The sequence below is a fragment of the Prunus dulcis genome, chromosome 4 (genome assembly GCF_902201215.1).
Source record: "Prunus dulcis chromosome 4, ALMONDv2, whole genome shotgun sequence".
NCBI classification, from domain to species: domain Eukaryota; kingdom Viridiplantae; phylum Streptophyta; class Magnoliopsida; order Rosales; family Rosaceae; genus Prunus; species Prunus dulcis.
Genome location: NC_047653.1, coordinates 11498041 through 11568282, shown reverse-complemented (window position 1 = coordinate 11568282; position 70242 = coordinate 11498041). Strand labels below are relative to the sequence as shown.

Sequence of the window (70242 nt, the reverse complement as noted above, 5' to 3'; positions counted from 1 at the left end):
TGTCAAATTTCAGATACATTTCGGAATTCAAATTTCAGATAAATTTGAAATTTGAAATTTGAAATTTCATTTGAATTTCAAATTTCAGATAAGATTTTCACCCTCTAAGATTGCGCCACGTGTCATATCTATATGTGTACATTTTTCTATAAAATCAGAGGTTCAGCTCATACCTCCCACACCAATTCTTCTCTACATTTCCATTTCTCAAATTTTAGCTTTCATTCTCCATTCTCAATGGCAAACATGGAAGAGGTTTTGGAGAGGCAAGAGAGAGAAACTAGAGAAAGAATGCGTAGACGAGCTGCAAGCAAAAGGGCGCAGAGAGAACTAGATGAGCAACTTGGCATAGCAGTTGCTTTGCTGGAGGAAGAAAAGCGAACTCGCCGTGGTTCACGAGAAGGCCGTCGCCCAAATGTGGACAGACATAGACATTCCCGGGGTAAGAATCTTATGGAAGATTATTTTATCCCACAATCTCTGTACTCTGATGTTCATTTTCGAGGGAGATATAGAATGCAACCTCATTTGTTCAAAAAAATCATGCATGATATTTGCAATTATGATGAATATTTTGTTCAAAAGAGAAATTGTGTTGGAAATTTGGGACTTCTTCCAGAGCAGAAGTTCACAGCTGTGATACGAATGTTGGCGTATGGGTCATCTGCTGATCAGGTGGATGAGATTGCTCGAATGGGGAAGTCCACTGTTTTGGAGAGCTTGGTGCGATTTTGTGATGCAGTGGAAACTCTGTACACCAAAGACTACCTCCGCAGACCTACGCCCATGGACCTGCAAAGGCTTCTCCAAAAAGCTGAGTCTCGAGGATTCCCTGGCATGATTGGTAGCATTGACTGCATGCACTGGCAGTGGAAAAATTGTCCAACTGCTTGGCAAGGGGACTATGGAAATAGAAAAGGGCAAAAAAGTATCATCCTGGAAGCAGTTGCTGGTTTTGATACATGGGTTTGGCACGCCTTCTTCCGAGTTGCCGGATCTCAAAACGATTTGAATGTCCTAGGTCAATCCCCGGTGTTCAATGATGTTTTGAGAGGTGAAGCCCCAAATATCACATATGAAATTAACAATACCATCTACCAGACCGGGTATTATCTAGCTGATGGCATATACCCGAGGTGGACAACATTTGTGAAAACAATTCCACATCCCCGATCCCATAAGCAAAATTTTTTTGCTCGCTATCAAGAGGGGTACAGAAAAGATGTTGAGAGGTGCTTTGGTATCCTTCAAGCTAGGTGGGCTATTATCAGAGGCGCGGCACGTCTATTTGACGAGGAGGTGCTTAGGAGTATAATGATGACTTGTATCATCCTCCATAACATGATTGTGGAAGATGAATATGATTACGATGCTGATGACGTGTATGAACCAAATCCCATGGACACGGCCCTAACATGAATTTATGAAAAACCAGTGGGGCCAAATGGAGAAGAAGTGCAGCATGAACCGTTGGTTAGAGACGGTAGTTTCATGCCCCGTATGATTGATCGCTACACGGAGATGCAATCGTCCTATATTCATGAACACCGTCAAGTTGACTTGATGGAGCATTTATGGGCGGTGAAAGGTCATGAAGGAAATGAAGGTGAATAAAGTGAAGTGAAGAAGTTGTTTTTATTTTATTATGCTTTGGTTGTGGGTTGTTTTATTGTATTATGCTTTGGTTGTGGTTTGTTTTATTTTTTATGCTTTGGTTGTGGTTTGTTTTATTTTTTATGCTTTGGTTGTGGTTTGTTTAATTTTTTATGCTTTGGTTGTGGTTTGTTTTTTATGTATGGAATGTTTTGAATAAAAAGGAATTTTGTTGAATATTTTCTTTATTGAATAAAAGAAAAGCAATACAACTAATAATAAAATAAAATACATGAATTAAACAAAACAAAAAATACAATGAAATCAAAGGTACATGAATTAAACAAAAAAAAAATACAATGAAATCAAAGGCAAGTAAACTAAGACATTAAAGGCAAACAAACTATTTTAATGGTTTCCATCATTTAACCAATCCGTGTTGCTAGGTCCATCGTCACGAAAAAGTCTTCGTCTCATAACATCCCTTCGTTCTAGCTTCCAAAATTGTTTTGTTTCGGGAGACATATGGCTTGTATCCATGGCCATGGTTTCCCGATCTTTTTTTTCAATGTTTTGTTCGCGTACATACTCCCTTTCTTTGCGTACATACTCCCTTTCTTTTGCATATTCTACTTGAACTGCCATATCGTGCTCTTGTTGTTTCAAGTCCATTTCAATTCTCATGGCTTGGTGCTTTGAAAGTTCCTCCAAAAATTGAGATGCATTCTTGCTAGAATTACTCCCTCTCTTCGCCTTCGCCGCCTTCCTCCCAATAGGCCTTGGAATATTTTCAATGGGTGAGTCGGTACTCATCGGGGAATCCATAGGTGAATCCGATGCCGGCGTCTCATGAAGTGGAGTCTCGTTCAAGACTACCGTCGGACCGGTTGGAATAATTTGGAATCTCTTACAAGTCTTCACCACCTCCCAACAATGGGTATGGTTGAAACTTTTTTTCCCTTGGCCGGTAGCACCAAACCACATTTGTGCTTGTATAATCTATAAAAAAAAAAAAAATGAAATGGAAATGCAAGAGAATTTTTAAAATATTGGCAATGCAACATGTAAAAAAAAAACTAATGGAAATTAAAGAAATAATAAAAAAATGCAACATGTATTAAAAAAAAAATAGAGACATATTAACAAAATATATAAATTGCAAGAAACATTTAAATAAAAATTAATATGACATAGAAATTAATAGAAGAAAAATGACAAATAATTTACCTCATTGCTAAGATTTTCTCCGCTTCGTTGGTTGTCAATCGCTTTTGCTAAAGCATTTCTCCATTTCCCCAACTCTTTATTAAGAACTTTCCACCTACTGGATAATGCCATTTCTGTACGTGTAGAACCAATTGCCCTTTCACAAAATGCTTGATGAATTTTTTTCCACATATGAGAAAATTTAATCTCATTGCCCGTTACTGGACAATGACTAACTTGGACCCAAGCCTCACACAAGCTAACATCTTCCATCATGCTCCATGCCCCTCCATTTTCATTAGAAGAACCCATAATATGCTAGAAAAAAAATTACAACTTCAAAGTGAAAAAATATTGAATAGAAAGTGAATAAATTTTGAGGAGAAAGTGAACAATAGTAGAAGGAGAAGAAAATATATGAGGATTTGGTGTTAAAAGTGAAGAGTATTGGTTGGTATTTATACACAAAAAATTCTGTAATTTTTGTGTATTTTTTAAAAAAAAAATTCGATTTTTTTTCAATTTTTTTGGGCAGAAAATTTCGCTGCCGTTGGATTTCAAAAAAAATTCCAATCGGAGCGACCAGAGGCCGCCACGTGTCAAAGAGCCGTTGGCGGCACTGTAGCGCTGCGTTGAAATTTTTTTTAACGTTGGCGCGTGCAATGCACTCGCCAACGGTAAAAAAAAATTCGAATTTTCAGGGCTGACGCCATGCTGGCGTCAGCTATTTTGTCCTGGACTTCAGGCGCGACCTCGGGCTGAAATCGACTTCGGGCCTGCCCGTTTTGGTGGGCCCCACGCTCGCCCGGGCTGACTCTGGCCTGCTGGACTTGATTTTTTCGCCCAAACCCCCCCAAGCCCGAGTCCACTTCTGCTGCTGGACTTGCTCTTATTGCACACGCAAAAACAGCTTCAAACCCTCTACAACTTTGGTGAACATCCAAACAATGCTAAGCACTTGTCTCATACTAGCCAGGACTAAAATACCTTCTCTCTTTTTTTGGTCATTCACTAGAGAGAGAGAGAGGGGGGAGTATTATATTGGATTGCCTCAAGATTATCTCCTACGAGAATCGAACCTGGGTGCACTAGTGTAACCAAGACTAAAATACCTTAAACTTTTGACCTAGAAAGTAAAAAGAAAAAAAAAAAAAAGTACGTAAAATTATCTGTTGGCTTACCAGATTCAGCTTATGCCCAAATTTGGTCCAAACCCATAAGAAATGTTCATTGAATGAATGCATTTCTTTTGATTGATTTCGTGAACAAATGATATATAGTGTACAATAATAATGGGCCAATTGGGCAAGTTGCAAGAAGGTTGAGAATATATAATTCTAGTTTCTGTTGATACCGTACAACGGAAAGCACAAGCAATTAAGAAAGAAAAAAATAAAGTAACAGCAGACAATGCAGGCATACAGAGCCATTTTATCGGGTGCAAAATATGGCATTGATATTGTCAAATCACCAGCAAACTCATATTCTGAATCAGATCCTAAGCAAAAACAAAAGAGAAAAATATAAATAAATAAAAATCATCAAATTGTCAACAATAGCTATGTCTTCAATCACAATCACCAGCCCCAAAGCATTGACCAAGATTAACCATCCCGCAAAGTATTGAAGGGAACCACGTAGAGCCCATGTTCTTCGTCTTACAGACTTGGAATGTGTACATTCGAAAAAGATAATGCCATAAAACCCACTTGTTAGATTAGTTTAAAGGGGTGTGAGCTATATATATCAGCATTTCATTCCCATTGAAGAGGGAAAAAAGAAGCCATGGATTTCTTAGGCAACAAAAAGACACTGATCATTGTGCTACTCTTTGTATCTGCTGCTGTTCTAGCAGAGAGTAAGGGAACTTCAGATATCAAAGTTTGCTACGGCCGGAAAAGCCGCTGCTTTCTCAAGCAGATACCCTGCCCAAAGGAATGTCCATTGGCTTCACCAACAGACAAGAACGCTAAAATTTGCTACCTCAACTGTGACTCGCCCATATGCAAAGCTGAGTGCAAAAGTAAGTTACTCCTACTGTTATGTCTTTATAATGTAATCTCACTCTTTGTTTTCTTTTTTGGTTTCGGAATGTATTAAAATTCAACAAACCTGGGCTAAAATCATTGCTGACAAGGGTTTTGTTGTTGTTGTTGTTGGTGGTGGTGATAATCATAGAGCGCAAACCTAATTGCGATGGCCCTGGATCAGCATGCATGGACCCTCGCTTCATTGGTGGAGATGGCATTGTCTTTTACTTCCACGGCAAGAAAAATGAGTACTTCAGCTTAGTTTCTGATCCCAACCTCCAAATCAATGCCCGGTTCATTGGTCTCCGCCCTGAAGGACGAACCCGGGACTATACTTGGATTCAGGCCCTCGGACTCCTTTTTGACTCTAACAGCTTCTCCCTTGAGGCCACCAAAGCATCAGCATGGGATGATGAAATTGACCTCTTGACATTCACTTACAATGGAGAGGAGCTAGTCATCCCAGAATCCCATCTCTCTGTGTGGCAATCTCCAGGCAATGTCATTAGAGTGGAGCGAACATCAAGCAAGAACAGTGTCTTAATCACTCTCCCAGAAGTTGCTGAGATTTCAGTAAATGTGGTGCCTGTGACAAAGGAAGATGACAGGATCCACAATTATCAGATACCATCAGATGACTGTTTTGCTCACCTGGAAGTACAGTTCAGATTCTATGGCCTATCCTCAAATGTTGAAGGAGTGCTTGGAAGGACTTACCAGCCAGATTTCAAGAACCCAGCAAAGCCTGGAGTAGCTATGCCAGTGGTTGGAGGTGAACAAAAGTACAGAACAACATCACTTGTCTCTGCAGATTGCATTGCTTGTGTGTTCGCTCAATCTGGGAAGCTGGACCAAACAGATTCAAGGGTGATGGATTACGGAAAGCTCGACTGTACTGGTAATTCCTTCGGCGGAAATGGAATAGTTTGCAGGAAATAACTGCTATTGTCACATTCTCAAGGAATAAGTGAAGGTCTCAACTTCTCAGATGATAATTAAAGTTGTGTGGTCAAGAGGTGCTTATTGATGATTTCATATAATAGTCAAGATTTAATTAAGTATTTCTCTTGTGTGTACTGTTAATTTCTACAATTTGTTTTTTCAGTAAGTTTGGCTGAGCCTTTTATGTTAAATTTTTGCATTCCCCAAATAAATGAAAGTGTGCAGTTGATGAAGAAATTTAAGTTTCATGCTTTCTATCAGCATAGGAAATACCTTTAGAAAGAATGATAACTCACTTGTAAACTCATGTATTATAATTGAGATTCAACAATGGAGATATATGACATGTAAAATTTTAAATGCCGGAGAAGAATACCGTGGTTTTGGGAGATCCGGTCTATAACTTGAGTTTTGGGAAGGGAGAGGAACAATAATAAATAAATAAAAATAAGGGTTAGGAGAAGTATCGGTTCTTAAGATGTTAAGAGAAACCAAAAGCCTACCAAAGTTGGAAACTCCATTTCAAGACAATTCAGAAACCTTTCTTTCAACCACTCATTTGGTTTATGAGAAAACAGAGGAAACAAAGGCAATATAGTATACAGGCCTGGTTAAGCAAGCGAATAGGTTCATAGTTCCTAAAGTAGTACTACCCAAGGCTGCTCTTACAGCACTCTAATTGTCTTTGCCAAGAACTCAAAGTTTATAGAGGAAAAGGTACTTCATGGTTTAGGAGTTATACTGCTCGTGGACCACCGGTGCATCAACTAGCTTGAGGTCTCAGGCAAAGAGGGATTTGATTCTTTAGGAACTCAAGGAGGCTTCAGGGACATTGAATTTTCAAACATGTCAAGGAATGAAGTCCGGCAGGCCTAAATATATGCTGAGAAAGACAGAAGCATTACCTGTGGGTGTGGCAACTTTTCAGCACTTACTCTGACCTATAATTGCATTCTTCAAACCCCTATCTACGAAGTCCTACATACCAAGACCTAAAAACAATTTCAAATTGTTCTCTTCCCATCTTAGATCTGCTCAGCTAGCCGGCAAAGAAATTTTCGTCTATTACATAACTAGAAGAAATTGTTTCCCAGTAGTTATCTGAGAGCATGCCAAATTTGTAGTCATTTCTTAGATAATCCTTCAGGATATTTTTAGTGTTTTCCCCCGGAACAAGATTCTGGTAATAATAATGTGAAAATAATTTAATATAATATCAGAAATTTTGTATGAAGGAAATAATAACGAGTTCTGGAACTTGTAAGTATACAGAGGTCACATACTCTGCTTATTCTCTATATCTTATGAACAATAAAATATGTGAATACAAAGACATCATTTACTTTTGTAAAAACATGGGAAGCTCTGAAACCCAGATGGATTTATATATGAAGACAATAATAAAATCCTTTGGCACCTTACCTGCTGATGGATTAATTGGCACCCACCAAAACTATATTACAAAATAAATCGTAGACAGAAAATTGTGGCAACAACAAGAATAATGAACTAAGAAAGAACCTTGTTCCCTCACTGAGCACTCTCAAGGCCAAGATGACTAGTATCTTTTAATGGGACCAAGACTCAGACAGGCAAATGATCTGTCTTCTCATCTTCCGCGAGGATTAACAAGCTGAGAAAACACAGCACTTGTGGCAGCATCTTCTGCATCTTCATCTGTGCCAGAGTGCCCCCCATCAATCATGCTCACACTGTTATCAAATGGCTCAAGTGGGGTTAATTGGATACCAGGTATGTGGTTTGTGCTGTTATCTTCAGGTTCCATGAGTGCAGATGACGTTTCCTCAAGCTGAAGAGCATATTCAAGATTCCACAAGACATCTCCCATTGATGGCCTGTCAACACCATACTCAGCAAGGCACTTCTCAGCTGTCTCCCCAAACTTCTTAAGAGAAGCTGGATTTACCTTCCCTACCAGATTTGGGTCCATGATTTGGTCTAGCATGCCCTTCTTTTGCCAGGTCATCGCCCATTCTGCTATGTTGACCTGCTCCCTGGGAAGAACAGGATTCAAAGCAGGTCTTGTGCACAGAACTTCCATTAGAACTACCCCAAATGAATACACATCTGATTTTTCCGTGAGCTGTTGCCTTCTAAAGTATTCAGGATCAAGGTAACCAAAACTACCCTTAACAGCTGTACTCACATGGGTCTGATCTAGAGCTGGACCTGTTTTTGAGAGGCCAAAATCAGCAACTTTGGCTACAAAGTTCTCATCCAAGAGAATATTGGTTGTCTTCACATCTCGGTGAATTATGCTTTGAGCTGCACCAGTGTGGAGATAATGGAGACCCTTTGCAGCCCCAATGCAGATTTCGAGCCGTAGCTTCCATGATAGGGTTGGGAGATCTGTTCCATACAAATGGCTCCTGAGGGGTCCATTGGCCATGTACTCATAGACCAGAATCATTTCTGACCTTTCATCACAGTAGCCAATCAGAGACACAAGGTGGCGATGGCGGAGCTTAGATAACATTTCAATTTCAGTTCGGAATTCAGCAAGACCTTGTTCAGATCTTGGGTTTCCTCTTTTAACAGCTACTTTTGTCCCATCTTCAAGTGTTCCCTGGTAAACCCTACCAAAACCACCAACTCCAAGAAGTAGGCTCTCATCAAACTTGTTGGTTGCATCCAGAATTTCCTGGAACATGAAGAAGCGGCCAAGATTGGAGGAAACTAATGAAATGCAGCTTGCTGTGTTACTCTTTTGTGAAGTTGTAGACATTTTTGTCATGGTTTGAGAATTTCCATACAAAGGCAAAGGCAGCCATGTCCCTTGGTTAGTACTCTTTGACTTGCGGAATGCCAAGCAGCAATAAAAGAGACCAATAATTGCCATAACAGATGCAGCTCCTACAGCAGAACCAACTATGATTCCTATATTATTCTTCTTCGAGGGTGAACTAGGAAGGATATTCCCCACTGATAGAGACCCATCCAAGCTCCCCAACTCATTGCTGATCTTCATGACCTCCAACCCATTCAGAATTGCATTAGTGATATCCGCCATTGAATCTGGACCAACACTGACAGTCAAAGTTCCTGCTGAGGAGTTGGACACAAAATCTTTGTAATAAGGCACACCCAAGTCACCAGTAATGGAAGAGAGGTCAAGACTCGAGAGCACATTGTCAGAATTCACGAAAACATTGAAAACAAGACTATTCAGAGCCTTGCTGACAATATCACAGAAATGCACCCGAACAAGATACAAGAAATTTGGATCAACCGTAAGGACCCAAGTTATGTTGAAGTTCACATTGGGCACATTTGCATTTCCCATGGCTTCGGCAGTCGCATAGACCCAATTTGGTGCGATTTCGGCTGTGACAGCCTGTGGATATTTAATGCTCGCAGGGTTGACTGATACATTCACTGCAGAACTGTCCACATGAAGGTATTTCATATCATTCTCCCAAGTTCTTCCAAGGGTATCGTTTTGAGCAGTGATCAAAGGACCCCCCATGTTTAACCGGTAAACTGTTTGAAGGGAAAGGTCAGAAAGGCTACTAAAAGGAGCGGATGGATTCACAGCATATGCCTGGTCAGGGAGCAGTGCATCCGGGATAGATACAACTTCAATTGCATTAACAAAAGCAACTGAATTGTTTGAAGGAATGAGGGTGAGAGTCAAGGTATCTGAAGTTACATTGATTGCATACTCCTTGAACAGATAAGAACCATTATAGTTCTTGAAAGTGAAGTTGGTCAAGAGTACAAAATTATCAGCAACCACAGTTAATTGAGCAGACTCCAAGTTTTGGCCAGGACTTGTAAGAGGGTAAAAATAAAGGCGGACCCAATGCCGGCCTTCTTGCTGGATTTTGAATTTGTAAGAAGCTGCTGCCTCGAAAACTCGAGCAAATTGGTAAATTGGAGAAGGGACAGTAGAATTGGAGCTAGCAACTACAGAATTTGCACTTTTTAGTACAAGGGAAGATTGTTGTGTATCAGGAACAAAGGTTCGACCTTGAAATGTGATACTTTTCGAAGAGCCGCAAGCAATTAAGTAGTTATCGATAGGAGTGAATGAAGCAGATGATCTAAGACTCATAAGCAATACAAGAGCAAGAACCAAAGGTACCAACTTTACTAGTTTCATCTTCACCATGTCAAATAAACCAGATCCTCAATGGCAAATGAAGGAAAAGAATGCCAACTTTCTCAAGCAGCAATTGAAAAGCTGCCACAATCAAACCCAATCAATCAACCAAGATCTAAAAACTCAAATCCTACAATACTCAATTCACCAAAAGCAAGAACTCACAATCCCAAATGCCGAAAACCCAGTTCTCCAATGACTCAAACCCAAAACCCCAAAAACTGAGCTACCCCAGATCTATCCAACTCAATACACAAAAACCCAATTAAAAACCAAGTAGTAAAATCCTAGCATTACCAAAAAAGTCATAAACACCAACATTGCTCAAGTGCAGAGCAAAGTTGAACTCGCCCCTCAAATTCTCCAACATAAACAGACAAAGATTTGAGCTTTCTGAGAGCTCTTACCTCAATGGGAGAGCAAAATGGAAACAATTTGCTGCAGAGTGAATTGGGTCTGTGCCAAAGAGAAACCCAGTTGAGAATACGTGAACCCCACCACAAAAACCCATCAAGCTCGAGCCTTTTAGTGCGGTTATAACCACCCTTTCCAGGCTGTTGATTAGGCTGTCAATTACAGTGCCAAAATATGGAGGAGGACCCCACAAAGAAGAAAAATGGATATGAAACTTCAAAAATTCATATCCCTCCCATGAAACCAGCTGTGTTAATAGATATTGTAGTTTGATTTTGATGCTCAGAATCTTTAGAAAGATTGGAATATAATATAACAGAAAACGCCATGAAAATTCTGTACTGAGCCTTGGCACTGTTAACTTATTTCTCTTTCTTTTTCTTTTTCTATTTTTTGAAGGTTCATAAATATGCAAGAGATTTCTTTTGTCTGATAACCTAATATTTACTTTGAACAGAATGGTTGCTCTGCTGGGACCAAAGAGTCACTGGGACCCGCACTTACGCGGCTTTGAGATGAAGAGGAGGCAGAGTTGATAAAAGTTCACTGGACCGTTTGGTGCGGCTGTGTTCTTCTCTGACGGCTTTTTAACAGCGTGAGATCACTAAAATTGGGTACTTTTTTCAGATCACGAAAATCGGATACTTCTTTAAAAAGAAAATTGTAAGCACTTATATTGAAAAATGTATTGTTTTTGGCTTATATATTTCAAAACTCAAATATATTAATTTACTTCAGAAAAAAGAGTCATTTTCGGTTAGTTTAACACACATTCATCGTTCAATATAAATACTTCAAACTCATATTCGAACTCCTATAACATTATATGTGTGTAAAACTACTCTTTCTTCTAAAAAAGCATACACACACAAATACTTCATACCCAATGGTAACAAAAACTCTTGGCTTTAGCTATTCGACAAGTTCTAGGCTTCACCAAAAAAAAATTATGAACTTTTGGCCAAATTTGTAATAAGTTTTAAAGTTTCTATTGATGAAAAGAGGGTATAAATTATTGACATATCTTACAATTAAATTCATTTTCCATTACCAATCATGTGACACCTTATATGAACACTAATGTCTTATGCAAATTGTCATAGAGAAAATTAATATCCTCTTATGTCAAGCATGAGAGAAAGCCATGTAAGCCTCCAAACAAATTTTTTTCCTTTTTCAAATATGAATACACACTCGAGTGAAAATTCAAATTTTGAGAAAGAACATTTCAGTGGTTGAATTAAATCCAGAGAACCCCAAAATAATTATATTAATTTTTTTGAGAATTTAGAAAACTTGGAGACTTGAAGCTGGGTTTTAAGCAATATTATCTTATACTTAAACTTGAGTTAGAATTTAACGAAATATTAGAGATGCTTTTATATTCTTACATACGGCAAATAGTTGGTGTCTTAATTCTTGGAGAAGATTAGATTAGGCTTAGGATTAAAAAAGAGTTTAGACAACTTGGAGACGTGAAGCTAGGTTTTAAGCGATATTATCTTATAGTCAAACTTGAGTTAGAATTTAACGAAAGATTAGAGATGATTTATTTATAATTTGGTTTTATTCTTCGATAGAACATATAAAAATCGCCAAATGACAAATAAAATAAATGCATGCGGTGTCATTGGCAAACCTATAGAGGATTGTCAATCTTTTATTTGATTACCGTTTGTGTCTTTATACAACTGTATCACATGCATAATGGGCCTCACCATTGAATCATAGTGACAAGTATGAATTGAAATTAATCATAGGAAACTGACTTACCAAATTGTAAGATTCCACCTACTTTTCTATTTATGAAGGATTCCACCTAAAATTTTAATGAAATATGATAAGTCAAGTGAAACTATATTTAGCTACCATACCCTATTTCCTTTAGGTAATGTTTGGTGGGTGAGACTGGACTACCCTATTTCAATTAAAATGGACAAGAGTTTTGGCCGTTGTTTGGTGCGCTCGAACTGGACTTGTTAAAATAGATAATAGTTCAACATATTGTATCTTACAAATTCCGCACCTAGAAGAATATGATTCATAAAGATTGATTTAGACTCGACTCCAATAAAATCCAAATAGGCCATCAAATGAGACCTTAGTTGTTTTAGCTAGTTGTTATTCACTATCCTAATTATTCATCATATTGTAGTTCAAGTTCAACATTTGTTTTCAACACTCTAAAGAAAATAAGTCTAAGAAGACTAACTACAAGTGGAAATTTATATGCTCTCTTTTGTTGGTGAAAACTATGTTGTTCCGTTGCTAGCTATGTTTTGCTTTCGGCTGCATCTACATGGTGGAAAAGGCCAAAACTAACTAAGCAACTATCATTTTAGACCGAGACCTTCTAGCCTTATCGATCATCTTGCAAAACTAATTTAAGAGAACAGTAGTAGGAGTAGCGGTGGAGACCAAAATATGAAATACAAAGTTTAATTATATAATCATTTTCACTTACTGAGTAACCATTACCTACACGAGGAGAAAAACTTAATTAAAATGGGATAACGGAATGTTATATTAGTAATCAATATTATAATTCTCAAATTATTGTAATTTTTTTTTTCATATGGGTACTCTCTCACTATGCGAGGAGAGACGTTCATCAAATATTAAGGTTTAGGTTTTTCACGTTTGGCCGGCATCCCCTCCTCAGCCTAAGAATGCTCATTTTCATCCATGTTCAGCCGTTGTCAACCTCTTTGATTTGACAACGTCGAGTCACTTTTCTTCTACAACGAGCTGCTACCGTCACTCCTCTCTTCGACTCTGGGGTGCTAACCTCGTTGTTGTCTCTCTCAGATCATGGATGTTGGTTTGGCCATTCACTTTCTCCTCGGTGCGTCGACATTTCTGATGGTTGCCTTAGTGTGATGGTTTCAACGGGTCTGCTACTGCTATTGTGCCGATAGTCTCCAAGTCAACAACGACTAGGGTTGTTGGGTACCCTCCTTTTACCCATCTTTACGGGTTTGGTTGGTTACTCTGTGATGGGGACTGCGAATCCGAGTGATGTTGGTGTCCCTCCTAAAAAACCTACGAAGACTGGGCCAATGGCTGAGGTGCCTTCCTTAATGTGTTCTTGGAGCATTCGTGTGCTTGGTATCAGACAAATGCTCTTGCTCCTGATCCCCGTGTTCAAGTTAAGTGGCTAGGCCAGTTTTGTTATTGTTGTGTAGTGTTTTCTTCGTTTTTCCCATTGCTGATCTTTGATTCTCCGCATGTCTCAAGGACTATGTTTTCATAGGAGGTTTCTTTGTCAGTGTGGAGATGATATGGCGTGCTTGGGGGATTTTTTATTTTATTTTCTTTCTTAGCCTGTCTGCGGGGTTAGTTTCTTCTTTGCGTTGTTCCTTGCAGATTTCTCTTCTTTCATCGCCAATTGCTATTGGAGGTGGCTGGAGATGGTGTGCTTAGTGGATGTTTTCTTTCTTCTTGACGTATTGTGTTTTCTGTCAGATGCTCTCAATGTCTTGTGGCTATGCAAAAGACTATGATTTCATAGCAGGACTCTTTTGACAGTTGGATTGTGTTGTAGTGTTCTTGTTGGAGGTCCATGCATCGGAGGTCTATGTGTCAATTTGCAGTTTTATTTTATCTTGCTCTAGCATTGGTCTTGTGTGACTCTTTCATATTCTCCTGTTAGTCAATGACATGTGTGGTACTCCTTCCTACCCTAGGGTTTGTCCCTCAAGAAGGTTTTAACGAGGCTACTGTTTCATATCATTCTATGTACGCTGCTTTGATTCTATAAATGAATTCCATTTCTCAAAAATAAATAAATAAATACGGGAATAATATTATTTTGCTATCTTCCGACCAATAATACTATGACATGTAGAAGTGTTATCACGCGATATGCAAAAAAAAAAAAAAAAATCTGATAAAGTAATATATATATATATATATATAGTACAAATTTACTGTTATATATTCATGTTGTTACGGAAATTTGGCAGCCATTTATATTAAAACCAGGATTACATCAATTTCCTTCCACAAAGAGAGCTATAAAATATATCAGTTTTCCTTCCATCTCTCGCCTAAATCTGGCTCCGCACTTACGTTGAAAGCTTAACATACTTTTCAAAGTTGAAGAACAAAATTGAAATTAACATATCAAAGTTCATCAACAAAATTTGTCTCTCTCCAACTACACAGAATTTAATTAGAATTTTTAAGTGTGTGCGTGCGCAAGTGTTCACGTGTGAGGGATAAATCATGACTAAGATTTAATCCAGTTTTAAAATGTGGACGACATTAATATGTGCGCGTTTTACGTGGGTAATAGTCATATAGTTCATACAGCAGCGCTGGTAAACGACATGTATAATAGAGTAGAAGTGCAGAATCCAGAGTTGACGTGAACAAGAGCAAGCCAGCCCTCCATTAAAAAATTCAAAGGCTGAGCTTTTCTGCTATAAAATTATATTGCGCCGCTTTCAAGCACATGGCCAATGGCCATCATCACCAACGTCCCTATCTCCTTTATTCTTTAACATAGCAACTTTAAACTTAAATTTCACAAATATTAATTTTTTTTATTTAGTTGGTAATTGGATAAATTGTTATTTAATTTGTTTCAGAAATATATATATACACAGAGAGTTTTCATTGAGGGACATTCTTGTATGGCCCACTTTGTAATGTATTTTACTAATCCAAATTGTGTATTTTGTAGATACTCATTCAAAGATCGTCTCTACAAAAAATCACTTGAATCCAATATCATTTGCCACTCAATTGAATTATTGAAATTTTATAATTTCTTAAAGCATCGTATTTATTGATTTTGTAGGATACAATTGGATATCGAAACGGTTTCCGATTTGTCTAATTTTTTGCAAAGATAATCCATGAATATATACTTAAAAAATAGATTGTTTGAATCGTTGAAAAAAAAATTCGTAGAGAACCTAAAATAAAATTATTTGAAGAATCCCTCAATAAAAAAGGATTATATATATATAATATAGTTTGTTTGTCACTCAAGAAAAGGACATATGCCAAAGACAAGATAGTCATGCTAATAATATCTTATCGACTTTTTTTTTCTAATCTCAAAAGTTTTCCCGGCTTTGTTTGTATAAGTTAAAATTGCAAAAATATCTATACTGCAATTCTTTAAAAATTGGATTTTTTTGGCACTGAAATGTTAACAGCGGATGACGTATAAATATAGATATTTATGTTAACGATGTTGAAAAACTCACAAACTCTAAACGACTAATGAAAGGAACTATAGCTCTCAGTACAATATTATATTTCTCTTCTCAATACTCAATGTTAAAATGTGTCTCATCTTCAAATCTTTATGCATATATATATGCGTCCGCATAGGGTGTCATTGTAAAAAGGAAGGAAAAAAAGGACGAGTAGTAGAAAATACATAATGTATGTATAGGAGAAAATTTGTATATAAGTTTGTGGGATATATTAATTTGAGTGATATTATTGAATAAGAGTAATATTCATATTCAATCTTTGTTTCTTTTTTTTGGTTTAGGGCAAAAGAAATGTTAGTTCACCCCACATATACACTCAGAATAAAGAAAAAAAAAAAAGAAAAAAAAAACTCATCGACCCCACACTTTGTTATCTTGCCTCTCATCACTCTAAGTTCACCTCAATCTCACATTACTTAAAGAGATAAAAACACTGTTGTCAAATGTGTAGCAACATTGAGAATGAACTAAGAGGTTTTGTGAAGAGAATATGAGAGTGTAGTAGGTTTAATGAATTAAAAGAGGAGTAATATAGAAATAAGGTGTAGAGGAGTTTGTGTTTTCCTAAAATTTAAAGTGAAAAGTGGTGGGGTATGTGTATAGATGTACTAGGATGAAGTATTAAGTTGGATGACTTTTTTGGTCTTTTTACACAATAATAAAACTTGAGATCTTAATGATTTAAGTGTTGGGGTGAACAAAAAAAAGTGCAGAGTTTAAATGTAGGGGATAAAGTTTTCTAAGAGAACCTAAAAGTTCTCAAATATATTGTTGAAGCAGAGAAACTTAAAAGAACAATATTACCTAGAAACTTTTGATGTAAAGCTATGAACGATTCTTGGGATGAGTCGCGTACTAAGTCGCTCTCTTTAAGACGTTTCGCGGCTCTGCCAAATTTGTGCTAGCAGTTCAGAGAATGCCACTACATCTCTTGGATAAAACAACCACATAATCTCATCTGTCTTGGTTCTTCCTTGAATTGAGGAAGGACCTGAATACAAACACATTTCCATGTTGCTCAGCAAACTTAGTTTAGGAAATAGGAGAAAGATAGAATTTCATCAGATAAAGAAGAAGAAGGCAACAACTGTCGTATGTATATCCTTTCTCTCCTAGCTATATCATATATACCACAAAGAGACGTTGGTGGACTTTAAAGATAGTGTGTTCGTCTCCAATCAAGGCACGCCACGTGGAAAAGAAGATTATCTCTTAAATTAATTAATTAAACTAGTTTATCTGGCTAATTAATTAATTTGGATAAATATCTTAATTAATGTGATATTATCTTTATTTAAAGAGATAATATCATTAATTCAGATATTATCCTAATAAAGAGAAGATAATATCATTTAATTTAGATATTATCTTCTTGAGAGATAATATCATTAATTCGGATATTATCAAGTTCGACTCGATCCCTACGAAACCCTAGCCCCGAGGCTCCTATAAATAAACGACCTCATTCATCATTCAAGGTACTTCAGAAAACCTACTCCTTATACCCGAGAAAAATACCGAAGCTCTCTCTCCCTCTCCACTCTCCATATTTTCTCCACACGGCTCCGGCCACCACACACGGCTCGGGCCACCCGGTTTACACCCTACATACAACTGTGTACCCTTTGATTAGCTATTGTTTTCCTACAAACATTCGAACTAACTTAAGCATCAGAGGGTCTTTGGCCAACACCCCCCGGGTGTGGTCTATTTACTCCAGTCTTTTTTTACAGGAATCGAGGAAGAGAGAAAAGAAAGATCAAAGGTTGAAGGATCCAAAAGCGAATATTCTTCCGTAAGATTATTTGCACAAACAGATAGCATATTCATCAGTTGAGAAAATCAGCCCATATTAATAGAAAATAACTCCTATTAATAACGATAATTTAAGGCAATTATTGAATTATTGAATTATAGATATATATTTAAAATAAACATGCCAATTTCAACATATATTTTCTTGTATTGTATGGATTAGTGTTTTGACTAATTGTAAATTAACAGAAGAGTTCCTGCAAAGTGGTAACTAAACATCATTTTTCAAGTACAAGTTACTTTGGTGCATGTTGTTTAAGTCAAAATTTGGTTGGGGGAAGCTTAAAGCGACTAATGATTAATAAACAGGCTTAAACGTTGTTAATTAAAAGGTTGAAAAGACACCAGCACAGCGTGACACCGGCATTCACGTTAAGGGGTCCCCGTGAATAGAAGCGAGAGGAGCGTCCTGTCCTGTCCCTTACCGGTTACCACTTCCCTTCCTTTGAAATACATTGAAAAGACAAAATCAAAGTCAATCCAACAACATCCTTCGATACCTTAGTGTACGCGGAAAGAAAATGACACACACGACCCACATGACTCACCAGTCAAGACTCTTCTGGCAATGCCATTGCCATTGCCATTGCCATGCAAGTTACAGCTTACAAGTTGCGACGACTGATTTTTCTTGGTCTTCGCAAGGGCAGTTTCGTCAATTTAATTTTGAGAGAATTTTGTGCGGTGGGGGGTGTGCATTATGCAATGCAAGAGGGGCAGCGCAGAGAGTAAGAAAGCGAAAGCAACGTGTGTGTGTGGGCTGCATGACTCTTTCCAGTCTCCTCCACACTGTCATGCAAAGCCACATGGTTGACGTCAACTCTCATGTTTTCTAATTCAAATATCAGAGACACGTTGCTGCTTCCTGTCAAATTCCCAATTTAGGTTTCTGTGGGCCCAATTTCATCTCTACCGCAGACGTGACGTCACGCACCTATCACTGCCATGGCTAGTGGTAGGCTCGTCGACAAGGCTTTTTCTATTTGAATTAGGGTTTGGGCTGGCTTTAATTATATATCTCCAGCCCAAAATTTAATTTATTATCGCTGGCCTATGTTGAAGGCCCATCCAAAATTCCCAAAATTCCCATTCTTTTTCGTTTTCATGTGGTAAATTCGGTGGTAGAATCAGTTAAAGCATAACATGGGTATAAATTTTAAATTTTAAATAAAAATTTGTAACATATTATGTGTTTAAATTAGAAAATGACGTGCATGAAAGTTCTTATGTCAAAACTTTGATGAGATTTTAGGGAAGGGTTAAGCCCAGTGCAAACATGCCGAAGGTAGCAAAAGGGAAGACAAAACCAGAAACAAAGACGCCAGTGAATGCGATGAGAGAGATAGAAAGAAAGCGTATACTCCCATTGCCGGTAGGTTATTCTCTCTAACAAAAAGGATGGCCTTTAATATAAATGCACTTTTAAGAATGAAAAAAAAGAAACACATATATGAGTTTGTGGTTGAGCCACATTACTCTGTAAGGAGGAAGCATTATCCCCAAAAACAAAAACAAAAAACATCCAAACCTAATCCACCAATAAAAAAACAAGCCATATATAGTAGGAACCAGACAAGTAGGGTTTTTTTTTCATGAATATGTGGGCGACAACATCATATGCTCGCAAACCTTAATAATTAGGTGGCTAATGCTATATATCAACTTGTTTTGTCAATTGACAACAGTACGTACAGTTGTCATGTTGAGTTGTTGTACATACCCCTCAGTTGGGTTAGCTCTCAAAGATATATACAGCTTGGTAATAATAATTAAGTTCCTCGACCAAGGGGGAATCAGAAATTTTTTAATAGATGGATTAGCTAAAGTTATCAGCTTAAAATCTAAGGACCAAGTTTTGTTTGGGTACTTACTGTTTCTATAGTTCTTCTAGAAATAAAAGTATACATTTGGATAAAATTACAACTAGCTAACGGATTTCGGGTCGTGTTCGTGTCAACCTGTTAACTTAACGAGTTAACAAGACTCGACATGTTAAGTTAACAGGTGACAAATACTAGACCCAAACACAACCCGTTACAATTCGAGAATATCCAACACGACCCATTAAGAATAAACCAGAAAAAAAGAAGAAAAAAAACCAACAACTATCACCGAGCTTAGCCATCAACCCCTTATCTATGTCATCTCCCCCAAATATCCATCTCATAAACACCATAACCACCACTCAAAATCCCATTGGAAAATTCCTTGGAGTCGGAGGCGCAAAAAAAGCACAGCCAACCAGTGGCTATGGAGTCTAAGGCGCAAGGTTCTGCGAAGAAGAAGACTATACCTAATTTCTTTTGCTAGAACGACACCGTTCTCTTTCTTTGATATCTTTTAATGAAACACATCGTTTCATTTGAGTTCTCCAAGAGGTGGGTTTTGGTGCTGGCAAAGCTCAAAAAGATAGGCCTGCAATTAAATTATAAATATCCGTAAGTTTTGGTTTGGTCTAGGGCAAAAGACTCTGGAATTCACTATTTAATTGAATAGGTATAGTTTCTCATGCCCACTTCATAACATATCTAATACTTATTAATGGGCCATCTCTTTTCTAATTTTTGTTATAAAAAATGTAATCTCTATTTTTTCTTTTGAATATTCATGTCGTCTTCATGTTGTAGTGTTAAATAGATGAGTAATATATCTTTTTATATATTCCTTTTTAAAAGCTTATGCCTCATTTTAAGGGACCAAAAACGTCTACCCTCCATACCTCGTTTTTTAAAATATTGTCACTTTAGACGGAAGAAACTCCAAACATAGCAAAACAAATTAAAAGTAAGTTGATGAGATCTCTTTAGATATTTGAGAATATGAGATATTCTCTCCCACTTTATATATTAAAAGCGAGTTCATCGAAGATTTGTTTGTAATTTTTTTCTTTCTATAAATTATGAATGATATTAGTATTGTTTAAATTCAAGGGTATTTGATATTGTCTAAATAATTTTATGGAGCTTTTAGCCTTTTAAATTTGCCCCTTCCATAAAAAATTCCTAGATCCGCCACTGTCCACATGGACGGATAGTAAAGACTTCTTCATTGGTTCTCTCAACTTTTACATCTAAAGAAAAGAAATTTGGATTCTAAAAAGAGAGAGAAGAAAATGTACTCATGAGAAGGAAACATAGATAGAAGAGAGAAGGAAATAAATATAAATAAAGAAGACGAAAACTTGGGAAATAGCAAGAAGAAGGGAAAAAAAAATAGAAAGGAAGAAGAAAACAAGAAGAGGAATTAAAAAAAAACAAAGTGAAGACAGAGAGATTCGGTGAGAGAGAAGAAGAATAATAAAAAAAACAAAGTGAAGTTAGGTGGGTGTTTTGTTTTTTTAATATGAATTGTGATACAAAATTACAAAATTACCCTTCTTAACAAGTGGATAGCGAATATTTGCGAATGGACCAGACACGACCCGTTAACTTAACTGGTTCATCCATTTTTAACCCGACCCATTAAGCTAATTAATAACCCAAATACTGATAATTTTGTGCGAATTCATGTGGTGTTAATGGGTCGTGTGCAACATTGCCAGATCCAAATAAAATAGTAAAAGGTTGAGAGTTAAAATCATGAGTGTTTATTAAGAGATTATGTTTCTTAATTGAGCAAACAAATTAAATATAAGATGATTATAGGCCTACAAAATTGAGTGGACAATGGGTTACAAGACTACATTTGAGTGGGCTACTAAGTTTTTATGAGATGAATAACATTAAAATACATGTAATATATTTTAATTTTATAAAAGGGCTACCTAGGCTAGAGCCCGTGGTAGCCCTCTACCTAGTTCCTCCAGTGTCCTCGACATATAATTATCAACGCCCGTTTATGTGGAAAATATGTTACTCGTGTTGGGAGAGAAAAATGTTGCCGGTGTGAAAAGGAAAATGCTTGGCTCCTTAAAACTGAGGAGGAGTTCGTCCTTATAACAAATGGAGTTTTAACACTTGCCAATTTCCTTTGATTTTTTTCTTTTTCTAAAATTCTTTTAACTTTCTTTGTTTTGGAATTTAACGCGCGAGGGTCAAAATCTCATTTGTTTTGAGGAGAAACTCCTCCTTGATTTTAAGGAGCCAAGCTTGTGTGAAAGGGAGTCTAGGTTTAGAAAATTGAAAATACTAAGTAGACCAATTCATTGCAGAATTCCCTTGCATGAATTATTAGGTGTTATAGCGACACCAAGTTAACCCTAATAAGAGCTATAAATTAGGAGATGGGTTAGCTATAAAGTAGACAGTCTTTGTCTATCATTAATATCTAGGACAGAATAGAACTAGTACCTTAGGAAATGCTTAAGGAGTAGCATAGCAAAGAATCAGAGAAGAGAAAGAGAAAAAAACTATTACATGGTTTTGGTTATGGATACGATAATATATATATATATATATATATAAAGAGAAATTTACGATAAAACCCATTTCTTGCTTTGATTTTATAACAAAACCAAAAAAATAAACCCGAAAAACAGCGCATCCCGGAGCTGTGGATATGATTGAACAACTTGATATTTGTTCGAACATTAAACAGATAGAAAATTTCCCTTCATTATCATCTCCTCCATGATTAACAATCAGCAGCCTATATTTACAGTTCTATGCAGTCCCGAACAAACAAACGTGAAGTATAGTACTGAGCCTAACTTTCAGTTGTTCATCAAAACAGTCCCGAACTCAAACCTAACATACAGAAAAGTTAGAGAGAGAGAGAGAGAGAGAGAGAGAACCAAAACTATAATATTAATATATGTCAGCAAAATTCATCTATAAGATTTGAGAATGGCTCCACAAAAAGTACACATGATTGCCTTCCAAGATTTCCAATAAAATGGAACATAACAAAACCTGGTCGAAGTCCTTAGGTCAGCCACGCTTGCTCCACTCCCACATCGCGAACATGTCCCAGCCACCGGCTTGCTCCGCCGCACCTTCCTCCTCTGGTCTACCAGAAAACAAAAGCAAACCATTTCAAGTATATAAACACCTCTTTTCAAAAATTTCAGAGACGTCTTTGCCTTGGAGAATATTTAATTCCTGGTTGGCATGGTATTTATACTAGTGAAATTTTAAGGTAAAAGGTCAAGAGGGTGGAGAATTGAGATGAGCTAGCTGTACATGTATATCCATTGTTTTCTAGCTAGCAAATCATGTATATACATGTATATGCATACACACAGGAATAAAATTGGTCATGTAATTGTAGTTGAAAACCTGCTTGTTTTCTAGCTAGCAAATCATGTAATGATCGTGTGGGTTTCTGCCACGTGGAGGGGGCAGTTGGGGTGTGTAATTGTGATAGTTATGGTGGTGGAGTGAAAAAATAGGGTTTCAGCTGTGATACTGTACTTTTTGTTTGTCCATCTGGTTGCAAAATTAATGATCATATATTGATGGCGGCCCACACTTGAGAGCGTTTATCAAAGGGAAAAGTACAGTTTAACTCATTTCTTCGCAACCAAGGTCTTTACTATTGAAGGTTTTGGAAATATTGGTGATTCAAAAACACGGAAATAATATCAATGGAAATATCGAAAAAATATCGATATCAATAAAAATTGGATAAAAATCACGAAAATTGTGATAAATACATGAACATTTTTAATGAAATTTTATAAAAAGTTTATTTAGTCAATCATCTATTATTTTGACACAAAAGATTGGAAGGAAATGCATTGCATAGTGGGTTTGAGTTATTTAAGTTGATTATATTGCAAGCTGACAAACTCTGTGACTTAGAAAATCTAGAGTAATTAATAATAAAAAATTAAACACCCTCTAGTAATTTATTTATCATTTTTACTACAATATTTTACACTTTATAAATTACATGGTAAGATATATGAGTAACCTTATTTCACGTTATTCATTGGACATAGTACACGTTCTTATATTTATTATTTATCAAAAATTGAAAAACAAATAAAGATGTAAACCAACTTGATTTGTCATGAAAATTAAGCAATTTACCATGCTTAAAAAATAATAGTGAAGATTGAAAATTAACTAAGAACATAAATAAAGTTATCCCAGGAATAATTAAATAGGAAATAAAGAAAATGATTATAGAAAAAGGACCTACTAGTGTAGTGGTATGGAGTATTTACTCTCTCAGGCAAGGTCCTGAGTTCGAATTCTAGTATTCGTATAGTATGTATGAGTTTAGTATGCTATCGCTCCTCGTAATTCATTGTTAACTAATTTTGAATTGGATCCGCGCCCAACCCTACTGCCCACCCTACTGCCCACATTAAAAAGTCGGTGTTGAGACCGACACACATATACGGCATCGGTACAAGGAAGCTGTCAATGTGCGTAACTACTCTGTGCTGCTAATCCCATCTCATTGTCCTCCAATCGGACGGTGAAATGTGTAAGCTCAATTTATTGTGCCCAACACTACATATGCTTACATTACAAGTTCTACTTGAACACTTCTTCCTCGGATGGAAATTAGTTGATATTTCAATATATATGTATATCTCTCTTGCTAAAGTTTTTTTTTTTTTTTGGTTACAAGTATGGTAACAGTGGAGATTAGAACTCTGACTTTTGGTTTTGATACTTTTTAACGACTAGAGCTATAAATCATTTTTTTTTGTATAAGTTGATATGTTCGACCACTAAAGCTACAAACCTTTAGTTGTATAAGTTTATACATTCAACTACTACAACAACTATAAACTTATTACAAACTCTTAATTAGTATGTGCTTTTATTTTATTATTATTTTTTTTTCAAAAGTACTTTGAATCATATTACTTCATATTGAGTACTTATAGTTTGGTGCTGAAGTATGTCAATATTGTATAATTCGTCCATATGTGTTATAACATAAATGGATATTTAATGATACTATACTTTAAAAAGTGGAAATTTTAATTTTATCGTCTACTTATATTATGGCATGTAGACGAGTTACACCACGTAGCCGTATCCAATGTCATCCATTAATTTCTCATTCACATTACTATATAGGTCCACTAATGGACATTTTATAACACTTTCCTAAAAATATGCGGACTTGTTAGACATACAATTAATGATAAAAATGAACTGATCGATGTGTATAGAATATATGTAAGAAGTGGCAATCAGCACATGTGAAATAATGAATTGAAACTTTCAAATCATAAAATGTCATGAGTGCGATTTAGAAATCTTAGGTGGCAGCACAAATGCATGCACATGCACCCCTGAAACCAGCAATTACATTTTTTGCGGGTAAAATAAGTTAAGGGAATGAGTGTATAATTGTCCTTTTTGCCATAAATTTCGAGGTCCTAGTTGTACAACAATCTACCCTCCTCCCCAAATGTTTTGAACACATATCATGTCTTGTGTTCTGTAGATGGGCAACTTGTAAGGGACGACCTAAACGAAAATGGTTTTAGATGCATCATTGTGAAGGTTGATTAGCAGTGATAATGGATAGATTCGAGGGTCGAAAAGATCAAAGGATAATATCATTTGCTAGTTAAATTTTATGTGTTGAAATTGAACTTATGATCAAACGTGCGACATGATTTTAGTATTTGAATGTTAATTGCTAAAGTTTATGCTTTGGTACTTATTAGTGTTTGTATTAGAAAGACAATTAAAGAACAAAAGTGTACTAATTTCATTTCTCACCTTCCCCTTTTTAACTTTGGCAACCAAAAAAAAAAAAAAAATTATTGTTTCAAAAATAAAAAATCATTGTGTTGAATTTTCATAGAATTTGATCACATACATTTGGACTTGAATTTTACTGATGAAACATTTCAAGTAACAAATAATCCTTGAAAGTTGGTGGGCTTGTTCTCAACTATCACAGACAGACAGCCCAAGATCTTCTCCTATGTAGTTTAAGGCCTGAAACCCAATAGGTCCTCCCAAAAAGGGAGCATTCAAACGTAAAGTAGCTTTGATGGATCACAATCCCAGTCAAGTTCCAGAAGGTCAAAAAAGAAAAAAACCTGAGACCCCAAATACGTGGCAAATTCAGAGTGGCCATGGAACGAGCACCATTTTGGCCCAACCCCTACAATTCTCCACAAACACACAGAGAGGGAAAGAAAGTGAACTTGTGACAGAGACACCTGTGGTCATATTAAGCCTCCAAAATGGACACTACACTACCGAACTTTTTGACACTCATCAGTTCCCATGCGCTTTTATACACTTTCCTTCGAGCCAAACACCTCCCACGAATGCCACCAACCCAAACAAGCCCCAATTTGAGTCACTCAAAAATATACACGCATAAAGTTCATGCACCAGTGAATGCCATTGTGTAGGCATCACAAAATAAACCTCAAAAATCAGCAACCCAAGAATGTAGGAACCTTAATTTTCACAAATCCCCAGGTGGGTATCTCAAAGATTGCTGCTTTCTTCTTGTTTTTCATTTTTCTCCATCTGGGTAGGTCCAAAATTGAAGTATGGAGGGTGAGAAATACGCTAAGGAGCTGGATGTGGCCGTCAGAGTCGTTCACATGGCGTGTTCTCTGTGTCAGAGACTGCAACAGGGGATTGTTTCAGCTGGCAGTGACCTGGTTAAGTCCAAGGAAGACGATTCTCCTGTGACTGTTGCCGGTACTTTGAATTAAAACTTTGCTCTTTGATTATGTTTGAATCTGGGTTTTTCGTTTTGCATATTGGCGGGTGTGCTTTGGAGTGATGTTTTTGGTGTTATGACATTTGGCTTTGAGAGAGATGGATTTGGGAAATATCACTGAAAACCGTCTTCTATGCTTTTGTTCCTTGTTTGGGTAGTGACAAAGTGAAGGGTACAAATATCAAATTTTATGTTGCGAGTGTATTCGGAACTTTAGTGAAAGAAAGCTCAACTTGTATATGCTTACAAATGCAGCTATCTGGCTGTGTTGGTTTATGTTGAATTTTTTGCTGTTTGGGCTTTCCTAATTTTTGTCAAACTTGTACAATGTAGTACTTTTCTAGATAATAGTAAGAATGTCCATGTCGGTCGGTTTTGCCATACAGGGTCATATGTTTAGTAATTCTTGAATTGATTACCTATTAGTTAAGGTGATGCTCTCTCTACTTTTTTTTTTATATGTAATTTGTATATACGATGCTATATTACAAGTTATGATGGACAATATAAGTTTAATTTTTCAAACAGACAACAAATATTATATAGGCCCTTTATGAATTTAGTTACTTGATATTAGGTGCATTATCTTTGTAGGTTTTCCTACGTGACTGTGGAGTAGTTTTCTCTAGTGTGGGATCAGAATCTTCTTATTCAAGAGCTATTTAAATAAGAGGGATTGAACATTAGATGAACATTGTTAGGGAAGAGTCTGATGGTATGTGATTCTTATAAAATGATCTTTATGAAGAACATCTAATACATGGAGCATGAGTTTTGTCTGCTAATTATCCATGCAAGGGTTCGGTGAGATTTGTCTTTAGAAGTGATTGTGGGGGTGGGAGTGGAGCACTTGCCAAGTAGAACTTATAGAATCTAAAAGAGCATTATGTGAAAGCCAAATTTAGTTGCTTTTTTGTCTTGCATAACTTTGAAATATGTTGTGTTATTGTTAAAAAAATGATTGCATTCTTCAAGTAGATGATTGTCCTAGTGTGCGTCCACCTTTTAGCTGCTACCCCTATCTAGGAAGTTAAATTCTACAACTGATTTTGTTGGTTGGCTAGAAGTTGCTCTATTGTTTTGAAGCTTGATTAAAAGATATATGTACTTGCTAGCCACAGAAGTTTATGTTCTTCGTTATATGATCTTGAAAGAAGAATGTGTAAGCTGCAGACGTGAATTGATCTAGATTTATCGTACCCTTTTCAATATTAGGTTTTTTTCTTTTACTTTAAGTCGGTTTATTATCTTTATAAGAGCTCTTATATGCCACAAATTGCTTGTTCTCTTGTAGAATTATAAATATTCAATAACATAACCAGTCTCTGGAGAATCCTGTTTTTTTTTTTAAAAAAAAACTTTAATAACGAGTTCATGTTTTAAAAATAAGAGTCTTTCCAACTCAAATCAATATCCTTTTGTATTTTGTATGGAGTTTCGCTAATTATATTGGCATTGTGCATCAACAGATTGGAGTGTGCAAGCTACTGTTAGCTGGATACTGTCTGAATTATTTGGGAGTCAAAATGTATCCATTATTGCTGAAGAGGATGTACAAACTCTCTCTAAGGCTGACTCAGCAAGTTTGCTAGAAGCTGTTGTGAACACTGTGAATGAATGCCTAGCTGGAGCACCCAAGTATGGTCTTAAAAGTCCACCAAAAGCCCTCAACACGTCTCAAGTTCTTGAGGCTATCAGCCGATGCAACTCAGTAGGAGGCCCCAAAGGAAGACATTGGGTACTTGATCCTGTTGATGGAACATTAGGGTTTGTTCGTGGGGATCAATATGCTGTAGCTCTAGCCTTGGTCGAGGATGGAAAAGTTGTTATTGGTGTACTAGGGTGCCCTAACTACCCAATGAAGAAGGAATTGCTCAGCTATCATTATCAGTACCATGAAACCATGTCAAGGTTATCTCCACCTTCTGATGATATGTGGGAAAGAGGTTGTGTCATGTATGCAAAAAGAGGCAGTGGTGAGGCATGGATGCAGCCACCAATCCCTGGAGATAAGAAGTTTGTGTGGCCAAATTCTGCAAGACTTGTTCGGGTTTCTTCCATCGATGACCCCAAACTGGCTACTTGTTGTGAACCTGTGGAGAAAGCAAACTCTGACCACTCCTTCACAGCAGGACTTGCTCAAAGCGTAGGGCTTAGGTACATTTATTTACTTAATTATTTCTATAAATCCATCCATTAGGATAGTTTTCAGACTAAAGAATGAAACCAGGACTTAATGAAAATGGTGTAACAGTGATGGGAGGAGAAAACTTAAAATAAAATAAATAAAATGAGTTATTAAGTAGAGGAGCACTTCCCTTACTAGTTTCTTCTTTAGCATATATAAAATCTGTATAATCAAACTTTTTCTTTTCCAGTTGGATGACATTTCTTTATAAATACGTAGCGTACTGCTTGTTGATATGAGTGGTTTTTCATCACAAGTATGGCATAGGTTGTTGTCTTACCGTTGTTTGTTTCTTCTTTTTCATGGTCCTATTTTGCAGTTCTTTGAAATAATATCTATAAAGAGGAATATAAATTATTATAACTGCAAGTATGTTCCCTTGGCTTGGAATTGTTAGTACTGCTTTTCTTCAAGGCAATTTCTTGATGAAATGTTTGTTGAAGTGCTACACAATGTGATCGATAGTCGTGTAAGGTTAAACTGAGTTTACTGGAAGTATCCTAGTTTTACTTCCTTTTCATTGCAATCGTTTGTACCTTCATTAATATTGAGTTTCTTTTTCTTTCTCTGATTGGCAATATGATATGAAGCTTAGGAACCTTGCTGTTTTGCATTCCTTTTTAACTGTGGTTGGAAGATATTGGCAACTATATAGTTTTGCTTGTGTTCTAATTTAATATTTTCCCTTCATATGACATGGTAGAAATCAGCCCCTGCGTGTGTATAGCATGGTGAAATATGCTGCCATAGCTCGAGGAGATGCTGAGCTATTCATGAAGTTTGCAAGGACTGGGTACAAAGAGAAGATATGGGATCATGCTGCTGGTGTTGTCATTGTAGAAGAGGCTGGAGGTGTCGTAACTGATGCTGGAGGCCACCCCCTGGACTTTTCAAAGGGACCGTACTTAGAAGGACTTGATAGAGGCATAGTTGTTTGTTCTGGGGCCACACTGCATGAGAAAATCATTGATGCAGTGTATGCCAGCTGGGATTCTTCTAATTTATGAGGCTTTCTGTACCATGCCAATAGACTGTTGTGGCAGTAAATTTTGCATTTTTGGTGAGGTAAGGCTTTCTGTACCATGCCCATCCATTTTTTTTTAATTTCTTAAGTCTTTGGCTTATGTGAGTGAGCTAGTTGTCCCATATGACTCGATGTTGTACAAGCCATATTTTTTCAGTTGATTCAAAGCCTTCTTTCAGTTATTATCCAATGAAGTTATTCTATCCTGTTTGCTTCACGGATGGAAACAGAACGACAAGTAAATCATTTCAGATCCCTTTTTGTCACAATCTGTCTTCCTAGACCTTCAGTAACAAATGTAGGAGTTTTTTGAAGCCTCAAGAGAATTGAATACTCCTTGTTTATACTAGCATCATATTGGTGAAATCTTTCAGCTTTGCCAGCATTTCAATCTTTTAATAATTTTAGACTAAAATCTCCTGCTTCCTATTTCCTCTATCATTTTGGACCCAGTGGGACTGTTGTTTGACAGGGCTCATTTCAATAAATAGTTAATTATAAATGCTGAAAATTCAAATTAAATATGAAATTATGTCGTTCGATATGGTAAACTTGGTTGCAATGCACACACTCACGAACCTGGTTGATCATAACCTGGTTGCTCATGTGTTTCAATTATTGAGATTTGTGCAAAGAAATATTTACATCTCTTTGAAATATTTCAGGGCAAGCGAATTGCTGAGAAGGATTCCCGATGACAGCATTGATTTAGTTTGAATCATAAGGTCTCGGGTGGGATGCGATCCATGCTAACGCCAAGACTAAGTTTACAGAAGGAAGTATTTTGTTTGTTGAAGTGCTCAACTAATTCGAGAAAATCGGCATTGTTGTAGTGCTGCCCAATAGTCAATATTTAAGTAAGATCTTCAAAATGAAAATTTGGCAATTGCAATTGCATTTCAAGATATTGCTGTTGCTTACAGATCACTATTCACTGGATGGTTGCGCTCAGTTGATGGCTGCTAGGGGTGGCATGGCAGCATTTAGGTTTACATTTTTTTTTAAAACCGTCTACTAATCACAGTCTACAGCATCAGGTGATGAACACTTGGTTGAACCCAAAAAGAAATAGAAGTAATTTTAACTTGACACGAATTGCCTTCTCTTATGGGAACAAAAAGGAATTGGGAATATGAGTAGATCAAAGATGATGAGTTAGGGTGAGTTTGGCATTGCTATGCTGTGAAAATAATCGCTGTCAAATTTGCTGTGAGAGAAAGCAGTTTGGCGTTTGGTAAACTTTTTGTTAAAAGTGTTATTAGTATTAATTCCCATGTAATCAGAAAATGATTGCCGTAAAATCATTAAACCCAGGGCCTCTTTGAAACTGATTCCTGCATAATCAGAAAATGAAAGCACCTCATTAGTTGCTTTTCCTTATAGCTTTATCTCACAACAAATTTTTACAATAAGTGATTTTCTCATAGTTTACTAAACGGGCTGTGCTTCCCAAAATTTTTTAAAAATCACTTATCACCACAAATAAGCAATTTTAAAATTTTTTTGAGAAGTCCAACCCATTTGGTAAATTGTGAGAAAATAACTTATTTTCAAAAATTGATGTGAGAGAAAGTTATAAGGGAAAGCGGTGCTTTCATTTTCTGATTATATAGGAATCAGTTTCGAAGAGGCACTGGGTTTAATGATTATGCGTAAAATAAATACCAACAACATTTTTAACAAAAATTTTACCAAACACCAAACTACTTTATCTCACAGTTGATTTCTCTCACAACAAATCTGACAACGATTACTTTCACAGTACATCAATGCCAAACTGGCCCCCATTTTGGCGGGACTAGAGACTGGACATAACTAATTGAAATGGGTTAACTATCCTGTTATATGTTGATGAATTTAATAATGGTGAGCCTTGATTGATTAAATTGGACAATTGTCCCATATATTAGAGATTTAAAGTCTCCATTCAACCGAGAAATTCTTTGGTCTGGCTGGTGGATCACATGACTTATCCAGTCACACACACAAACAAAGAGGACTCCTCTGCGTTGGGGTGGGATCAATGTGAGGCTGTGGGATCTAAATATAAAGAATCCCTCTATTGTGTGTGTGGCCAGACGGATGATGTGGTCCACTACCAAATTAAAAAATTGAGAATTCTGTAGTGAAGGCCTTATATATGGCGTTTAAGTGAAGTCTTATCTCTTAACCATTAGATCAAATTGGTTAGCCGTTTGATCAAATTGGTTAGTCTAATCCAACGATTAAGAGTTAGCACCTCACCTAAGAACTATAACAAGACCCTCACTATAGAATGACTCACCAAATAATTTATCCTTTTCAAGTGCGAAAATCTGTAAAATGGGACAGGACTCTATACACATGGAGTAACTAATCTAAGGGTGAGCATCTGACCAAAAAAAAATCTAAGGGTGAGCATAGAATGAAGTATAACTCAAATATCATAAGTTTGAACTCTATCTCATGGATTTCAACAACCAAAAAAAAAAACCCTTACTAAGATGACACGTATAAATTTCTAATTGAATCTCTGTCATCAAAAAATTCAAACTGAAGAAAGAAAAAAAAAAACTGTTATTTTTTTCCTGGCAGAAAAAAACAAAGGGAAAGTTCCTACTTTAACCATAGAAAGAGGGAAGAAAGAGACCTACGCAAATATGAAAATTCTTTATATTACCAGCGGGCTGCGGGCTTCAAGTGCAGCTGGAAGGCACACTCAAACTCCATGGATGCCTTTCTGCCGGAATTGACCTTTCCATTACAAATACACGAATTGACTTTGCCATGTTTTATAATCATCTGAAACTTCTGATCTTTAGATATTCACTTAAAATTTATTTCTATAAAAAAAAAACTTAAATTCGAAAGTATTTGACCAATTAAATACATGGTTATTATTATAGTTTTTTCTTGAAACATCGTGTTCGTCTATTTTGTTGATTTCAATTAGATACCTTAATGATTAATATAATCTTCAAACTTCAAAAGTGGGGTGCATATAGTATATCTTCATTAATATATTTTTAGTATTTTCTTTGCCTTCATATGTTCAAATAATACATATTGTTTGTTGACAAATTCGTTCACAGATTAAATTAATACAAAACTTCAATTTGAAATTTGAAAACTGGGATAAAATTAGTAAATTAATTAACACAAGTCAATGTTAGGTCTGATCTCAAGAGTCTAATTGGGTTAGGTAGCTACTCATAGTCATAGCTCTTAAAAACAAAACAAAACAAAAAAGCTAGAACATGTCAATCGTAGTCTACATTTCCTCTCACTAGTTTAGGGCTTTTTGACTATTGGTTTGGCTGTGGACAAAAATCACAGTAAGAGCCTCGTCATCATCTTCATCTCTTAAAGGAGAGAGTTGAGCAAAAGTACAATATGGTATTCTTCCATTGCGACTCTCTTAATAATAATAACAAAATAAATAAATCGTTGTCTTTAAATTTTGTTTGACTATTGGTTGCACCGAACAAAGTACGATTTGGTATTGTTTCACTGTTAATCATTTAATTACTGAAAACAAACTTAATTAGCGTGTGCATCGTACAGTTATATATACGAGATCTAAACATACAAACAACTTTTTTATTGTCATGACATAAATAACAAACTTCATTTACCATAATCTCATCGCTAAGCGCGTGATAAGTCACTTTTCATTCCTCTTCACAAATGACGAGAGGTTAGAGTACCGAAAAAAATTGATTAATCCAACTATTTTTCAGAAATGAAAAGATATTTGAAAACTAGAACAATTTGATGGCCTAATTCCATTATTTGATTGAAAAATGTAAGATAATGTATAATTTTTATTACAAAAACATTGATTGATGGAACAGATTTATAAAACTATCGACTTGTTCCAAAGAACCCCTTCCAACACGGAAAATAAAAGAAGACGGAATCTCTAATCTCCAAACTATGTCTAGTTTCTTTAAGCAATAACTACAAAATGTCTAGCTGTTTTCGACTTTACCACGCACAGATAACAAACAGTGACACCAAAAAATAAAAAAAAAAACAGTGATGGAAAGACGGCAGAGAGAGAGAGAGAGAGAAGAGAGAGATAGAGAGTAATTAATTAATTACACATAGTTTATAAGTACTAAAACGCGTCAAGAGAATTTTATTCCATTTGGTGCTTCACGCTTTAGAATTTTATTCCATTTTTTGATATAATCTTCATGGATTTGGGAGATGTCATGTGTCCCCCATCTAGGAAAGGGCATAACTCTCTCATGTGGGTTGGCGGATTAGAAGGCCAATCTCAACTCCTCCATATGAAATTTTAATTAATTTCAATCTCAAACTTGATCATCAACCATTTGTTTTAGAATGAAGCAATCGCAACCGTTGAATACGATCATGTAAAAATAAATTATAAAAGTTTTTCGTTTAAAGAGATTAGAGACATATTTAATATAGCACATAATTACGTTACAGATTAATGGATAGAATAATTAATTAAATTTATAGTGTAGACATCCGTGGCATCAAAGAAACTCCACCATGTTTATGATAGGAATTGCACATGATTTGTAATAAATATCCCATGTTATTTTCCATTAATTATGATTAGTATTATTATTACTTCACTCCCTACTGAGCTTTGGCCACCTGGTTATGTTCCATTGGTAATGTTATTAGTAGTATAATTACTCCACTCCCTACTGACCTTTGTGTGTTAATTAGCTATTGGTCCCTTCAACCTCCATTATTTTTAAGAGCGTCCCATTTCCCTTGAGTATGGAATTGTGCAGTTGAGCTAGTGTTGAGAGTCGGTGCAAAATTTGTCAAATGCCATCGCAACAATAAAATTTAGAATTTAGTCCAATTCGTTATCGGTCTGAGTCTCAGTTCGTGCCTTCCTTACATATATTACAATGCCTACGACGCAGTCGCTTTCTGTCATTCCCGCGTTCCCAGCGTTTGGAGGGGCCGACAACTTTTCTCAAAGATAAAGAGGGAGATGCAAATGGGACCTACTTGTATTTAATTTGCAATGACTTTCTTCTTTTCTAATTTTTTTTTTTTTCAACTAATTGCAATGACTTTTTAACAATTTGTCTTCAAGCTTCTTAGGGACTGTCCTTGATGGAAAATGACGATAGTAGCAGTAGGAGTGGAAGTGGTGTGCCATCTTTTGACAATTGTGTCCTTCCCCCCTAATTTGTGTAACAAATTAGAACACCAAACCAAATGCGTTTGTATCCGATACAAACAAATAACTCACGTAGAAATGTTATTGGTAAATTGTTTATTGAAAAAAGAGTGTACAATAACACATTGGGGAGCCACAGAGGACCCTCTTGAATTCAAACATAAAATTGAAACACAAGAAGAGTGCATCTTCAGCTAGAAGATGCGCTGTCTAATCACACCGATACATAGATATATATATCAACACGAAAATGAATACGCATTAAGGTGTGAATTGTGAGTTAAGGAAGAATGATTCCTCCATAGAAAACCAAGGTTTTCTTTTTCTGAATATTTAAAAAAGAAACAAGAAAAGCAGGTTTGAAGGCAAAGGGCTCGAGGAAGGATACTATTTGTCTCATTACATATAAAGATATACTCTTTCTTTTTATGAATAACAACGAATTACAATTTGACATGTATACAAAAATAATTCATCAAAAATATTTCTGCACACATATCACACCGTTATTGAAGGAATGCAGGAGTTCCTAGCTTCGAGCTCCTGCCTACAAAAAAAAAAAAAAAAAAAAGGGGGTGTCCAATGTGACAACGTCCACCATGCAGTGACGAATTGAGCAAATATGAACAAGGCATAAGACTTTACGCTATGGCCTGGCCTGCGGCTATCTAGGCTAGGGAAGGGACAGAAAGCGGCAAGGTGGTATTGGTGGTGTGAGTCATGGCTGGTGTGAAGTGAGTTTTTGGTCAATTTTCTAATAAACAAAGCCACCTTCAATTTACATCAATCTCAATAAGACCTCCAGATGTACGGTCAAGATATTCCATTCCCATGATTTGCGGATCCCTAATTAAGTAACTATCAAATTTGCCCAACTTTTAACGGCAGAGAAATTCTTTTATGTTAATGGGACGAACACTTTGCCCCCAATTTAAATTAGCCATTAGGCATCATTGGGTTTGGCTCCAACGGTCCAAGGAATACAATGTAAATTTTAATCAACGGTTCCCATCAGTTGCCGTTTGTTCTGCACCAAAGAAAAAGAAAAAGAAAAAGAAAGAAAAGAAAGACAAATTCAATTCGGTTGCCGGAGTTGAAAGAAACAATTTGCCGGATTCAATTACCAAAGAGCATATTTCCTAGCCTCATAAATGTAGAGTATGTGGTGGCTCATATATAAAAGTCATCATTGTAAAAATAGAGCTAGTAATTATAGGCGTGCAAATTTTAACATAAGTCGAGTTAAGCATGAAATGATGCGAAGTAGTAATTTTTTTATTTTATAAATTTTTATGTGGTCCATAATAAATCATATTTATAAACAATGGTATTCGTCAAAATAAAGCGAAATAATTTCCTGCGAGATAACTGATTACTAGGAAACGAGTCTTCCTTTTGCTGAGTGATAATTGATTATGAGCAATGCTAGAAAAAGTGTCATTTATTTGCCTAAACCCTTTACGATTCGTAAAATTAAAAACACAACCATAAAAATAGAGACCGGTGTCGTTTTGATTTATAAGCACAATATCAAAACCAAAACCCAAAAACATTAATAAAATAGAAGATCCTATTTATGAAAACAAAAAAACAAGCAACGTTTAGATTTGTTATTGCCCCTCAAGTAACCTGGTGAGCCGGTTTCCCGGCAACAAATTATCCTATATCTACTTTCTTTCCTCCCACATTTATTATTAGCCCAAATTCGTCACCTTGCCCCTCTTCCTCTCTCGCTCTCTCGCTTTTAAAATATCCGTACAAGTTCCACATCCACACCCACTCAGCTCTGAGAGAGAGACTAGGAACTTTCAGTAAAGCTAAGCTCAGCTCTCCCAACCCAATTTCTAACTTTTCCTTTTTTTAAAATTTGAAAAACAGACAGCAGAAGCCGATGAATCAAAGCGCGTTACAACCGTCATCCTCATTATGATCCTCTTTGTTCTTTCTCCAACTACACCTCTCTCACAATCCCCAGATTTACAGCTATGAATGACGTCTTCCTTCTTTAATTGTCTTCACTGTTTCTTCCTCCCTCATCTCAGCCTTTTTAGTTTCCGTGTTGGGATCGTCGCAAGATCTCTTTGCGCCCAGTCGATCTGAGCAATTTTGAGCAGAAGCTTGTGTGCAGAAGACGATAACCTTCGTCACTGTAAGTTTGCACCACCACCCAAATCTCTCTCTGCTACTCTTGGGTAGCTCCATTATTTGGTTTGTGAGAAAGCTGAGAACAATCCACTAAAGAGAAAGCAAAACTTTCAATCCTTCAGACTACTCGGCTCGAAATCGAATCCCCTGTTCTGGGTTTTTCTCCTTCTTTGATTTACTACTTTCTCAGCAACCAAACGCGAAAGCTACTGCAATTTCTGAAGTTCTCTCACAGATTTGAAGCCTTTTCAAAGCATGTTCAGAGAGAGGAAAATGGGGAAATCATCAGGTGCGGCTCCGGGCAGCAGAGACTGGACCCAGATCTACGCCATCTATGGCCTGGATCAGTGGCAGACCATTCTCTTCCTTCTCTTCCACGCTGTGCTATTTACCATTTTGTCCCTCCTCTACCTCACTTACTTCGACTTCATCACTCTCTTCTTCCACCGCCTCCTTCCCATCGGCTCGGCTCGGTTCGCCGCCGGCTTCACTGGCTCCGTCACGGCCCTCTCCGCCCTCTGCCTCTTCTTCGCCTCCGCTCACTTCCTCCACTCCTCCCTCCCCCTCCACTACGACGTCGTCCAGCGCATGGTCAACTCGGTCAATGACTGGTCAACGGTCAAGCACGCCCTCGACCTCGGCTGCGGCCGCGGCATACTGTTAAACGCAGTGGCCACTCAGATGAAAAAAGAAGGTAGTTCGGGTCGGGTCGTGGGCCTGGACCGGTCCAAGATGACGAGTCTTTCGTCGACCTTACGGACGGCCAAGATCGAAGGGGTCGGGGAGTACGTGACTTGCCGTGAGGGCGACCCCAGGAGATTGCCGTTTGGGGACGGGTACTTCGACGTGGTGGTATCGGCTGTGTTCGTGCACACCGTTGGGAAGGAGTACGGCCATCGGACGGTGGAGGCGTCGGCGGAGCGGATGAGGGTGGTCGGTGAGATGGTGAGGGTTTTGAAGCCCGGTGGGGTCGGGGTGGTGTGGGACCTACTGCACGTGCCGGAGTACGTGAGGAGGCTCCAGGAGCTGAAGATGGAGGACATTCGGGTCTCGGAGCGGGTCACGGCGTTTATGGTGAGCAGCCACATCGTGTCGTTTCGTAAACCCAGTCAGCACTTAGTCGGACCGGGCGAGGTCCGGCTTGACTGGAGATGCTGATGTGGAGGCCGGACCCGGTCCCGGTCCATATACACAAAAAAAATAGTCAGTCAAATAGCATGATATGAATACATAACAACTTTTAAGACTTATGAGTAATTATATTAATTAAACAAAAAAAAAAATATTAATGGGTTCTATTTCTAAGTAGTTTTTTTTGTGTTTGAAGTAATCTATAGATGTATAAATATGTATCTGGAGAGGCAAAGCTGACCCAGATGGAGAGATTGTTTGGTGGAAGTTTCAAATATACATGTAATAACCTAGTTTTATATCATGATATTTTGTTGATCTATGGGTGACAATGGGATTCAAGTGTTTTTGAATTAGATTGTACTGAATTTGGTGGATGATTTGTATAAATTTTAATAAAATTAAAATTAATATCAAATTAGTAAATTTCTCAGACACATACACAATTATGATGCAACGGGAATTCAAATATAGTTAAGGTCCTTTTTCACTAACTAGATTCTGTTGATGCCAATTTTTTATTATTTAAATTCAAGTTCATTTCAACCGGATTCTAACGTTCTGACATATATTTGGAATGACTATTTGCAAAAATAAATAAATATAAAGTAATTGGAGACTAGCCAAGCCAACAAGTAGATTCTTCATGATTTAGGTGAGGCTAATGATGTTGTAGTCGCCATGCGAGCATGATGAAAAAAGGGGTTTTCTTTGTTTTGTTTTGTTATAGCCAATAAGTTAAGGATAGGTTTTTGCTTTTATTGTGGCAAATAAACATCTGTTTAGATTAGATTTAATAATAAATTAATAATGAGAGGTGGACTTTTGTGGGTTTCAAAAAGTTTTGAGTGGTGGTGTTTAGCTTGAATTTGGAAATTAGTTTGATCGGGACTGTACCTTTTTCTTTCCTACATTTCCTAAGTAAGACCAATCAGCTCTTGAGAGGTGATGGAAATGAAAAAGATGGTGATATTTTTGGTGGGATGCAATGCAAATGTGTTGTGGAGGTTGTGAATGGTGATGTAGGGTTTGGGGGGCTGTTGTGAAGTCTCGATCATGGATCTCTTTGATGGTGGAGGTGAAGCATTCAAGCATGCAATGTTGTTGGGAGGGAATGAGTTTGGTATGGGAATTAAATCCAATTTGATCCACCATCTTCTTCTCAAAACACCACATCCCTGCAGGAGTATGTCAAATTTCATTCAACAATCTCGTGAAGTCTATAAAGATAGCAAGGACACCTCCTTCTCCTTCAACTCTGGTGTTAATACGATGCAATATAAATTTACATCACATTTTAATTAACGAAATGAATTAAATTTGTCGAGAACGGAAGCACTTTTATTCACTTCTTCTGGGTTCGATGTCTCACATTTTAACATGATATGCTAATTTGATTTGATTTGACAAGTTTAATTAGATGAGGTACATAATTAATATACCCGACTCCATATAGTTCAGCAGGTTGTGAATTTTATTGTCAATTTCTCAAACATCGTAATTGCAGCATGTGTCCATCGTGGGTTCTTGTCCTCTCTACAAAGCATAAATAATGCCATGTGTGTTGCCCAATTATTTTTAGGCAACCTCTTTCCTTCATTAAACTTCAATGCCAACGCCACCATCTTTTTGCCTTTTTTTTTTGTTAGTTGGTTTTGGGACCATAACTTTAATGCTCCCCTATCCATCCTCCGTTTGCAATTGCATACGCTCACCCTTTTGGACTGTTCCATTTCATGGGGAATTATTTGTTTCATGGCAAAATGAAAAATAAACAAATAAACAAATAAAAAAGTGAGAGATTTGGTGTATGAATCCCCTTGTCTGAAACGAGAATAACACTATTTTGCTATTTTTAACCAATCACGACATGTTACGTGTGATAATTTTTTCACGTGACCGTTTGTGGTTGGTTGGGAATAACAAAACATTGCTATCCCCATTTCATACAAGTTTTTCTGCTGAAGTGCATGCTTGATGAGGAATTATTAACGATGCAATTAACTATCCTGATTTAATTGATTAAATTATGAATTTTGGATTTAAAAAATTTAAGTCGACATACAATAAGAGTATTAAAATAAAGAGAACTGTTGTTAACACTCCGTATCTGAATTTTCAAGAATGATTATAAGTTGAAGATAATAATATGTTAGTTGTAAGTGGGGTGGCTAGACATACCACTTGGACCCTGAACAAATTACAAAAAAATTCGTCCTATTTGGAGAAGTTTTGCTAACTATGGACGTAATTACAAACAAAAGAAATTAGAAAATTTTAAAACAGATCTGCGATTGGCATCTTTATATTTTCTAGATTCCTTTTAGTTAATAAGTATGATATAGAATATTTGTGATTGGCCAAGTTGATTAAAAGTAGATTACTGACATCCGTTGTCTGGTCACCATCGCAGAGCAAATGACAGGGAAACCAAATGGGAAACGAGTTCGTTGGGAACATTCTTGGATAAGATTACATGTAATGTAACTTTCTGGGGGTCGCTGATTTTGCATAGCTCTCTCTCACACATCATTTTATAGTTCATGTTAACCTTATTTTTTTCCTTTTCATTTAGTAAAGGTAAATTGTTGCACATCTCAAGTCAAGTAAGTAAATTATTGAGTTCCACAGTTCCTTTTTATTTTTTTGCTTATTTGTCAGGGTTATTGTACGGACTTGCCGAAGAATTTTCCTTTGGTGCAATACGTTGGTATAGAGTCTATAGACTATAGACGAGTAGCTTATTGCAAACTGTGGGACCTTCATCGCAGTAGTTAAACAAATATCGAATGATGTAAAACATTGAACGCATCGGTCCCATGGTCTAGTGGTTAGGACATTGGACTCTGAATCCAGTAACCCGAGTTCAAATCTCGGTGGGACCTTTTTTAACTTCTTTTTACTGTCTTATTTTTTGTCATTCCACTTCTATTGTTGCTTTGCTGCTTTCGGAACCAGAAACCTTTTATTTGCTTCTTTCTGGTCGAGACAACTCGAGGATAAATTGATAAATAATATTTTGGAAATTGGAACTCCTACATGTAGCTTGAAAATTGGTTACACTAAACAATTCTTTTTTCTTTAAATAGAGTTTTTGTTTTTGTTTTTGCATTTGAATATGTTGACCCCATACAAGCAAGAGGTAAAAGAAGAAATTTCATAGTTTTGGCTGTGCAAGCGTTTCAATATCTTATACACATGTTTTTAAGCATAACTCCGAGAGGAAAACCGCCCAAGACCATTTTGGTTATGTATTATTTCTCAAAACTCAAGGTCCATCCCCAAAATTGCCTTACAATCAATCAAGAAGTGTTCCAAATGAGTTCGCTGCTCGGATTGGTCAAGGGTTTGATTCCCTCTATTGTAATAATTTTTATAAATAAAGACTAACATTCAAGACTCGCAAAAGCAAACATGTCCATCCTGTTTTACCCAGAAATGAAGTGAAATGACAGCACAGGCTTCAACCATACGAACTTTATGCACTCGAAGAAACCAGATAACTTTACCAATATAACCAGTACACTTCTGAATTCAATATTCTATCAAAAGTTAAAAACAATGAATTTTACAAGAAGGAACAAAAAAATGGATGTCCTTTGTGGATCTCTAGGCTGAATTGTACAAGAAAAATACAAATTCCGCTGTACACAAGGCAGGATGTCAAATAACATACGACACGGTGAATACTCGGAAAACCTACCAAAGCAAACTAATCTCAACTAAGCTGATTTTTTAACTATCTGATAAAAGAAAAATACAGATTTACAAATTCCCAGGATATCAAAAAGGGAAACCTAAATGTTATCTCTATAACTGTATCAGAAGCATATAGAGTGGAAAGTCTAATGACCTGTGACAACTTGCATCCAGGCGAGGAAACTGGGCTCAGAGCAATCATGCTGGAATGCAAAAAGAGGAGCTCAGAATCGGAGGCAAGACACAAACCAGATGAGGCCCAGCCGGATTGCAACTTATATTCGATTCATCAACATCTGGCAGACCAAGTTGAGGGGGACGAACGTAACCCGCCACTAGAGGCACACATAATATTGAGATTTCTATCCTTGAACCTGCCATGGTAAGAATTTGAAAATTTTAATGAAGCTGCCATAACAAGGAGACAAGGAAAACCATTTTTCAGAGCTATGAACCACAATATATTTTCCTTGAAGAAAACAGATATGTGAGGTTAAGTAGTTCAAGAAACCTTGCTTTGCAGAGAGAGAAACATGCCCTCTTTTCCTCCCGGCAATCATCCAATTCTCAGTATTTGCACTGACTTCATATAACACCTCATCCTATACAAGCACAAAAGAGAATATGATTTGTGTTTTTTGATTTTATTTTTGAGAATTCCAGTCCATTATGCTTGAGCCATAATCACCTAAAGTACTCAGATTTTAACAAAAGACAGTTGTACCACAACCCTCATTCTACTCCAGTTCACGCCGTCAAAAATGAGTAAGACAAAGTACAAGGCCTCGTTCTAATTATGCAATTTTACCTTCCTAAACTGAAAAGCAGAATTCAACCTAGCCAAAATAGTTCAGACTCAGTTGGATGGAATTTTGGTCGTATTTTAAGGTCTAAACAACTTTTTACTATTTCCTTTCCTTTAAAGCAACAAATACGATGCATAAGAATAAGCTTCATCATCAAGGGGGTATTGAAAACAGAAAAAAGACACACACTATACCATACCACCTCATGTTTTAGGTGAAACAACTCAATGAAGTACATTGCAAGTACATGAATTTCCAGCTGACTTAAAAATGGTTAAACACCGATGTTAATGCTCATTCAGAAATGAAAGTGAAAATCAGAGGGTAAATTATCATTAGCCTAAGATTTGACCATCACTAAGAAATTGTTCAAGAGAATCAGACCGTGACTTACATTGTTAGGGGATACTTCATTCTCCTCAAAATCCTTTAATCTTTCAACCCTCCATTTCATGGTAACTAACTGGCCAACCCTAAGCCCACTAGAAGGGAGAGGAAGAAAACCAACAGCCAGGACCGGATCAAGCACAGGCCTTTGCAAAGCAAGAGCACACCTGAAAATTAAGTCCTGTCTATCATCCTCAGACCCAGAAGATTCTGCAGCCACAGGTGGATGCGCTCCAATGGTTCTATCACCAGAAATTCCATATCTAATATTCAGTATACTATCTGATTGCAGAGCCTTAGCTTCATCTGCAGGAAAAATACAACAAAAGACGCATTGGTTCAATTGCACGAAAATGTTAAATATAGAAAAGATTCACAACTAAATCCATATTGACAGCAAAAACAATGAAGACATGGCAGTGGCTTTTTTTTGGTGCTTGATATAGGCATAACAATTTAAAGGATTCCATCAGCAAAAGTCCCAACCTTAACAGATTACTGGAGATAAACAATTAACTAATCAGCTCATCTACAATAACAGGTTGATGAGGCTGAATGATGAAGTTTAAGACTTCATAGTATCCTAAGGTCTTGTGGATACTGCATCTCATATGCAGTTTTATATACTAACCCATTAGCCATTACTTCTTTCACCCCCTTAGTCCTTACAAGTTCAGAGTAAGTGTTAGAACCTAAAATGATTGAGCTTATTGGCTCTCTTTAACCCCAGATATCATATACATGATATCACTGCAAATTAATTGTAAATACACTCTTGAACAAGCATCAATTTGTTTGTGTTTAAAAAATGGAAGCTTAGAAACATGCAAACATTTATAACATAAGTGAACAGTACCTTCAACATATGTCTTCCCTAAGCATATACTGAATAACATTCCTGCTCTAGAATTTGGAGAAACGACTAGTGGAAAGTAGCCTGACGTTGGTCTCCCATCACCTTGTCCAGTATTAACAAATCCATCTTGAAGATCGAGCCAAGCATCATAGATGGTCAGTGTGGCTTTCACTTCAGAGTGTAGTATTACCTGGAAGTAGTCAACCAATGTGGAAATCAGAGAGGAACTAAATACTATTAAAGATACTGATAATTATCATGACTCATGACTCATGAGCACACAAAACATATGAACTGCCAATCTCCAAGGACTCCAGAAATACCGTATTCAAATAACCTCTCCTGTTTCATGGATTTATAAGCACTTATCTTGGTAATTGCAAGAGAAGTCTTAGTCTAACATGGTAGAGTGCAACCTTCAATAATATCCAGGCTATGTACAAAAGCATCATTCATGCTAAGGTAATTGGCTACAATGACATCTTATGGAGATGGACACAATTCCCATGTTTCAACACATACATAGGACGCCACACATGTCACGTTTTAATTATCTCACCACCAAGCTAGGACACAAAAATATGTTCTGTTTCAACTTTTGGTAGCTAACTATATTCATAATGGTAAAGTACCAATGAAAATAATAACTATTATATGATGTCCAGCACATCATGCCAGTATTCAGACAAATAAACAACTATTAAAACAATAAAAGAAAGATGAGATAACAGAATATGGAGTGAAATCTGCAATGATGATATGAAAAAGAAAATAAATCTTACATATCTGGTTGTGATTTTTTGAGGGATATCCCACAATCTTTACAGTACAGAAAACTGATTCGTTAAAATGTGGTATTGGTTCTACATTATTAATATTACACATAGAAGAGTGCTTCTGAACACTAAATCACAAATACCTGCAGAAGCAAAGTACCATCATTGCATTTATCTGCAACTCGTGTGCTCACATGAAAAGGATCAGTAAAATGCACAGCAAGGGTCCTGCAAATCAGGCCATATATATATGCACATATTCAGACAACTTATAATCAATAAAAGGCAACTTTGAAAAGCTAAAAACAACAAATAGAACATAATCCAAATAAAGATATGCGAGGATGATGTAAAATGAGAAATGCCTCTCAAATATCTGATTGTGAGATGCACCAAATTCAAGTTTGAGTGCTATCGTCCTCATTCCATCCACAATGCTCTGTCTCTGGGGAGCCACTGGAATAAGACATGATGCACCATATACAGGTAAGCAGTTGGATGCAACAAAGAGCATTTACAACATATAAAAACACAAACAAAAAATTTGCATCATGTTCACAACCTAAAGATGATCCTCTTGCAAGGTTTTCGCTGATAGCACGAAGTGGAATCCATAAAATAGATGTCAAGTTGCTTGCCCAATGTGGAAACTCTACTCTATCATCACAGAAAGTCAACTTCTCAAATATTTTATCAACAGCCAAAGAACCATCTTTTGGAGTACCATTACAGTCTGCCACGCCCACTGAACTCTTTGATGTATCAGCATAACTTTCCATCTCAATGAAATTTGAGTCTTCAATTTTAAGACCAGGTCCAGTATCAACATACAAGACAGCACCTTTGAGGGAGTAGTTAATGGGCCTCGCAATAATCCCAACCCACTGAGGTTCATTTATAAGCAAAGCAGATGAAACAGCTGCAACAAGATCAACCAGAGGTCTTGGTTTGAAAACCTAAGAAAGAGAAGGTCAATTAGATGGTACAATAACACATGGACATCTTAAATGAAATGAAACCAAGCCTAATCTCAATGTTATGTACTGCTTCTGGATACAATTTTATTTACAAGTATAGATAAAAGAACAACGGTAAACCAGTATTTCGGGATATAATGGGTAGCAACACAGCTACAGTTCAGAAACAGCACCTTCAATATAGGTCTAGGAGGCTTTTCATAACTCATAAAATCCTCACTGTCTTCAGGGCCACCCTTGGAAAAGCTATGAGATCTGAATCTTAACTGCCCAATTTGCCCAGTAAGAACGCCCAAAACATATGAACCTGGTTTTTGGGGGGGTAAATCCAGGGTAATGGTATTCCGACCAGGCTTTAATACAATTGCAGTAGAGCTCACTAATGCCTGAAATATCAGATGAATAATTTCGTAGTATCATATATAATGCTCATACAACCTATAACCTCAAATGGTGTGATAAAAAGCATTGCAAGTCCAAGAAAGCTTACCTTAGCAACCTCATCAGTATTAAATAATGCATTCAATGTGAGACTTAGTGAATCAAGAGTTATATCATCAGGAAAGCCACTCCAGAATGTTACAGATAGAGTACCAGGATCCCCATCGCATAATTCTAATGGAGGCCCAGGATTACCAGAAAATGTAATTAATGATGACACATCTAGTGGCACAGGTTGCTCCATTTCACCATGTGCAAGACGAACAACCTCTGACTGAAAAGCCTGGCGTTCCTTGGTAAAAAACAAGCCTTTATCTAAAGAAAGCAGTCTCACGCAAGATGATAGATAGCCAGCTTGATCATTGAGTATTTTCTGACACTCTGCTAAATTGGGTAGAACTTCTGCCAATAAATCCTGCCATCCTTCACCTGCATAAAGTGCGCAAACCTTTTCATATGACTTTGCAGCCAGATCAAAGTTTCCATGCTTAAAACAGACGGCTGCTATTTCCCCATCAAGAACAACTCCATGCCTTTTCCACCAGGATCGATGATAATTGTCAGCAGCACCTTTAGTTAGCTCCAGATATTTTTGCTGTCAACGCCAGAATTTGTAATTTAGAAAACTGAGTGAATGCATGTGGACAATTTGACTGATATGCAGAGAGAGAGAGAGAGAGAGAACTATAAATTCCACAACTAAAACACTGAATCTTAATCACAAATCCAGGTTCTCTATGTAATACTGCTAAAAAAGGAAAGAAATCTAACTTTTTATGTGGTAAGAAAAACAAAATCTAACATTCATAAAAGGTACGTCATATTTTTGTTTTCTGAAAGTAGAAGGAATATCATCTTAGAAGTGCTTAAATACAGCTAAAATATTTTTAACCAGGATGGATTTATCATTGACAAGAGAGATGTCAACAAGAAAAACAGATTAACTAAAAATTATACAGCATGTATAGAGGAATTAATCATTTGAAGATCCTGCATGAACAGTAAACCAAAAATAAGCAAGTGCATGCTTCATTTGTGCTTGTACCTCAAACTCCTCTGTAGATGACAAAGACTTCCATAGATCAGGATTAGAAACTGTGTTGTGCAGAGCATTTTCCGCAGCAACATAAATTTCAGCAAGTCTCATGGGCTTATCAATTGAGCTCTCGGAAATTCCTGGTGAAGAGTTGGTACGTGACATAACACTTGCTTGTACTTTTTGAAATGAGGGCATCTTTAATGATGCATCCGAACCTGAACTGCCATCATACATCGTGACTACATTACAACTCAAAAAAGCAAGTTCAGAAACATAAAAATACTACTTGAGGTGAAAATATTTAGTAAAACTCAAAGAGAACTGCATTTACTTCAATTCTTGAATTTCTATTACCCATCACTAAAATTTTGGCGACCATCAAACATTTCAACCATATTTCCAGCAGAAAGGGAAGCCCTCCTCCGATTAGCCTCACGTAGTAGTAGAGAAGGTTCAAGAGGCAATGGTTTTCTCTGAATACCAAAGTGCTTGATTGATGGAGTTGCCTGGAGAATAATCTGCGGTAAATAGAAGAATAATTTAAGGGGAGAAAAAAGCTTTTTCAAGAAACTCTAAAAAAATCAAGTGAACAATACTAACAACAATAACAGCAACTTTAGAAGATAAAAAGTTGTAAATTTGGCATTATAAAAAAACCAAAAGGTTTAACTATTCAAATAATATATATTTTTTAATAGAAACAATTTGTACTCAAAAAAGAAAGGAAGCAAAAGAGAGAACAAATAAAACATACAGAAACAAAGAAACAAAAGCCAGTGAAGCAAAACACACGCCCACCCAAACAGAAAACAAACAGCCAAACAACAAGACAACCCCTAAGACACTACAGCCTGCAAATTGCGCATAATTATAGGATAGGGAATATCCTTAAAAGCAGGTGAAGTTGATGCCCAAAGGGCAGCCCAGAACTTCACTCTGTCCCACAACTCTACCACTCCCACTCCCTTATAATCCTCGAATATTCTCCTGTTGCGTTCCAGCCAAAGGTTCCAGATCACTGCCTGCATCAGACTTCCCCATGATTTAGCACCTTTATCAAGTCTTCCCTCAATCAACTTTAGAGGACACTAATAACCATGTGGAGATTTGATAAAGGTGCTAAATCATGAAATCTGCTTAACTATTGAATTAAATTCACAATTATAAACTCATATGATTAATTTGTCTGATGTAGGATATGGGAAAATTGAGTGTTTAGGTACTTTAGCGGAAGCAAAAACGATGGAAAACAGAAAATAGAATGAACAAGGATAGGTCTGGAATCACTCCAGGGGTTTGGCTTCACACCAAGAAGTCTCCAATCTCTGGAAAATAAACTTTACTCAATATCTCAAATCTCAACTCCAGTAATGAATTACAAAGAAGGGGTATTTATAATAATCTACCCCTAGAGTGAAAAGGAAAATTAAACTTATTCTAGGAAAGAAATCCTAATCCAAATAAAATAGGAAACTTAGAAATCCTACTGAAATCTGGAAAAACTTAGAGAACCTAGGAACTAACAAATAAATTAGGAAACTAATTAATAATTCCCTCTTCCATCTCTTTCGTTAGTAAACCCTAATGGGTTTGACAAAGATGTCCTCATCATTGTCTAAATCATTCCAAATTTGAGAAATTTGAGGGTTAGAAGATCTATTCTGAAATTTTCGTAGGAATGGGTCAAATCTTCTGCTTTTTAAAATGTGAGATAATCATAATTTGAAAAGCAAGGATGGTTTTTGGTTAATTAGCACCTCAACCTAATGGAAAAGCTAAGGGATATGAGTAACAAGGAGTGCTTGTAAATGCCTTGTAACATGCCCACAACTTCATACTACATTATTGACAGTCCCAAAAGCCAGAGAAAATGCAAGAAAAAAAAACAATAAACCTTCTAATACTAGAATTTTCTGGTTTCATACTAATGGCATGCTAGACGGACATAAATTGATGTAATCTCTATCAGAGAAAAATTACATCTACATGCATCCCCTGCGATTTAGTGAAAATATTAACCTAACTTTGATAGTCCAATGTGCATGTGCCATACTAAGAATTTACCTTTTCTTTTGCCAGCACCTCAGAGGAAGCATCAGGTGGTACTGAGGGCCAAACCACTGGCTTGGGCCAAGGCAGCATGCTGAGTGAAGCACTGTCCAATTGATTTGAAAGGTAAAGCACAAAAATAAATTGAGAAAAACATCTGCAACTTTCTGGTGCATTAAAGCTAATTGTTATGATTACATGTCGAAGCTTGTTTCTAGAATGCTAAAAGTGGTTTTCATCTTCAAAGATTCAATCTGTACCTGTTGCCAGGACTCCTTTCTATATTTGTTCCATATCCAATTAAATATGCAAGCCTCATGAACTGCATAAACATACATCATTGAGCATTTTATGACAAATAACTTGAAATTAAGAAATAAATAGAAATAAAATATTATGACTGTCCTGCGCAGCCACTTAGAATGATATAGAACACTGGTGCCAATGCATTCAGTAAAGTGCGAGCATCTCCAAAACAAAGTCTCTAATTAATCTTGATTGTCAGCTGAACAATGGATTTCATTTCACTTGTATCAATACACTCCAAAACGGTGTATCAAGGGATTAAATATATAAAACCAAACGATATTTTAAGGTCATCCTGCTTAAAAAATACAAAGAACTTTTACCTTAACCCTGCATAGTGAATAAAGGTCGCCTTGAAGGCGGTAGAACTCCTTTTCTATATCAGGTGCTGCAAGTCCTTCCTTATAATGTGAAGCAGTTGCATTGACTACGGATATGCAAGCTGTTATTACCCAAACTTCACGCATGCAAAAAGGTAGAATATTCTGAAAACAACTCCAAAAGGAGAAAACAGGAAAGGTGGGAAAAAGAAAAGAAAAAAGAAAAGTCAGAAGTGATCATCATGCTAAAGCTCAAGATATGTATTATATTATGGTGAAAAACGCTTCAAGAAAATGAATACCAGATACCTCATGTACTGCCAGAGACTTTGAGAAGCTTATAATGAATGAGTATCCCCTGGCTGCAACTTCAAATGGGCGATTGAGCTTGAATAAAAGCTACATTTAACCATGTATCAGAAGGTGCAGTTCAAATTTATTGTTTCAGCAAAATAGAAAGCCACTGTATGCGTAAACTAGATTTTGAAAGCTCAAATTTTCAACTAATAAAATGACTGCAATGACATAATTGAAATTTGAATTTTGAAAAAGGAAACCCAGTACAAAACATCCCCAAAGGCGTCAAGACTTTTTTTTTTTTTCTTTAGAAAAGCAACCCTCTCTCTCTCTCCCCCACCTAACTTTTGATTTAAATATGCTCCTATAGCAATAGTGCAGAACATTTGCCAAAATTTTGGTCATAGTAACATGTGAACCATCAATCCAATCAATTCATATATGCTCCCCAAGAGTGCAAAGTTAAATCTAGGGTCAGGGCTATCATGAACTGCTTCAGTTGTTTCTAGGCCATTCATTGCAAGTCATTCCAGACCCTTGAAATGCATTTGGGAAGTGGCAAAGCCAGAAGGCAAGCCACCCTGCTTTGGCAACAGCCTGAGCCATGCAGTGCAATTTATGTCAAGTCTTTGAAATGCATCCATGAAGCAGCACAGCCAGAAGGCTGGCCACCTGAAAGATTGTTTTTTTTTTTTTTTCTGAATGGTCAGATTATTTTTCTTATATTGAGTAAATAATCACTGATGTTTCTTTTATGCCCTTGGTAAAACTTTTATTCATCACTTGCACCATTTAGTTCACATAACATACTTGAGAGAGAGAGAGAGAGAGAGAGAGAGAGAGTGATTTTTTTTTTGAATAGAAACATTGTATTGATAATCAAGAGGAAAAATCCTCGATCAAACAAGAAGACCAAAAAAAAGAGTCTGACCTACTAAGATTGAAAAGCAAACTGTATAAAAAACACGAAAAACACAAAGCTTTAGTAAAATCATCTTAAGACTGCCATGTTGAATGACCTTATTAAGCATCTATCAACACATTTACAAAGTGTTAATTATAGAAATACCGTTGGAATTAGACGGAATGGGCAACAGTTTACTACAGCATGCTAAATGAAATTTAAACTAATGGATTCCAACAACCAATAAGCAGAACATTCAAAAGTAAGCCACAGTATTCCATGCCGTATAACATTAAGCTGTAAACAAAGCAAACAGATAGAATCATTTTAAGTGACACCACTTAGTTCACCAACTCAATTTCACATACCTTTGATTGACAGGCAAACAGATACTGTCTAAATTCAAATTCCCTAAATGAGTCATCTTGAACTATTTGTGTCAATGGTTTGTTTCCAGAATTAATCAATGCTGCCTGATCATCGCCATGGTCAACTCCCCCAAAGTCTTTCCTCTTTCCAGTCATTTCAACTGCATCAGATGAAACAGAATCACTATTGGTTTCTTATCCAGAGGAAAAAGAAAGAAAGAGAAGAATCCATTGTTGTCCAGAATCTCACCATTTAAAAGAATTAATCTTATGTTAGAATGATGAATTTCCAAGTTTTAATTTCTTTTGGAGTAGCGTGCACATGTATACACACACACACACACACTCTCATGATCTCATAGTCACTGATGAGCACACACATTCATGCTCACCAATCACTGGATCAAAATCAAACTTTTCACATTTATAAAATACAAAAGAGTACTTTATTAAGATTTGAACAGTAGCCGATGGATTTCAAGAAAACACAATTATGTGCATGACTCCCCAGAAAACAGGGATCAAAATTGTGTTTTATGAAAATCATGAATTGATAGAATGAAAATTATGAATGAATCTCAATATCACGAGTAAAATGATAATTACAGCAGTCAATGGTTGCTCATTTTTACAAAACAAGGGCACCCAACTCATGAAGACCGCTACACCTTCGTAAAGTAATGTAACACTGACTACAGTTGCATGGTCAATTATTAAGAACTTATAAAATGTAGATATATTAAAGCTGAAAAGATCCCAAATACATGCACTTGAAGGTGGCATTTGCAGTTCCATGTGAAGATACTATTTTCATTAGGAAACATATATAGAAATCATGACATGTATTACAATGTATTATGACACCAAAAGTGCAAAATAAGATATATGCATTACGCACCTGTTTCCAAATAACAAATTTCTAGTTCATCATATTCACGTAATGAATCTTCATGAAGATGAGCCATCTCAAACATAAAAGCCAAGCTTTCCTGAGAAGAGAAGCAATTATAGTAAGAATCCAGAATGCAGAATCTGATTAATAACTTAAGTTATATGGATTTGAAGACACAAAGGTTTGTGGGACTTGCGCCTAATAATTGCCTGAAGTAGGATTCAAAATGTACTTTTATAACATAAGTCAAATGCAAGAAAAGTTCTTCCATAAGATTTTCAATACAAGTGATTTATGCATGAAATCCACAACTGATCAAACAATCAGTTAAATCCTATTTTCCCAAAGCAGCCTTAATCAAATTCTTCTAGTCCAAAAATTGAGAAAAATGGAAAACCTTCAAAATGAAAAAATTGCAGAAGTTCCAAACTGGCATGAAGCGTTGTTCACTGAGTTTGCGTATCTCATCCTCGTAAAACTGTACACGCCTATCCAACGTATTTCTGATGCACTCCATGATCTTCAATTCCAAGTCTTCCCAAAAGTTTGCTTCAGGGGAATATAGATCGAACTTGCAACACCTGAGCAGAGCATACGTTTGTAAAAATAAAATGATATTAGGTAAAATAAATTCAAATTCAAACTAACTTCTTGTTTTTTTTTTCAATACAAGCGATAGTCTAAACTAGGGGAGGGGGATTTCTCACATACACACACTACCAAGGTGCCATGGGGGTTCGAACCTGAGACTAACTTCTTTAATTTTATATTTATCCTTTTGTGATAGTCGGCATCATATTTTATGGTATATAATGAAGATAGTGTAGAGATATCTACTTTCAGACAAAAATCAAAAATTACTATAACTAATACGATTAAAAACTCTGAGTGGAAAATTAGAAAATCACTAGGAGGAAAGGCTTTCATGACTAATCTATTCACATTATACAAATGCAAGTTACAGAAATGAATTGAAAAGAAAATTTCCAAACATACAGGTATTATTAAAACCCAACCCAACCCAATTGTAATTATGCTGGTGAGATGGTCAATTTACAATACACGATAAATAAATAAAGGTCCCCAAGTTCATCTTATAAACAATAATCAAGACATGAAACTAATATCAACAGTCTATACCTTTCTCCGCCTTTTGGCTAAGATAAAGTATAGTAAGATATGTTCCTATCAGTATAATAACAATGTTCTTGTCAAATTTATAGTTACAAACAAAATTCTTCCAGATCACATGTTGACTTAGTTAACTACAAAGAAGTTGTGTAACGGTTGAGTATTGTAAAAAATAATGATCTACAGGGGATTTAAATTGTACTAATTTATTCAACAAAACAATTGATACACTTCGAGTAGCTCCTGTACAGGCTAGCTAACAATGTAGCATGGGAATTCTGGAACAGAATGAGGCATTACATTTAATATGAACCCAGCATCAAGCTTACTTCTGCAGGCTTCTCACACAATATCATTATAATAAATAAGTTGAGCCAGCCTCTTGTTGGAAATTTTAGAGCCATTTTGAAAACACGCACTCTGGAACACCTTCGAATAGAGGGTAAAGAATACTAGGAAAAGCCTAATGTGCACTAATATTTTCGCACTAATGTTTCTTTTTCTTTTGAATTTATAAAGTTTCTATTAAAAAAAATCATTTATAAAAGTGATCATATGTATATGAAACAATCACAACACCTATTTCTCAATGCTACTCAATCCAACCATTTAAACAAGGAAACATATTTGATTACAAAAGCGGTAAGCTTACCTTTCTCTCTTCTTGGAACTGAAATCAACTTCAAGCTTGGCATATACTTTATTTGCCATTTTGGTGGCTAGATCATTATTCGGGTGAGCCTTGGATACAAAAACAATAAACCATTCCCGTTCATCATTTTGCACAATTAACTTCAGGCGCGGTTTAAGGATGGTCTTGAACTCATCGAGATCCTAATGAATTAAAAGAAAAAAAATAAGTGTTACTGAAGAGAATATTTTGGAAAATTTCCATCCACAAATGAAATACCAGTACATCAAATTTGCAGAAGACCGTCGCCATGAAATAGATCCATGAGGAATTGAACAAGAGACCTACACTTCCTAAGGTGCTTATCTCGGCCCCAAATCCTAACACTGGACTAACCTCTAGTGTTTATAGATATAAACATTATCTATTGGTTATGAAATAACTACATTAAGATAAATGAGGTGAACGAGATCGAATCTTACCTCACAAGTGACAAGGACTGCAGTTGCATATGGCTCCCGAAACCAAAATAATGATTGCTCTTGAGGGAACCGGCTACGAAGTCTCGAATCTGTGGTTAATATGAACTCAGCAGGAAAATTCTCCACAAACACAGGATTACGGGTCTTGTTATTTAAGCAAGCTCTTTTAAATGGCAAGTGCTCCTCAAATCCATTCTTGACAGTAGGCCACAAGTCGCTCACATCTTCAACTGAAAAAGTGCTCATGGTCAAACTGTTAGGTGAGAAAATGAAGCAAGGCTAATAACACATACCATTACTGCATAAACGCGAGTAGCTATCTGTTTCACTTCTTGCAAATTCAATACGAACTAAGGGCATGATCACAATATTAGAAGAAATTGTTAAGGGATCAACATCCCTTAGGTTATCTATAGGTTTCCATGTCATGCATTCCGAACATTATAACCATAACTATATAGCTTGTCACTAACAAATGACTAATGCAGCTCTTCAAACAAATACAAAAATTTAAAGCACTTTTTATGTTCTGAAACACCAAACAACAAATTTTGCGCATTGTTCCCATTTGGGGTAGGAATGGATGCCTTTTTCACTGCTTTCGGAAACAAAATTACAGAAAAATTGTTCCTGAAAACTCTCCAAATCTGACCCATTACAGGCATCACTCTACAAACACTCAACCAAATGTGCATTTGCTGCACCACTTTAATTGCTGTCCCCATACTCAGACAAATACGCATTTTTACTTCTACTCTCAGATAGAATTAACACCTTTAATCACTCATAGAGCACCAAATCTCAATTCAAACCTAAAAGCGAGGGAGGTCACTAACGATCACAAAGATCAGTAGCTTCAAATGCGGAAAATGCTTAACCAAAAAAAAAAAAAAAAAAAAGCTCAACAATAAATTTAAGCTCAAATTTGAAATTACAAAAAGAAGAAGAAAAAAAACAACCCAGAAAATTGAATGAGATTGCAAAATTGTGAGATTTACCTGCAATCACGAGATGATCAAGGGAATTCTTGATCGTCTGGAACTGAGCAAGATAGTTCGCCATGTTCGACCTCGATCTATACCAAACATGTGCAATTATTCATCACCAATATAGAGAGAGAAAGAAAGAGCTTGAGTGAGGTGGTGGTTGTAAGTGTGATTGCTCTCAGTGTCTTATGGGATCGAGTAATGTCGTGTAAATTTCGTTGATTTTGGAGTTTGAAGGTTACGATTTGTTTTGGTGCGGCCCAGAGATCTAGTGCTTCGCGATGCACCATACTTCATGATTCGCACATTGAATCTGAACCGTTAAATGATCCTACCCTTATCCTCTTTATAATTGACTAAAAGATGAATGCTTACATTTTGAGTCTAATTATTGTAAAATTTATATTTGAAATCTATTAAAGTTTACTCAAACAATGTCTTGATGGTCTTTATACAAGTGTTTCAAGCTTGAATTAGTAACATTAGTCTTCACTTTATTGAGTATGTTTTAAGTTCAAATCTTCTTGTGAGATTTGAGTAGTTGTTTTGTGGTTTATTATTGGAAAATTATTTATCGTATATATTTGTGTGACATCCGTGATTATTGTGTAATGGAAAAGGTTTGGTTTTTGTGGCTAAAACCTAAATTTACTCTAAAAGGAAGCAACTTTGAATTAAAGGAAATAAATACCTAATGGACTTGACATTTGTGTTCACACATAACCAATAATTATATTTATGTGACATTCGTGCATTAATAATTTTTTAGATGATATGCATTTTTATTGGTGATAAGAATATGAGACGAGGAGATCAGCCAAATGAGACAGAAAATGGGGCTACTGGTGGTGATGTTGGTGGTGGTGGTGGTTAGGGATCATCATTTGACCTGTGGCCCGAGGGCCAAAGTTGGTAACATGAGACTTGATGGGTCAAAGTCCTACTTGGCCCTATGGTTAAGTCCGCTCTAAGGTTGAGTAGGGCTTAGACTTAGGATTTGAAACCCTCGGCTCAACTAGGCTTGCCTGTCTATGCCCTTCCTTTTTTAAGATTTAATTGATGCACTATGTAACCTCATTTTAGACTTAATCAAAATAATATAATATGTATAATAAAATAATAAACTTCTTATTTTGTTTGCACATGTTATAAATTAAGTTAATTTTTTTAATGTTGTCTAAAATTTTGTAACAAACAAGCAATATGTACACTATATCTTTTAGTGCCCATTTTTTGTCAAGTTCAAATTTTATGTTTCAATAAAGAATTTGAAAGCTTATTTTGTTTTCATTAATTATAATGGCACACGTTGCTTTAATTTTCATGATGTCAATACTAGTTTGAGATAGAAGTAACACATTTTTATAAGATTCATTTTTAGGTATAATCTATATATATAATGCAAAAGGCAGAGAATGGTGAATCTATATATATAATGCATCTATATATATAATGCAAAAGGCAGAGAATGGTGAAACATTCAAAATACCAAAAAATGCCCTTGGTTAATGCAAACATTAAGAATTGAAATTATATATATAATGCAAAAGGCAGAGAATGGTGAAACATTCAAAATACCAAAAAATGTCATTGGTTAATGCAAACATTAATAATTGAAATTATTAATTAAATTAGGATAATATGGTAAATTCACACTTTTTCATATTTAAAACATTAAAATTAAAAGAAAAATAAGATAATGATCCTATTTTTATGGAATACAACTACCTATTATATTTTCTAATTCAAAAATAAATTTTAAATTTTAAAAATAAAAGCCTCTCGTGGTAATCTATACTATTGTTTAATTTACAAATTTGCCCAATATTTCACACCCCACCCCATACGCCTTTGCCTTATCTTCGGGGCATTGTAGAAACTCCACATCCACAACCATACAAAACCCGTCAAAAAAATTCCAGATAGGCTTTAGCGGATGAGGCGCGCCAAAACCTCTCTGCAACTACCACCAACTTCCATCTCCAGTGAGTTAGTGACCAGTCATGGCATTCCCTTTATCCTCCGCCATCATCTCTCACAAGCTCTCCTTCAATGTCTCCATTGCTCCCTCTACCCGAAGGTCAAATCTCAAACCAACCCATTTCATATTTTGCTTCAATGGGAAAGACCCAGAAAGATCAGGCCGCTCCAGAGTTCATTGCCTGCCCAAAAATAATCATCTAAAGGTTGGTTTTGATCTTATTCATATACTTGATCTCTGGAAGTTATGGTTTTTGGGTTGTAGGAATGTATGAAATTATTGCCCTTAGCTGGGTCTTTCCTTTTTTCTTTTGACATGGGTTTTCAGTCATTCAGGAACTCAAAGACCAGCATGGTACTCTTACCAATTCCTACATATCAACTCGTGGACATACAAACAAACTTCAAAGTCTAATTGCTGTGATCCTTGTGTTTGTCCAAATATCTTCTCCACTTCCTTTGGTTGGTTGGGACGTTTTGCCTATATCACCTGCAAATGCAGTTCTTTATTCTCCAGACACCAAGGTTCCCAGAACAGGAGAACTAGCTTTAAGGAGGGCAATCCCTGCAAACACAAACATGAAGACCATACAGGTTATTGATTATTGATTTTAATACATGCTCTCTTAACTTTCACATTAATCAGTTTTGAAACCATATTACTTCCATTCTAGGATTCTCTGGAGGAGATTTTGTATTTGCTAAGAATTCCACAGAGAAAGCCTTATGGAACCATGGAGGGAAATGTGAAGAAAGCTTTAAAGGTATCTGTTGCTTTTTTTTTTTTTTTTGTTGGTTAAGAAGAAATTTGTATGGCATTCATATAACGCTTTTCGAAAGGAAGCAACTTTGAATCAAAGGTTGGTTACATAGATTGACACTATTAGGATTTTGTGAGATGTCAATTTAAAGTTATTAATTTAAGAGAGTTTCCCTGGATTTTTAGCTGTCATGGGATTTCTCTCTCTTTTATTTTACAAAATCTTTATATCTTGAGATGTCAGGTCCCCCAAGGGCCTCAGGCATGGTAGTACCTGGCAGAAAATTATGTACTAATTACACAACTTTTGCTTTATATTGATTGTAAATGTGGTACCCTTAAAATATAGAAACCATATTCTCTTTTCATTTATACATCAATCACATTCTTACATTTATATATTACATGGATGCTAGCAGTAGATTTTACACTTTCTTAGTTCTATTTCCTTACCTTAGATAGCAACAGATGAAAAGGATTCAATTCTGGCAAGCATACCAACAGACTTGAGGGAGAAGGGCTCCACATTATATGCATCTCTAATCGATGGAAAGGTATGTGAAGTTCCCCTAGAAGAACGACAAAGATCATGACAAGGATATTATCATACTATCCTCTTCTTTTATGTCTCATGGCACATGTATGATATCCAACTAAAATAAGAGAAGAAGAAAAGCAATGAAATTATTGTTCACTTTTCCACTTTTTATTTTCCTTACTCCGGATGGAGGTTTCATTTTTACACATTTTCTGTTTATTTTTTCAGGAAAAATTTCAGTTGACAAATTTTTTTGGGACATTTTTTGGGAATTGGCTAGATGTCAAATTCTATAATAGGAGTAGAAGTTCTGTTTTCTGAAAAAACCCTTGTTTACATTGCTCAAAATATACTATAAATTTATACACTTTCTATATCCTAGATGCCCATAAGAAACTATGGAGAAGAAAAGAAACAGGAGAATAGATGTATGGCTCTGCATGTTACTTGACATAGTTATGACAAATAGGTTATTATGGTACACTGCAGCAACTGTAAGAATGTTGTTTAATTTCTCTTAGTTTTCAGAATGGATTGCAAGCTCTTCTTGCATGTATAAAGGATAAGGACCCAGATAAAGTATCAGTAGGCCTCGCATCTTCACTGGATACCATTGCTGAGCTGGAGTTATTACAGGTAATACAACCAATCTATACCATTGGATTACTCTTTTATACAAATAACTATTATACAAAGGAATCAACATATGGAAGCCTCATCAAAAGCATAGCATGATTCTATATATAATTCCTAGAAAATTACTGCTGCAGTCATGCTATATGGAAACCTGCATTTTTAATATCTTTTGCCTGTGGGAGTTAATTATATTGTTAGGACAATGTGACATGTCTAAAATCACAACTTGATATTTGATTCTTCTCAACAGGCTCCAGGCTTGTCATTTTTGTTACCCGAGCAATACCAGAGATACCCAAGGTCAGTTCTGTCTCAATTGGTTTTTTTTTTTTTTCCTAAATGATATCTCTTTCTCTTTCTGGGGGATGATATTTCATTCCACTGAAATACAAAAATATTTCATTCCACTGAAATACAAAAATTAACTTTTTTAGTCCTGGTCAATTCAAACAGTTCTCTAACAAACCTATGTAGATGTATAATTCAAATTTTGGATACATTAGCCATCATAAAAATCATTTAGAATTTTGTTAATGTAGCTGATTATGATCTTTTTGTTAGCTACATATACATTCTCGGTCCGATCCCTAATAGTTTAAGTTGGGGTCCAGTGGTTGTCTAAGACTAACACGATATCAGATCTCTGATTGCAGAAGATCCTAGGTTTGAAACCTGTAATCTCCATTCCCCACTTCTTTGCTGATTTGCAAGGTGCAGGATGGGGATGCACCTATGTTTCTGTCTGTATTTCTCTCTCTCTCTCCAAGTCCGGGATGGGTTGTGTGTAAAGGAGGGTGTTAGCCTGATATATATTGTTGGCCCATCCATCCCTAAGGTCCCAGTGGTTGTCTAAAACTTTTGAAGTGGGTTCTTTGGAGCTGGTTGTTTTATATGTAGCATGGATCCCTAGACTATGGAGTATAATGATGCAAAGGGACAAACTTGAAATATATATGAGTTTTCTGGATGTCCAAGGGAAGCTGTATTGGTCTGTTTTACAAGGGTTAAAATATGACTCCATCTGTCTTTCATATCAGTCTTGTATAATTTGTTTAGACTTGGGTATATGTTTGAGATTGAAGTTTGGTCTCCATGTTCCGCTCTCTCTTTGACATACAACTGACTTACCAAACCTATGTTTGAATGACCTCTACATGTGCGATAAATAGGCTTTGCAATGACATCATCTGTGCTGTAAGTAGAATATCAATATTTTCTTTTAATACTTGTAGGCTTACAGGGAGAGGAATTGTTGAATTGACTATAGAGAAAGGTGATGGTTCAACATTTTCTCCTGAAGCCGGTGGTGAACCAAGAAAGACTGTCAAAATTCAGGTATAACATATCTCATATTTTATAGAAGAATGATGATCTTAAGTTCTGTCGTGTTCAGATTCTTAATGAATGAGTCAGTATTTTTGTTAATAGTGTTATTTGAAAAATATTTTCACCCAATCAAGACTCGAGAGACCTAATATACCTGCTCCAGTATTTGATTTCTGGGTGCGGAGCATGGCAATGAATAGACCAGTATCTAGTATCCAAAATGGATGCCTGGGCTGGGCACCCACAGGCGACTATTGGAAGCAACATTCAATTGTGTGAAAATACATACTTAATGTTGATCATTATAGAAAAAAAATGAATGTTGATCGCCAGTATTATTAATTTGATGTAAACTGATCGTTAACTTTTGCTCAGGTTGTTATAGATGGATATTCAGCACCATTAACAGCAGGGAATTTCGCTAAACTGGTAAGGTAGTTGAACCTCACATTGGCCTCATGAAATTTTCTATATTCTGTGCATGAATGTTGCTTATTCTTGTATTTTGGCTTCATCGCCGCTGTGGTTAATCCAAACATCAACTAGAAGTGGCCAGAAAAAGAGGCTGAGCAATGTGACTTTATCTTCCAATTTTCTCATAACGATGCTATCTAAGTTTGAGTCTTTGGTTCTAATAGTGCTTGTGACTTTCATATGAATTTACCTCGGTGAAGTGTGCTTAAACAATCTAAATTTGCATATCTTCAGATAATTGATGAGGCATACAATGGGGCAAAGCTCCGCTCTACCGACCAAGCTGTTCTTTCAGACAACGGTCTTGACAAGAACAATGGTTATAGTGTTCCTCTAGAGATAAAGCCATCTGGGCAATTTGAGCCCTTGTACAGAACAAAATTAGATGTGCAGGTATCTTTATGCTTCATGCTATTACAACTCCATCAATTGCGATCAACAAAATGATTTTCCCGTACGTAATTATTTTGAATAGTTGATTCACATTTACTTTTTTTTTGGTTCCTCCCCTCATGGAAGGATGGGGAATTGCCAACTCTTCCACTATCTGTTTATGGAGCTGTTGCTATGGCGCATGGTGAAGTCAATGAGGAGTACTCATCGCCGTATCAGTTTTTCTTCTATCTTTATGATAAAAGAAATGTAAGTTTAAGTTAATCAAAGAACTGGGATTCTGAAAAGCTTTAGAGTAACCATTAAGTTTTAGAAGTTCAAATCCATCAGATGTTTCATGATTCTTCCATCTTACAGTGACATTGTTGTTTTCTTCTTCCTTTTTGTGTCATCTGATGTACATGTACCTTTATCTTATAGGCTGGCTTGGGAGGGTTATCTTTTGATGAAGGAGAATTCTCAGTTTTTGGGTACGTGCTTTTTTATTCCTAAACTGTTCTTGTAGTTAACCAAACTCAGGGCTTGGATAAAAATATGCAGGGTTTTTCCTTTTTGCTAATTAGTGATTATACATGTATAAAATATGCAGATATGCAACTGCTGGGAGAGAGATTCTCTCACAGATAAAAACAGGAGATGTGATTCAATCTGCAAAGCTGATCGACGGTCAAGATCGTCTTGTATTGCCAGATGAGAAGTGATTTACTCTCTTGTCAATCAGGATTCCCTTTCATTCCTTGTATTTGTTGTATTTTAGGAGGAAGCAGCCTGATTTTCTTGGTGCAGGTTGTGCTGTCAAGTTTGTGCATCTTTTTTTCTTCTTCTTTCTGGTTTCATGTGTCACTTAAATTATGCTGTTTCCATTTGAAGTTCGAGTTTCTCGTGTGAAAATTGAAAACTGTTATTGTTGTCCTTCTATCTAGTAAGTTTCCATTTTCATCCGTCTTCAAAGATTTGGCAGAGCATTACCTTTGGTTCTTTGTTTTTACCATTGTTGGCTGGACAATGCTCTAATTTCGTCTCAAACTTTTTATCCTGTTCTTCCAGAAAAACTGAGTTTTGGAAGTCCATGCTAGCGACGCAACACTAGGTATTTCAACGTTGTATCTTAGATTTTCCTTGACATTGTGTGGCCTGCTTTGCCTTGCCTTGCCTTGCCGCATGGCGTGGCTTCCCTTGCCTTCTCTTGTGATAAGTGTGTAAACCTCAGGAATATTTTGTGATATATATGTATGCCACGTCAGCAAACTAACCGAGTTTTTGACAGAACCTAATGGCAGGGACCATTTGTGATTGTACATACTAACCTTGAGGACCATAAGTGAAAAAAAAAAAAAATTAAAGATGCAATCTGATAGTTTCATAATTTTTATTTTTTAATTTAAAATTCATAAAATTTTGGTTTTCTTTTTAAAATTATTTATAAATGAAAAAATCATTTATAGAAGGATTTTAATCTTGAGGACCATTTATGAACCCTAAACCTTTAGTTTTTCTCATTTTTAAATTTTATGAATTTAAAATTATTTTTTAAAAACTTCATTAGTTTGTTGATGTGACATATATATGGAGCCAACATCTACAATAATATAGTGTCACATGTATTTAAAATTTAATATATTTTTTAAAATAATTATAATTCATAAAATTTTAAAAAGAAAACAAAATTTTTATGAAGTTTAAATTTAAAAAATTTAAAAATTTCATAAGGACCATTCGTGATAGGTGTGTAAACCTCAGGAATATTTTGTGATATATATGTATGCCACGTCAGCAAACTAACCGAGTTTTTGACAGAACCTAATGGCAGGGACTATTTGTGATTGCACATACTAACCTTGAGGACCATAAGTGAAAAAAAAAAAAAAATTAAAGATGCAATCTGATAGTTTCATAAACCTTAGGGACGTTTTGTGATAATAAGCTTTATTTTTATTTTGGCAACCAGGCCGACGTTGTATAACTTGCTTGCATAACATCCTACGACACCGTTTCCCTTGGAAATGCGAAGGTGTTTTTTTTTTTGGTCAACCGGAAATGCGAAGGTCAACTTCCGCGTGTTCGTATTTGTTAATTTATTAATTTGTCGAATTTTTTTATTATCAAACAATTACCTTTCTTATGTGGACTGCATTTCATCACGATTCACCCACAAAATAAAGATCGTCAACATCACACCTCACAATAACATTCTACACCCCATTACTTCTACCAATGATCAGACTCAAAACCCCTAATAACTGTTCATCTCGAAGCAACGGTTCAAATCGGACGGTGATATGAAAGTAAAATCATACACTCCAAAACACATGATCATAACCCCCACCACAAATAGGCAACTAACATGTTAAAACCAATCGTCTTCACCGTTCCAACGCGGAGAAACAAATAGGCAGATACAAAGTTTTAGACTCAACTCGGTCTCTCCCAACTCAGTCGCAGCAACGGCCATGGCTTCCATCCACTCCATAGCTCCCCAGAGCTTCCTCCCTCTCCCAAACTCCAAACCCAGAAAACCCACTAATGCTCACCCAAAACCCATCTTAAGCTCCAATCTTTGCAACTCCAAACTCTCAAAGAACCAAACTTTCCTGAGAAACAAACGGAAAGACAGGTGGATTTTGAAGTCTCTGGTTGATCAAGAAGAGTGTGATGTGATCCCAGTTCAGAGAACTGACTGTACGGACCAGCAGGAAGGGATGGCTGTGTGCAGGGTGGAGTGTGAAGGTGTGGAGGGCGAGTTGGCGAGTCAGGTAGGTGGGTTTGGAGCAAGTGAGGGAAGGCTTTCCTTTGAAGTGGCTGGTGGGTTTGGATCTTCTGGGGTTGGAAATGAGAGGGAGAGTGAGGAATTTGAGAGGCTCGTAGATAGGACTATCAATGCCACTATTGTGCTCGCAGCTGGTACTTTTGCTATCACTAAGTTGCTCACTATTGATCAGGATTACTGGCATGTGAGTCAAGCTCTTTAGTATTTAATTGAATTTTTAATTATTTCCATGTGATTTGGTTTTGTTCAGTGTGTGATTCTAGTGTTCTGTCTTCTGTGGCTTGCTGTGTGAGAATTTGAGGTGAAGTTGGTTCTTAGATTAGTTCTGTTCGTTTTTTTTTTTCTTATCCATTCTGGTTCTTTTAGGTTGCTTATCATTCTCTGGTTAATTAACATTAGCCGCTTTGATAATGAGCTTGTATCAATTGCCTGCATTGCTTTTTTCTTTGAGTTTGTGCTCTTGGAAGTTGGAGTGCGAAGGTCAAGCATTTTCAATTTATTTGGTGGAAGTTGGGCAGGTCGCCTGTCTTATGATAAATGTGTGAAATTGTTCTAATTAGAGGGGAATCCTTTGTCATGGATTGATGCTGTATAGTCAAATTTTGAAGTGATGCTGTTGCAGTCTTTGTATGATCATTCATGAGGAAGCAAGAGTGAAGAGAAATTCTATAACTTACATGGAAATAATGAAGTGGATGTTGCTTTTGAAGGATTGTGATTATTCAAACTTTGTTAAATCTGATAGGAAACATGATCTGGAAATGTTATGTCAAATCAGGGATGGTTTTGCACTATAGAATAACAATCACGGGGAGCAACAAGAACATATAATGACAAGGGATGGAAGATGAGATTAGTTAGTTGTTTGTGAGGCTGAAAGAAAAAAAAAGAAAAAAAGACAATAAGAGAATTTGGTGGGGGACTAGGAGATTGCTGCATTTTCTTAAGTTGATAGTGAAGAGAACTTGTCACTTATGGTTAGAGTGGTATGAAGCAATATGTTTGGTCTGGTCCAATTAGTTCGGAGTTATATTTAGAAAATTTCATTATAGGTTGCGATTTGTGATTTGAATGTCTTGATTTTATGATTTTCTATGTCTATGTGCACTGACCTTGTATCAATTTGTCTGCGGGGATTTATGTGTTGGTACTCTTTTCAGGGTTGGACTCTGTATGAGATCCTAAGATATGCACCTCAACACAACTGGAGTGCTTATGAGGAAGCTCTCAAGACTAACCCAGTTTTAGCCAAAATGGTGATTAGTGGTGTGGTGTATTCTGTAGGGGATTGGATTGCACAGGTGTGTTGGTGTTGTGAATTAAAACTATTTGAGTCTTCCAGTTGGTGAAGTTTGTCCTTGACAGTGCATAATGCTTGTCTTATAATTTTTGTAGTGCTTTGAAGGAAAACCTCTATTTGAGTTCGATCGTACACGAATGCTCAGGTCAGGTCTTGTTGGATTTACTCTCCATGGTTCCCTCTCTCACTACTATTACCAGTTTTGCGAGGTAAATTTCTTGTGCAGTTGTTTATTTTTAGAATTTAACATTAAAAAAAAATATTCCTGGGGTTCCTTAACCAACTTAAACTGGTTTCAGGAGCTTATTCCATTCCAAGACTGGTGGGTGGTTCCTGCCAAAGTAGCCTTCGACCAAACTGTATGGGCAGCAATTTGGAACAGCATTTACTTTACCGTTTTGGGATTTTTGCGTTTCGAATCACCCATCGATATTTTTAGTGAACTGAAAGCGACATTCTGGCCCATGCTGACTGTAAGAGAACCCTCTGCCTTTTTATAAGAAAAAGTACCACCTTTTCATGCTCTGTTGACTGTTTAGAGTAAAATTACTTGCAATCTAATTCATTCTCATTTCATGCCTTCTAGCTTGTGGGCAATTGAAAAGCCAGGATCGTCCGGTGTCTTTTATCAATTAGAACTTGAATTGCTAGTTTTATTCGATTTTTGGAGCATTGTTCTGTCACTTTTCAATCAAATAATGTTTGCGCATTCAACTAAGTATTGGCATTTATATTTTGTGTCAGCTGTTTCCTGTCTATGTAGTTTTGAACTTTGTTTTTTCTTGCTGCAATGTAGTATTAACCTTGGCAACCAGTTTTAGACAATAATGTTTGCTTTGCAACTGGTCTTGGCTCAGCAATCAGTGCATATATGGTCCAGCTGAGAAAAAATTTGTCAACACTAAACTCTGAAATGTCTTTTCCTTCCTGAACTCCCAAACATCACCTTCCTAAAGTCTAAAAGACACTGTAAGGAAAAGCAGGGCTATTTAGAGAAATAAAAAGTGCTTATTTTTTATGGTCCAGGTCATGTGTCAAAAGTGCTGCTAGCTTTAGCGGTTATATATTCCTTGTTTAAAGTTTGGGTTAAAAGAACATGTAATTGTTTGACCATTGACATCTTTCTGGAATGTAATTTCTTATGCAGGCTGGGTGGAAACTTTGGCCATTTGCGCATCTTGTTACCTATGGTGTGATCCCTGTCGAACAAAGGCTCTTATGGGTGGACTGTGTAGAGTTGATCTGGGTGACTATACTGTCAACGTAAGTATTTAATATTGATTATTTGTATTTTTCACTAATGAGCAGAAAAGATTGAAGATCATGACTTTCTTTCCTCCTAAAAGCCAGAGCTGAATAATTACCCTCAAAAAAATTATTCATGTTTTTCTTTCTTATCTGGTGCGTATAAAAAACGGTTTTGTCTGGCAGAACTAAATTGTGCACTGTAGTTGATGTTTTCTTCATATAAAAGTTGGTTTCAGAAGTTTAGTTTTAAAAATCTAACAAATGTGAGGTATATATGATGTCCAAATATGTGGCAGATAAAAGCGTCTACTATATATATATTGCTGCTTTTTCTATAGAGTGAATCTGGTTTGGAAGGGTCTGGTCACTCTTTTTGGCCACATTTTGTTTTGCTCTCAATTTCTATACGAAAAGATTCCACCATGAAATATTTTGGGAAAGCTTAAACTTAGGTATTTGTCGAGCTGTAGCATTTTTTTATCATTTCTTGCGTAGGTTTCATGTCTAACATGGCTCAAAATTTCTGTTTGCCAGCTATTCAAATGAAAAATCAGAAGCAAGGATTTCTGAGGCACCAGTTGAAGCAAATTCCAGTTCTTCAAACACAAGTCCTCTTGAGGTATATACAAACCCTTTTACACTGATTTTATTGAGTATATAAGAGCTGCAGATTACAATTTCTGATGTGCTACAATTTGTCTTCTTCCCCTTCATCAGGATTAAACAAATCAAGAACAACCAAAAGATCAAAGAGGAATTCTTACATGAAAGAAATGGGCAAGTTAAGGTGTAAAAGATCCACTTCGCGACGTACCGTGACATAAAAGATGAAATGCCTGGCGATGTGGATATATCCCTGGGCTGTCTGATTATGGTATATATATATACACATACTGCACCAATCTCAGAAACATGCTTGTGCACGTTAAGCGACACCGCCCCATATATATGCATGAAGACCCTGGTATATAATTTTTTAGATCATTTAACTAAGTAATTCAACAACCTTAAACAGAAAAAAGAAAAACTAATTAATGTAAAGGTAACAAGATTTGTATAGTTTGGCAAAAGTTGGATACAAATATTTCTGATTCGGATATGCTGTCACGTTTTAGAGGCGTCTTCTGGCTTAGTGGCATTTGTTTTCTGTCACTAGAGTAACAACTGGCGCTTAATAATACAACAGGGGATTGTTTAAACAAAATCATTTTAGTTCCTCTGTTCTATTAACAAATTCTAACAAATTAAGAAACTGTTGGAAAAGAAATGCAACCAAGCATTCCCAAGTTAATAATCTCCTTAGAAGGCATTTTCAATCATATGGTGATCTGACCTTGTCATCAATCATATTCAAGATTAACTCACCTCGTAGGCAAGATTTGTGACTGTTTTTAGAATAAACGCTTATAGGTCATAAAAGTGCTTTCTAAAAAAGCACATTCTAGGTATTTTTTCAGTCAAGCACTTCAATTTTTAATAAAAAATTAATTGCGGTTCTAATAAAAGGGATTATGAACAGAAGTGCTGCTTACGCCCTTAATGAGAAATCACTAGTGAAACTACCAACAATGTCAAACTTTTGCTCAATCATATCCAACATTGAGCAAACTGGTCTTGTCCTTTGCCTCTGTTCCGCAAATTTTCCCAACGATGTCACCTACCAAGACAGTAGAAAGTCTCCTAACGAAGACCGTTCGATTTCTTGACTGGCTCTGGACTCCATCTTTGGTAAAAGGCGGTGAGTAGCTTGTCGAATTCGATGGTGCCGTTTCCGTTGGCAACAAGGATGTGGAGCTAGTTGCCGGTGGGCTTGAGGTTGGGAAAGACCTCCATACCTGCCGATCTGAGTACAAAAATGCTTGTGTAAGAAAATGGGTCGACTATTCCACTGATTGCGATGATACCAATCCATCATATCCCTTTTATGATTTTGAGAAGAAGGAATTACAAAAACAAAGCCAAGCAGGGACTTTATTATGGTTACTGGATTCGCAGGGTATGCTACCAGGAAGAAGAAAGGGATCAAAAAGATCCCAATTGTGTTTTGGTATTTTTTAATTTTAATTTTGTGGTGTGGTTTGTCAAAAGTTGTGGTGTGGGGTTATTGGGTTTATTCTATTTTTCTCTTTGGTAATCTGGAAAGAAAGACACAGCTAGAGAGAGAGGAAGACAGACGGGAAAGAAAGGCAGAGCCAGGGAGAGGAAGGAAGGAAGAAGGAAAGAACGAGATAATGGTTTTTTTTTTTTAATTTTTTAAATAAAAAATTAATTTTTTTAAAAAAAAATTCACACATCAACCCTAATTAAATATAAATATTTTTTAAGTCAAAATATTCAATTAAATTTAAATATTGCAAAAATTATTTTTTAGTCCGACACAACACCAAACATAGGTCTTCACTATTTTTATAATCCAACTTCTTAGTCCGACACAGCACCAAACGTAGGTCAGTACTTAATCCAGCTTAGTCCAATCCGAGTTAATCCAAGACAGTCCTAGGATTTAGTTCAGTCTATGACAATCCCCCGTACCAAACGACCCCTAAAAGCTTAAAGCATATTGAACAGTACTGGTAGCATGAGGCGTTGAAGAATCAAGCCAAGCCCAGGGCCCAAGCATTTTCAAGGCCGTAGTCAACAAGGTAAATGCGGCCGGTTGAAATGTGAATTTCTACAAGTTGATAAAAAATTTGTAGCGCAAGTGATTAAGAGAGTTACTAGCAAGCTAATATTTAAATGGAATCTCAACTAATCCTCAATGTATCAACACGTTGATTATAGAACATCTTTATCTAGGGAGGGTACACTAAATGATGAGTTGAAATAGTATAAATAGTCAAACTGTCAAGTCGTACTAGGCAAAACAAAGCAAATTATGATATGTGCAGAGAGAGATGGATAAACAAGAATCTTTCAGGGTCAAAATTAAGAACGCTGATTGGTGAGTAATATCCTCTAAAGAATAACAACATAAATAAATTACAAGCCCAATCTGTTCGAGTACGTACAAAAACATTATATAAAAAATTGCAGCTAGCTCCTTTAATTAAGCCATAGACATGTTAGAGAGCCGACTAGGCGTTGGTTGGAAATTCCACCACCGAAGACTTAAGCTTCGGTTTGGTGTAGATCTCAACGCCCTCCTTAAAACCTCCTTGTTTGCATAGTTCCTCCTCCACTTCTCAGCCCCCGGCACTGCATACCCGTGCCGGCTACAGCGATTCCACCCTGGACGATTAGTGCAGGTGCATGCCTGCACTCGAGGCCTAGGGGATGATGAGGAGGCCGTACAACTGCGCCTAAGGCCACGATTTGTTCCCTCTGTCTTGCAATGTACACTGAGAGTCTGTAGCCTTTCTCCAATGTTATGTTTGTAGTGGTGAGAGCTCCTTTGCATTTTGTAAAGCCAGGAAGAGAAACAAGTATTGTGCTTTGAATTGAATGTATTGTGATGATACCAAATGACCAAGATGCTTAGCTTTGGAGTGTTCGATGCAAGTTTATATGCTTGCAAATGAGAGCCTATAGTCAAGTTAAAGGGAGACTTTTTTCTCAGTTCAAAATTGTTGGGCTCTCCGAGTGTTTGACCAATTGAGATATTATATTTCTCTTCGGCTTGGTGACCAATTTGAAGACTTGGTCTAGAAGATGAGACTTTTATTTATTTTTAAAAATTTTATATTTGTATGCATAGGAGCCGTGACATTTGAATAAGAAATCTTGTCAAGCTTGATGAATGTTCATTGAGACATGTCAAACACCTATACATGTTTGATTTATGACATATTTGGTACTGTAAGTTGGGCCTGCCTGGTATGACCAACCTATACTGCCAGCTTAGTACTGTAGGTTATGTGGTTCTTATTTCTCCAAAC

General features: G+C 36.4%; 9 protein-coding genes and 1 non-coding gene across 10 annotated transcripts; 6 read left to right on the top strand and 4 right to left on the bottom strand.

The window, feature by feature from the left end:
* Positions 1-4470: 4470 nt before the first annotated feature.
* On the top strand, positions 4471-6094 carry LOC117625969. Its single transcript, XM_034357576.1, has 2 exons — positions 4471-4822; positions 4978-6094. The coding sequence occupies exons 1-2, from the start codon at positions 4585-4587 to the stop codon at positions 5766-5768; spliced, it is 1029 nt and encodes a 342-aa protein (XP_034213467.1). The 5' UTR covers positions 4471-4584; the 3' UTR covers positions 5769-6094.
* Positions 6095-7023: 929 nt separating this feature from the next.
* LOC117624458 (receptor-like protein kinase THESEUS 1) lies at positions 7024-10735 on the bottom strand. Its single transcript, XM_034355713.1, has 2 exons — positions 10302-10735; positions 7024-9975 (listed from the first exon to the last, which is right to left on the bottom strand). Exon 2 carries the CDS (start codon positions 9901-9903, stop codon positions 7381-7383), a length of 2523 nt encoding a protein of 840 aa, XP_034211604.1. The 5' UTR covers positions 9904-9975; positions 10302-10735; the 3' UTR covers positions 7024-7380.
* An 11029-nt stretch (positions 10736-21764) lies between these two features.
* Positions 21765-22549, bottom strand: LOC117624824. Its single transcript, XM_034356292.1, has one exon. It carries the CDS (start codon positions 22324-22326, stop codon positions 22120-22122), a length of 207 nt encoding a protein of 68 aa, XP_034212183.1. The 5' UTR covers positions 22327-22549; the 3' UTR covers positions 21765-22119.
* A 2948-nt stretch (positions 22550-25497) lies between these two features.
* LOC117624822 (PAP-specific phosphatase HAL2-like) lies at positions 25498-30262 on the top strand. Its single transcript, XM_034356290.1, has 4 exons — positions 25498-25933; positions 27425-28112; positions 28847-29208; positions 29833-30262. The coding sequence occupies exons 1-3, from the start codon at positions 25780-25782 to the stop codon at positions 29148-29150; spliced, it is 1146 nt and encodes a 381-aa protein (XP_034212181.1). The 5' UTR covers positions 25498-25779; the 3' UTR covers positions 29151-29208; positions 29833-30262.
* A 5725-nt stretch (positions 30263-35987) lies between these two features.
* Positions 35988-37966, top strand: LOC117624823. The gene has a single exon (XM_034356291.1). The coding sequence runs from the start codon at positions 36723-36725 to the stop codon at positions 37623-37625; it is 903 nt and encodes a 300-aa protein (XP_034212182.1). The 5' UTR covers positions 35988-36722; the 3' UTR covers positions 37626-37966.
* A 2445-nt stretch (positions 37967-40411) lies between these two features.
* On the top strand, positions 40412-40483 carry TRNAQ-CUG. The gene has a single exon. It is a non-coding gene; the product is annotated as a tRNA-Gln (tRNA).
* A 601-nt stretch (positions 40484-41084) lies between these two features.
* On the bottom strand, positions 41085-55159 carry LOC117624821 (trafficking protein particle complex II-specific subunit 130 homolog). The gene is made up of 21 exons (XM_034356289.1): positions 54958-55159; positions 53960-54189; positions 53499-53680; positions 52113-52296; positions 51722-51812; positions 50824-50984; positions 49564-49653; positions 49258-49419; positions 48889-48950; positions 48644-48734; positions 46934-47097; positions 46586-46799; positions 45590-46135; positions 45273-45485; positions 44685-45078; positions 44488-44578; positions 44266-44350; positions 43347-43536; positions 42498-42796; positions 41809-41899; positions 41085-41671 (listed from the first exon to the last, which is right to left on the bottom strand). The coding sequence occupies exons 1-21, from the start codon at positions 55019-55021 to the stop codon at positions 41496-41498; spliced, it is 3780 nt and encodes a 1259-aa protein (XP_034212180.1). The 5' UTR covers positions 55022-55159; the 3' UTR covers positions 41085-41495.
* A 1695-nt stretch (positions 55160-56854) lies between these two features.
* LOC117624509 (peptidyl-prolyl cis-trans isomerase CYP37, chloroplastic) lies at positions 56855-61964 on the top strand. The gene is made up of 12 exons (XM_034355802.1): positions 56855-57131; positions 57262-57519; positions 57600-57689; positions 58144-58239; positions 58752-58859; positions 59110-59159; positions 60092-60194; positions 60561-60614; positions 60894-61052; positions 61179-61301; positions 61473-61522; positions 61642-61964. Exons 1-12 carry the CDS (start codon positions 56949-56951, stop codon positions 61751-61753), a joined length of 1386 nt encoding a protein of 461 aa, XP_034211693.1. The 5' UTR covers positions 56855-56948; the 3' UTR covers positions 61754-61964.
* A 1462-nt stretch (positions 61965-63426) lies between these two features.
* Positions 63427-67566, top strand: LOC117624510. The gene is made up of 7 exons (XM_034355803.1): positions 63427-64003; positions 64980-65120; positions 65215-65328; positions 65419-65592; positions 66267-66382; positions 66902-66986; positions 67085-67566. The coding sequence occupies exons 1-7, from the start codon at positions 63503-63505 to the stop codon at positions 67088-67090; spliced, it is 1137 nt and encodes a 378-aa protein (XP_034211694.1). The 5' UTR covers positions 63427-63502; the 3' UTR covers positions 67091-67566.
* Positions 67567-69293: 1727 nt separating this feature from the next.
* On the bottom strand, positions 69294-69828 carry LOC117624511. Its single transcript, XM_034355804.1, has one exon. The coding sequence runs from the start codon at positions 69762-69764 to the stop codon at positions 69414-69416; it is 351 nt and encodes a 116-aa protein (XP_034211695.1). The 5' UTR covers positions 69765-69828; the 3' UTR covers positions 69294-69413.
* Between the last annotated feature and the right edge of the window lie 414 nt (positions 69829-70242).

Coding starts and splice junctions, on each gene's coding strand:
- LOC117625969 (XM_034357576.1), top strand. CDS start 4,585: ATGGATTTCTTAGGCAACAAAAAGACACTGATCATTGTGCTACTCTTT. Junction 4,823..4,977: donor ATGCAAAGCTGAGTGCAAAA/GTAAGTTACTCC, acceptor TGATAATCATAG/AGCGCAAACCTAATTGCGAT.
- LOC117624458 (XM_034355713.1), bottom strand. CDS start 9,903: ATGGTGAAGATGAAACTAGTAAAGTTGGTACCTTTGGTTCTTGCTCTT.
- LOC117624511 (XM_034355804.1), bottom strand. CDS start 69,764: ATGCAAAGGAGCTCTCACCACTACAAACATAACATTGGAGAAAGGCTA.
- LOC117624822 (XM_034356290.1), top strand. CDS start 25,780: ATGGAGGGTGAGAAATACGCTAAGGAGCTGGATGTGGCCGTCAGAGTC. Junction 25,934..27,424: donor TTCTCCTGTGACTGTTGCCG/GTACTTTGAATT, acceptor GTGCATCAACAG/ATTGGAGTGTGCAAGCTACT. Junction 28,113..28,846: donor GCTCAAAGCGTAGGGCTTAG/GTACATTTATTT, acceptor ATGACATGGTAG/AAATCAGCCCCTGCGTGTGT.
- LOC117624824 (XM_034356292.1), bottom strand. CDS start 22,326: ATGGTTTGCTTTTGTTTTCTGGTAGACCAGAGGAGGAAGGTGCGGCGG.
- LOC117624823 (XM_034356291.1), top strand. CDS start 36,723: ATGTTCAGAGAGAGGAAAATGGGGAAATCATCAGGTGCGGCTCCGGGC.
- LOC117624821 (XM_034356289.1), bottom strand. CDS start 55,021: ATGGCGAACTATCTTGCTCAGTTCCAGACGATCAAGAATTCCCTTGAT. Junction 52,297..53,498: donor AGTTCCAAGAAGAGAGAAAG/GTAAGCTTACCG, acceptor TGCTCTGCTCAG/GTGTTGCAAGTTCGATCTAT. Junction 49,654..50,823: donor TGTTTGCCTGTCAATCAAAG/GTATGTGAAATT, acceptor GGTTAAATGTAG/CTTTTATTCAAGCTCAATCG.
- LOC117624510 (XM_034355803.1), top strand. CDS start 63,503: ATGGCTTCCATCCACTCCATAGCTCCCCAGAGCTTCCTCCCTCTCCCA. Junction 65,121..65,214: donor TAGGGGATTGGATTGCACAG/GTGTGTTGGTGT, acceptor TAATTTTTGTAG/TGCTTTGAAGGAAAACCTCT. Junction 65,329..65,418: donor ACTATTACCAGTTTTGCGAG/GTAAATTTCTTG, acceptor AACTGGTTTCAG/GAGCTTATTCCATTCCAAGA.
- LOC117624509 (XM_034355802.1), top strand. CDS start 56,949: ATGGCATTCCCTTTATCCTCCGCCATCATCTCTCACAAGCTCTCCTTC. Junction 58,860..59,109: donor CTGAGCTGGAGTTATTACAG/GTAATACAACCA, acceptor TCTTCTCAACAG/GCTCCAGGCTTGTCATTTTT. Junction 60,615..60,893: donor CAGGGAATTTCGCTAAACTG/GTAAGGTAGTTG, acceptor GCATATCTTCAG/ATAATTGATGAGGCATACAA.